General features: G+C 41.0%; 1 long non-coding RNA gene across 1 annotated transcript; it reads left to right on the top strand.

Annotated features, from left to right (window-relative positions):
• Positions 1-20864: 20864 nt before the first annotated feature.
• Positions 20865-28662, top strand: LOC309349497. The gene is made up of 4 exons (XR_014159973.1): positions 20865-20989; positions 22534-22655; positions 24505-24574; positions 28503-28662. It is a non-coding gene; the product is annotated as an uncharacterized lncRNA (long non-coding RNA).
• The last annotated feature ends 32286 nt before the right edge of the window (positions 28663-60948 follow it).

Here is a 60948-nt window from a genome sequence, read left to right as displayed (position 1 = left end):
AGGACAAATTTCTGATAACAGATAAAGGGGAGTTATTTCTAGAATGTGGCATATGCAGATGAAAATGGGCATTCTTACTGACAGATGGGCATGCTGTACTTTTTTTTAAAAAAATATGAATATGCATATATTATGCATCGTGTTTGAGGCTAGTATTGCTATTTATGGGTGACTGTTTTTTTATAGTAACTTGAAGAAGAGGTAGCTAGTACAAACATTGCTGCAAGCAATAGCCTGGACATATGAAGTACAACTATATATAAACTATAAGGCACACAGCATCTAAAATAGCAGGACAGTGATGGTCAGATGTTGTTTACAAGGACTCCCACATGACGCATGAATGGTAAGATATAGCATTACTAAGCATTTGAAATAATTTCACACGTTAAGGGTGTTATTGTTGTAAGTCGTGCCAGTGTAAGGAACTGTTGGAAATTCAGTGCTGTAAAGAAACAATAATTCCCCAATACCCAAAGTAGTGGTGATGCTAAGATGTTGCTTCAGCTGTATTGCCCAAGGCCTTCATTCTGTGTGCATGTGAAATTCCTGACTTCAGTTTGTTGTGTGGGCTTAAAGATCCATTGGAACTCTAGAAAGATGACGGGGTTTAATCTGTTATGGCACCTCTGTGGAGTCACTGCAGGTTCAAACAGAAAGGCAATTGTAAACACTTAAAAAGAATGGTTTGGATGAGAAAAATGTACAGTAGCTTTGATGGATTGCCCAAGAAATCACTCAGAGCCAAATGCTTTGTTTTCAGGTACACTAACCTGAGTACAAAAAGGTAATAGAATACTTAAAATTTGCCTTTCTGGTTTTTTTAAGTGTTGCTTTATTTATTTTATGATGTTGTATGGCTTTCTGCCACTTATTATTAATTATGTGTTTTTTTATTGATTGTTTTTAGTACAGTTGATTGTACTGATTTATTGTAAACCATGAACTTCCCAGAGTACACAGTTATAGTATTATATTTATAGTATAGAAATATATAAATAAAATTAAAGATGTGTTGAGTATCTCTCTCAATCCCATGGGATCATTCATCCCACATGAATGGATGTGGGATATTCAATTATTTTCACGGATTGGTGGTTTTAAAATATTTACTGAAGGGGGTTTATCCTTAAATTCTTAAAAATTGCTACCTATGAAGATTCATCAAATGGGGGGGGGGGCGGTAGGGAGTATTTTCACTTCACCCCTGAAACTTACAAAATTCAGCCCAGCACAAATTCAGATTAATAATGGCAGCCTTATTTTAAGGTTCTATATGTAGCATTTTAGCATTGCCTCTGCTTGCAAGCCTTGTTGGCTTGTGAATCTGGCAGCATCCCAATCCAGTCATTCAGGAAGCCACATGAGGACCACAGTCTGTTTGAACTATGATGGGATTGACTTCCTTTCTATTTCCACTTGGAAACATTCCAAGTAAATATTCCTGCTTGCCACCTTCTTGGAGTTTGACTTCTGCAGTCCCCATACTGAAACAAGCTGTAGGACTGCAGGTTGGAATGGCAGATTGCAAATTTCATCACTGCTGCACTCAATCAAGTCAGTTTGTACTTGAGCGTACAGTGGCATGTGTTTCTGGCTGATTGGGCGCATTGTCTCTTTAAATGTAGGTCATATTTCACTTTCCACACATTTCCCTTTCATTTCCTTCTTTCTGATTATCCCACACACATACAGCCCGGAATAATGCACATGGAACATTTCAGAGGTACGCTCACAGCCTGAAGCACAATGTTCTAGAGGTTCAAAGGGGAATGTCTATGTCATGTCTATCTGAATTTATATTAGCGTTTGCAACAGTGTTGTCTTGAAGAACTCAAGTATTTGCTTGTGCAAATGTATCCTAGTTAAAGCTCTGCTCTGATCTTGCCACAGCATGGCATTCTTATAGCAAGGAGACTGTTTTCCTCTGTCCTGTATTTCAGAATTTTACTGTCAGTGAGTATGAGAGGTGGTGTGAAACAAGGGCCTCTGGCATGAAAGGAGTTTGCAATATATCAACAGTCCACTTAATGCCAGAACCCAGAGGAAGTGAATGGCAAACAATTTACTCAGTTCATTACATACTGAATAGCAACCAGCAGCCAAAAAGTCATTCAGCTGGGACCTTTGTTTTCTTAGGAGCGCATTTTCCTTTGATCATCTTCAAACTAAACCTGTGTGCACTGAAGAAATACAGAATTTCCCTATTCAAGGCTGCATTCAACTATCAGGTACATGTCAATGAGGAATGTAATAGTAGTCTTGGTGGTGGTAATGACAGTAGTATTCATTAATATTTAATATTTATTTATTTAAATTATATCCTGCCTTTATCTAAGGAGTTCATGACCCGCCTCATTTTATCCTCACAACAACCCTGTGAGGTAGTTTAGGCTGACAGATGGTGACTGGCCTAAGGTCACCCAGTGAGCTTCATGGCTGAGTGGAAATTTGAACCCTGATATCCTGAGGCTTAGTCACATGTCCCATCACATAGTCATAATAGTGTTGCATGCCACCCCAATCCACTGGCGCATGCACACATGCCTCAAGCTTTTCCTGCGTGGTTTTTCTCCACTGAGGAAAATGCCACCATTTCCTCAAGCCCTGGTTGCTCCTCCAAGTCCCCTGGCACACCTAGAGTGAAGAGATCTAGAAGCAGCAGCTCTTCATCTCCATCCTGCAATTTGCCCTCCAGTTTTCTCCTGTATGCCCTTTTCCACAGCAGACTCCTGTGGAACAGAGAAATCAATCAGTAGCAGTTCCTCAGTTTATGAAAGTACCAGCTGCTTATACACTGTTTTGGATTTGTTTGCCAAATTGGATTTATTGGATTTATGAATCCAAGTGCTTCTTCCTTTTTAGGCTAATCCACCCCCCACCCCCCTCCACCCTGAGAAAGAAACAGTAATGAAAGAGTTGACTGTGGCGATCACACAGGGTCCCTGGATGTGTGACGGTCTATTGATCCCTCTTCCTTCTCCAGCTCCCAACTGACTTCCACACAACTCCAACTCTAACTCTAACTCCTCCCCTTGGGTTCCCACTGGCCAATCACTTCACACTCATTTAACCCTTTCCTTATGACCCACCTAGGAGGCAAATGCCACATTGACTTTCGTATGTATCAAAGTGCTGCTACTTGGAAGGTAGTGCTAGATTTTGGACTAAACACTTAACCAGATGATAAGCAAGATGTGAAAGTGACATTTGGTCTAGTTTTGGTAGGCTATGCATGGGGCAGAAGATAGCCAAAGAGAAATACGCAAAGTGTATGTTTGTCTGCATGAAAATCTGGACACAAAAGTTGTTAAGGTTTTTTATTTATTTATTTATTTTTTGCCTAAGTTGCCATTGTTGTATTTTCGTCAAAAAAAGTCAACACTTTCAATATGGGCTGCCATATCGAATCACATCTATGTCTGGGAAATTCCAGATGTATGGCAGTTCTACCTATCAACCTTGAGATACCTGGCATACTGTTTTCATGGGGCCATTCTCGTCCACCACAATTGCTATTAATTTACTTACAATTCTTCTTTGCCATCTCAGATTGTAGAAAGGGTTGTAGCTCAGCATGATTATTTCAGCATTCCACTTATCAAGTCATGCACTCAGTAGATTTGCTATCATCTGTCACCGTCCTCCTTTCACATCGTGCAGAGTATTAGGGCTGAAGTGATAACACTGATCTAGTTCAAGATATGACCTTTCTTCTCCACTGCATAGTTTTTGTGCCTGTACAATTCAGATTCATGCATGATAAAATGAACTTTAGTTTTTTCTCCAGGCTTTACTCTCTCTGTTGCTCTCTTTCACACACCCTGTATCACCGTTATTGTTTTCCTTTTGGCATGCTTATTTTTCCATTTTGCACCTTTGTTGTCATTAAAAATAAAAATAAAAATCCAGCAATGGTTTCTCCCTGAAGTAATCTCATCTATTCATCGAAGATCACTTAGGCCAGCGTTCTCAAAGTATGTGGCATGCCACACTGGCAGGAGATAATCTCAGGTAGAGAAGATTCGAGGACAATTGAAGAAACATTTCAATGTTATATAGCATAGTATCAATATTTTCTTCTTCTTATGTAGCTGCATTGTTTTAAATTTTCTCAGTGTCCCATGATCATATTATAAAGTAGTTGTGTTCTGTGTTATAAATCAAGCACTGCTATGAATTCTTTTTTGTTTTGTCTTCCAATGTATTTCTTATCAATAAAAAAAAATGTGTGGTGTGAGCAGATTTCCCCCCTGAAAGTGTTGCCCACTGACTTAGGCAATATGATGATGACATACCAGTGTTTCCCACATTCTAAGCAAATGTCCTGACAATGTTAAATAGCCAATCAGATTTGGTTATTTGAAGATATCATGAAGCCAGATCAGAGTAAGGCAATCTTCAGTCTGAATGGGCAAATCCTTGTACCAAAATGGGGCATTTTTGAAGCACACTTTGGCTCAACCCTAGTAATGCAAGACACCTAGACTAATAGTAATGTATGCTAAACTCATGATGGTAGAGAATTCTCTGCCCTTCTTCTTGCAGGCTGTCGAACAGCTTACAGAAACGCTAGTAATAGTAAGGGATTAGTGAATTATAATGACATGTTTAAGATTATAGACTGCTCTGCTGTACATGAGTCAATTTTCAGACATGGTAAATGAGAATGAAATTATCACAGTAAGTGTCACCTCTTCAGCACCCTGTGCCACCACCCCAACATATCCATTGCTGCAGTCAGATTATGGCAGGCTGCAAATCATTTCTATTTCCCCTGTTTAGCTGGCAATGGAATTATCCACCCTTTGCTTCCTGAACTAATAGCTGACTAAAGAGCTCTGATTCCTTTCTCTCCATCTGGCCATCATATGAAGCTTATGGCCTACACTTCCCATTACTACCAGGAGCTGTCAGTGTGGAGTGGTGCTATTGACACCAGTATGATTGCTGCTTACCAATGCACAGGCACACCCACTGATGTAACCACATAGCCCTTATCTTACCAGTGATCTGCCCCGAGCCGCCCCCACCTCAGTAAGTGGCAGTGATGATGTCAAGAGGGTGCCACTGCAGAACCATCACAGTGACCACTCCCAATGAGTCTGTGAAAGAGTGACCTGCCACAAAATGTTACAGTGTGGAGTGCTCCTGTTTAGATTCTAATCAGCCAGTCATGGCCTCTTCCACGACGCTCCATTCCATTCTTCTCCCACATTTTTTCATTCCTCCAGCAAATACTCAGCTTTCTATGTCTACTGAACACTCTCAGCACACACTATGCAGTTTGGTTCGGGGTTGACATCCTTAGGCCTCCCTTCCAGATCTTTTGTTTGTAAGTCTTAGAGTTCTCCCAAAAGGCAAGTGCCTTCATCTTGCTTGTCAGTTGCCCTGTTTTGGCTAGGACCCTGGTAGATGCATCCACTATTAATATATATGGTGATTTACCCATCACCCATCTTCCTTTCTGTTTTCTGCTGGTGTTTTTGTTAACAGCTAGCCTGTGCTGAAGCCCATTTTTCTATAGAAAAGCTTTCCTATAAAAATTAAGGACTGGGAGCCAAAGTCTATCCAGATTGTAAAACAAGCTCCACCCCCTCTGTTTCCATGGAGCGTTATGAAATCCATCCACACCAGGGCTGACACATAACACAGTTGCTATGAACAGAAACAAACAGAACTACGTTAAAACCAAAATGTTAACGCACAGAAAATTTCTTGTTCCGGTACTTAAATACGCACATGCATTGCCATAGAAATATAAACTATTATTAATACAAAAAGGTAAATTGGGTATAAGTGTCTGAAATAAATTCTGGTAACAATGCCCTTTACAATTTCTTATCTGTAATGGGTGGACAAACTGAGATTTTATTTTATTTTATCTTGCCTTTCATGCTTTCTAAACAGTGCTTCCCTATAGAGTAAATGCCAATGTATATCAGAACACAAAATTCATCTGCTAGCCTTGAGGGAAGAAACCTTCATATAGCATAGCTGCATTAGCCATGGTACTGTAAGCTACTTCTGTATTAGAAATGAGTCAGTTCATCCCAAGGAGTTCACGCACTCTTGCATAAGCAAGAGTGCAACAATTATACCATCTAAGAGGGAGGGAGAACAAAACATTGATATACTGTTAGTTGTAGAAGTCTCTTATAATTACTGAGTTTGGCTAACAGGATTTAGGCTGAGGAGGAAAATGGACAGTGCCTGTATTTTAGTGTGCAGGCTACATAAGAGAGAAATACATATCTTAAACATCTATAATAAAAACACAGCTGAAAATGTTTATCTTGATGATAGAACTTAAAGAAATAGCAATGAGGGTGGGTGGGAATCTCCTAAACTCAGATCCAACTGATTCAATTCAGATGGATCATGAGTAATGGAAGGTCATCAATTACAGTCACTCAAAGAGGTGTATTGCAGGGTTAGTCAGTGTTGGGCCCTCCAGATGTTGGACTACAATTCTCATCATTTCTAACCACTGGCCATGATGGCTGGGCTCATGAAAGCACAACAGCTGGAGGGCACCATATTGGCTATCTGTGCTGTACTGCATTCAAAGTGCATGGTGCCTTGGAGGCTAGACGCTCCAGGAATATGTCTTTTCCAAAAATTTAAAAGAAAAAGATATATAATTTAGAGGGACAGAGGCAGTGCTGCAGCCCTCACATTTTAAAGGATTTCCCCTGAAAAATCCACAGAGAAATGGGACGAAATGGACATAGTCCCATCCCCATGTAGAAGTGGAATGGACTGGACTTCAGTGGGCCCAACTCTTCCTATAAATATGCTTACAGGGTATGAAGTCAGAATGGGTTACAGTAAATTTAACCAGGTGTAATACACTGAAAATAACCTCACTTTCAAGAAATTATGCTATTGTGCTTAAATATTTTTTCCTTATACAGCTCAAGACAGCAATTAAACATCATTGGAGAGTCAGTACAGTGGTGTCTTGGTACTCAAACAGCTTGGCTCCCGAACAAATCAGCTCCCGAATGCCGCAAACCCAGAAGTGAGTGTTCCAGTTTGTGAACCTTTTTCAGAAGCTGAATGTCCGATGCAGCTCCCTCAGCTTCTGATTGGGTGCGGGAAGCTCTTGCAGCCAATCTGAAACTGTGCCTTGGTTTTTGAACTGTTTCAGGAGTCGAACGGACTCCCGGAATGGATTAAGTTTGAGAACCAAGGTACCACTGTACAAATTTTTATATTCAGTCGTCGGTAAAGCATGAGACTCTTTATCTCAGGGTTGTGGATTCAAGCCTCACATTGGGCAAAAAGATTCCTGTCATCACAGAGGGTTGTATGAGATAATGCTCGTGGTCTCTTCCAACTCTACAAGTCTGTGATTCTAGCTCAAAGAGGTCTATGATTAACATGAAAAACAATCTTATTTGTTTAATCTCAAACTAAACCTAATAAAGTAGTTCCATAACACCTTTTGTGTGGTCCACAATATGCCACAATCCAGAGATCTTGAAAGACTATGCAAAGTTCATCTGAGGGCCAAGCATGGCATTAGGAGAAAAGGCCTGTGAGTGAGAAGATGCCGAAAATCCCAAGGTCAGTCCCTGGCATCTCCAGGTAGGGTTGCGAAAGATTCCTGAAGGAAACTCTTTGAGAGCTGCTGCCAGCCAGTACAGACAAGAATGAATTAGATGAGGCAATGGTCCAACTCAGTATAAGATAGTTTCTTGTCTTACTATTAAGTTATCAACATCAGGGGGCATCAACAGGATTGGAGCCATGTTGTGCTGGCAGAGGGTTGACCATATGCATTACAGTCCCCCAAAATACATTCTTGTAGCATATACTAGCAATTGAACTTTACTTTCCAGGATTTATATCAGCTTTGGGATTTCTTCCTTTCGTTTTTAAAGGACTGGGGAAGAGAAGGGTTAATCCAGCTCCCATATGCTTTGGCCCTGTCATGTGCAGTTAGGTCATTAGGCATGCAGGTAATGAGGCAAGTGTGTCCTTTTGGAGGCTAAGCATCCTATGTTTGCGACTGGGAAGAACAAATGCTGTTGTCGGAAGGGAGCTGATTAAATGCTCCATTGAGTGCACGGAACACTATTATTTTATCTCTTATCACTTGATAGTTTGGATCTAAGCTTAATGTGTGAAGCTCCCTTAATTTGCTAAAGTCACTTTACCTTTAGATGAGAAAAGGAATCCAGTTGGTGCCCTTTCTCATGTAAATTACTGTGTGTGTAGTAATTTACTATGACGATAGGGATGACAATGATGATAATCTGGAATAGAACAGTTTCCTTTATTTTTAAGATGATGGATCAAGTGATTTACTTAGCTTCGTGATAGAAGGTGTAAAGGCTAAGCATTAAATCTAGCCTGCTGACAGCTTTCCCCAAGCCCCTCTAAGCCTCCTGGATGGAGTGGGCAGTGAGTGCAAAAGAAGTTGTGAACAAGTATTTTATTTTAAAAATGGAAATAAAAGGTTTTCCTTTTGGTTTCTTTCTCCTTGAAACCAAACTGCATTCAGTTTTGAGAAAAGTCTTGTGTGCATTTACTGCAGTATACGCAATCTCTGCTCAGGGTGCTGGTTTTTAAAATGTATCAAAGGATGGTTTTGACTCCGTTAGCCCTCCAGCATCCATGCAGTGGCTTTTGTGAACATACAACTTTCCATGGGAGAAAAGGCTTCTTCAATGCCAGGTAAAAAGGTAAAGGTAAAGGGACCCCTGACCATTAGGTCCAGTCGTGGCCGACTCTGGGGTTGCGATGCTCATCTTGCTTTATTGGCCAAGGGAGCCGGCGTACAGCTTCCGGGTCATGTGGCCAGCATGACTAAGCCGCTTCTGGCGAACCAGAGCAGCGCACGGAAACGCCGTTTACCTTCCCACTGGAGCGGTACCTATTTATCTACTTGCACTTTGACGTGCTTTCGAACTGCTAGGTTGGCAGGAGCAGGGACCAAGCAACGGGAACTCACCCCATCGTGGGGATTTGAACCGCTGACTTTCTGATCGACACGTCCTAGGCTCTGTGGTTTAATCCACAGCACCACCTGCGTCCCTCAATGCCAGGTAAAGCTCTGCAAACATCTGGGGAAAGTTCAAAGGGGAAATCCTTGCTTGATTGCAGCTCCATGTATGCATCATTTATCCACAAGACCATGAGGACATCATTTGTGGTTGATAAGCAGGAAGGTCATGATTATACTGTGTGGTACACATTCACTGAGCTATGAATTCTTATGGGCTGAAAGCATTGATCTGTGCTGATGCAATTTTGAGACTATTGTTACTTTCTAAACTTTCTTTTGAAACCAAGAGCCATGTAGGTTATGGCCATAGGATGAGACGCTGCTTGTGGGGAAGGACTTCGTCTCCCTAGGTGAGATGAGCGGAGAAGGTATTTGTACTGCCCCAAGTGAGAGATATGGAGGAAATTATTGTGGGTCCGTGTGTTTGTATGCTGCTATTGGACTTTTTGTATTTATTTAGTGGACTTATTTTCCTGTTAGTTGAATGTTTGAGCGCTATGTCAAAGTGAGAACTTAGTGGATGGAGTGATATGGTGGCTGTAAGGAGATTGTTGAATGACTCTGTATGTGGGTTGTGTAGATTTTGTGTAGTGTGAATGTGTAGGTGAACGGTTTTGCAATATTTATGACATTTTTATGATGATACATTGTAGAGATGTTGCATTTTGATGTGTTGTGATGTTTAGTATATGGATTTTCGTTTTACTTCTGTACATTGATACATGAAATGTGAAGCCATTATTATTATTATTAGTAGTAGTAGTATTTGGTGTTGAATGTGGAATTTGCATTTCTTATTTTGAGGGGGATTTGTAAATCACTAAACGATTCTGTTGAAATATGAAGTGGTATATAACAAATAAATCAATAAATACAAGTAACTGCATTTGTTCGTGTTCTTTCAATCTCCTTTTGACTCTCCCTCTGTTGCCTCCCGCACAGTCAAAATGTAGGTTACAGGGTCATTTAGGGACATGATGCTCTGGCCGTAAGCTGCCACTTGCTTAAGGAACTTTACAGAATGCTACATATGATGACAGCACTATATATATGAGCATTGTACAGGAAAGCATATTATTGAAAAATGGATTATAGGAAGAATAGCTATCTTGTGCTATGTATTCAAGAAATCTGCAGATAATCTCTCATCTGCTTTGTCTTTTCTAACTGGTATGCAAGAGCCATCAACACTCAGCTTGCATTTGCGTTGAAGGCAGAAGTTTCAGGGAAAGCAGATGCACAGTAGAATGCGTCGTTTAATCTAGGCTTTTGTATTGCACCAAATCCTCAGAGAATGGTACCAGTCCAGCACAAAGAAGTTGTTTGCAGTGCTGATTAGTGCTTAACCTTTTAATACCACCATGCAAGCACAGCAGGGGTCCCAGGTGGGAGAGTGGCAGCCAGCCTGTGGCAGAGTTCATTGTCACTCAAAGTCTATTATATGTTGGTAGCGGAGGAACAGGCCAGAAAAAAAACTGAAGCAAACTTTACTAATGTGGCATCGTGATTTTCTATCTAGGGGTATATATTAGGAAAGAGCATTTCTAGCATAAAGCGAGAGCTGTAGAAGAAAATGTATTGAAATGGCTGCATATGGGCTAGCTTCCACAATTAGCTTTTTCCTGCCTTATTTAGTCCATAGTGCTCACTTGTTTTCTGGAGGAGATTCTGAGATTAAATCTGATGCAGAACCCAACACCATGTTGCCCCAATGACCATATGCTGATGAATGTTTGGACTGTCCCTTCATTTCAACGGAAGACCAGCTTCCCACACATTATGTGGGGCTGGAACAGTGCTCCCCACTGAAGTGAATATCTGAAGGTCTGTGTCCAAATGGGAGTACCCTGCAGAAGATTAAACCCAGACTGGGTTTAAAAAAGAAATAGATTTTATTTACCTTTTAAAATTAGACTTTTCAACGATTAACAAAGTATGGATTCTCATGGAGGGCCTTCTTGAGGTAGAGCAAGGGTGGGGCACCTCAGGCGCAAGGCCTCTCTGTCTGCCTAGACCACACCCCTCACCAGCCTTGCTCTGTGCACCTTTACTTCTCATTAACCCCCATTGTAATCAGCTGGATCTTCTCCAACCCACCGGGCTGACACGAGACGTAGCAACACTCCATTTATTCTCTGCCTGAGGGTCTAGCTTCCTGCCAATGCCCAGGCTCCTTAGGGGCCCAGCCCTGGCACTGGTGATGCACCTGCCAGGTGATCATTATGTGCCTGCCTCAATGGAAATGGTCATACAAGAACTGTTTAGGCTGGAGAGAATACCCAAAATGGAAAGACACATAGACTGTGGATGGAGAGGAATAGAAACAAGGGGAGTAAGACAGATTAGGGAATGGGATGTCCGCAATATTATGGATATGGGCCTGCATCATCCTTTCGTCTTCCGACCAGAAACATAAACTCTGTAACCTAGCAGGTGGGGGTGGAATATGAGTTTGCGATGCAGGCAATTCCCTGAAGAAAAGAGCAAAGAGCATACTGAAAAATATAGAATGGTTTTGTCTAACTTCTGCTCCTTTTTTCTAGGAATATCATGTGAAGAGATTCATAGACCTGTATCCTTTAATAATAATAATAATAATAATAATAATAATAATAATAATAATAATAAATTTTATTTATATCCCGCCCTCCCCAGCCGAAGCCGGGCTCAGGGCGGCTAGCAACACTAAAACAGTGCAACATTATAAAAACATTATAAAAATTAATTAAAATCAAAATTGATGGCAACCATAAACTCAAGTTTTGTAAAGATTGCCAAAGGAGGGAGTCAGGCTGCGCCCTGACCAAAGGCCTGGTGGAACAGCTCTGTCTTGCAGGCCCTGTGGAAAGATGTCAAGTCCTGCAGGGCCCTTGTCTCTTGTGACAGAGCGTTCCACCAGGTTGGAGCCGCAGCCGAGAAAGCCCTGGCTCTAGTTGAGGCCAGCCTAACCTCTCTGTGGCCTGGGACCTTCAAGATGTTTTTATTTAAAGACCGTAAGTTCCTCTGTGGGGCATACCAGGAGAGGCGGTCCCGTAGGTACGAGGGTCCTAGGCCGTATAGGGCTTTGAAGGTTAAAACCAGCACCTTAAACCTGATACTGTACTCCACCGGGAGCCAGTGCAGCTGGTATAGCACCGGATGAATGTGATCTCGCAGTGAAGACCCTGTAAGGAGTCTCGCTGCGGCATTCTGCACCCGCTGGAGTTTCTGGGTCAGTCTCAAGGGCAGCCCCACATAGAGCGAGTTACAATAATCCAGTCTGGAGGTGACCGTCGCGTGGATCACAGTGGCTAGGTCAGGGCGAGAGAGGTAAGGAGCCAACTGCCTAGCTTGGCAGCCAACTGCTTAGCTTGTTATAGCTGCAATCTGCGCCTCCATGGAGAGGGAGGTATCGAAGATTACACCCAAACTCTTAACGGACGGTGCTGGCACTAATTGTACCCCCGCAAGAGATGGGAGTTGCCCCCTCAATCCCATATCGTCCCGTCCCAGCCCGTCCCTGTCTTCGAAGGATTTAACTTCAACCGGCTCCCACGTAACCATCCAGCCACAGCTTCCAAGCATCTGATCAGTGTGTCTGGGGCCGAGTCAGGATGGCCATCCATCAACAGATAGAGTTGGGTGTCACCAGCATACTGATGGCAGCCCAGCCCAAAACTCCGGACAAGCTGGGTGAGGGGGCGCATAAAGATGTTAAAAAGCATCAGGGAGAGTATCGCACCCTGGGGCACTCCACACACCATGGAGTGGTGGGATGACAATTCCCCCCCTCTGTCCTCGACAGAGACTTTAAAGACTTAAAACACATGTTCTGTACACCAGATGACATCTTGTAGTAGTAATAAAGTTAAGTGCCATGCCAAAGCCTTTGCTTGATGGGTTTCATGGCAACCAGCTGTTTTGGTTTTTTCTAGTCTAGTCTATTCCACGGGCTGCACAAGGCACCACTTCTACTATTAATGAACTGTAAAACTCATCTCTTTGCCCCAAGAGTAAAGGTTCTGGAAGCTCTTGTTGTGCAATGTGTGCTATGAGGTGGTGCTATAAGCATATGATGCCACTGAAAGTCAACAGAACACGAGCCCTTTGTATGCAAAGTGCACCCAGGGAAAGAAGGTTCTTGGTTCTCTTGCCAGAAAAATAATTGAAAGGTTTTATTTCCGGGGGGGGGGGGGGGAGGAGTAAGTTTCAAATGTAATGGAATTACTACAGTGTCTCCCATGAGGAGTTAATTCTACATGACTGTAATGAGCTTTTGACTATTATATGCAATAAAACAAAGTCTGAGTCAAAACCACAAACCACTCAATATACTGTTTGCACTAGCCTTGCGAAAGACAAGGCCTTAACTTAAACTTCAAAATAAAAAATAAAAAATGAAGAACAACTGGGGATGGTCTTATCTTTATTGTTTTCAATGAACTAGTAATTAATTGTGTAACAAAAGCTTAAGGGTCATAATGTACAACAGGATCTATGTATTCTTTTCTCAGATAAGTACTGAAGTTGTAAATCACATCAGCCTATGAGAGCACACAGCAAAGGGCACACCATGAATGTATTTGTTTAAATTTAGCTTTTATTTAGCTCATCAGCGTAATTGGAAGTGACCACCATCAGCACAACATATTAAGTGAGCTTGCCACTGTTCTGAGCTATGCAACTCAGCTTCCTTTTCTGTATTTCAGAATGTCATCATTTTTGACACTGTTAATGCCTTTTCTCTACAAATATTTGCCCAATTACCTCTATATGCCAAGACAAGACAGAGCACACTATTCTTAAAAGCTTAGTATATTGCCTTGGGGTATTTTTTTAAAAAAATAAAACAAAAAGCCTACCAGCTGCTTTGCTTTAACTTGGTACTTAAAATCTGCAAAATCCCTTTTCTCTGCTGATATTATTAGCATTTGAAATGAAGTAAATCTTTGATAAAATGTATAGTGCACACTTTTTAATATTTACAAGATTAGTCCATCTTTTCCTATACAGCAGCCTGCTTGCATGAATGACATAATTCTTTGCCTTTTTTTACAGCAGAAAGTTGCCATATACTCAGTCAGACCATTGTACCACTTAGATAAGTGTCAGCTATAGTGACCACCAGTAGCAGCTTTATAAGGTTTCAGACAGGAGTCATTATCCATCCCTTCCCATGGATTGACCTTGGGACCCTCTGTATGCAAAGCATTGCTCTTCCCCTATGAACTTTGATTACAGCAGGAGTGGGCAACATCTGACTTGCAGGCCTTCTCATTTGGTCTGTGACACAATTCTGGTCAAGCCACACCCACTTACCCTACACCTGGGATCATATATGATATCAGCTGTGGGGAGTTCTGACATTCTATGTGGCCTTTAGTCACTCTGAGTAGGAATAACTTTATCCTTTATTCTATATTGAGGTGTAGGGAAGGTAAAGTCATAGCAGGGTCAAGAAAACTTTGAAACCCCGACTTTCAGCTGGTTGCAGGGCTTCAAAGTGCTGCACAAGGCTCTCTGGAAGCACCAATGATCAGCTGGTTGTCAGTCCTTGCAGGGAGCCCTGCAATGCTTTGAACACCTGACAATTGACTGATAATTGGGACTTCAAAGCACCATGCAGCACATGGGTGAAAAGAAGTCACCTGGCACCATTGTGATGTCAGGTTATGCCCACATTTCAAACCTAGCCTATGGGGGCGAAGAGGGCTTGGCCTACTGTCCAGCTCCAGCTCCAGAACCCTAGAGCCCTCCAGAGCCCATCAACTCATCAATCAATGATGGTTAGCTCTGCTGTGAGTCAGAAGGATATGGAAGGCACTCTGGGGCAACCCTGCTGATGAGCAGAGTGGGTGTCTTTTGGTCCAGTGCTCTGTCACAAGAACTCGTGCCAGAGCTCTGAACCAAAAAATGGGACACTCTGGGATACAAACAGAAGCCAGGATGTTCTGCTTAAAACGGGACAATTGGGAGGTATGAATAACTATGGGGGTAGGACAGATTCCATGTGTCTCTCTCACAGAATCAGCACACCACTGGGAAGCAGGGTGCTAATTCTGTGGAAAGGCCTCATGCAATCGGCCCTGCTCTTGTAGTTTTAATAATCAGACACAGCCCCAGCCATGTGGGGTTGCAATAGAATCACAGAATTGTAAAGCTGGAAGGAACCCTCTTCCAACTCCCTGCAATGCAGGAATCTCAGCTAAAGCATCCATGACAGATGGCCATCCAAACTCTGCTTTAAAATCTCCAATGAAGGAGAGTCCACAACCTCCCAAGGGGGACTGTTCCATTGTCAAACATCTCTTACCATCAGAAAGTTCTTCCTGATGTTTAATTGGAATCTCCTTTCTTGTAACCATTGGTTCGAGTTCTACCCTCCAGAGCAGGAGAAAACAAGCTTCTTACCTCTTCCATGTGACAGTCCTTGAGATATTTGAAGATGGCTATCGTATCTCCTCTCAGTCTCCTCTTTTCCAGGCTAAACACACCTAGCTTCATTCACCATTCCTCATAAAGCTTGGTTTCCAGACCCTTGATCATCTCGATTTCCCTCCTCTGAAACTTTCCAAGTTGTCAACATCCCCATAAAGAGAGAAGTGACTCCTAGGCACTAGTAGAAAAACTTCCAGCTCTATCAACTTAAAGATCATTTGGTTGTTGTTGTTGTTTTGCTTTTGTTGTTTTTAAGGGATGGCATCCAATTTCGTTGCACTTGTGCAATGTTGCACTTGTGTAATGACAATAAAGAATCTATCTATCTATCTATCTATCTATCATTTAGCTGCTTAGCCAAGATTCAACTAATTTTCCTATTATTATTATTATTAGGATGAAATCTATCACTCCATTATTTGAAATTAGTGCAAGTAGATACCACTCCGGCGGGAAGGTAAACGGTGTTTCCGTGTGCTACTCTGGTTCGCCAGAGGCGGCTTAGTCATGCTGGCCACATGACCCGGAAGCTGTACGCCGGCTCCCTCGGCCAGTAAAGTGAGATGAGCACCGCACCCCCAGAGTCGGTCATGACTGGACCTAATGGTCAGGGGTCCCTTTACCTTTACCTTTATGAAGTGATATACAACAGAGTGTTCTGTGAAACTTTAATGTATATGTCTGTGAGAGCATTATGTCATTTAGAATCTCAGGATGTTCATTCAAATCAGACCCCTTACTCTACAATGCCTGGATGATTAGCTAGCAATGCCAGTCTGTAAGTTGAGTCTTTGGACAAGAGGAAGACATATAGCCAGCGGAAAAATACAGAGGTGGTTTTTATCATTTCTGAACAACTAAAAATAATGGGCTTTTACCCAAACAGATGGGCAGCTGCAAGGAAAATTTGTCCATCAGAGAATTCTATTCTTGGAAAGATATTGCCCGCTTTTTATTTCTTGCAGTATAAACCATATTGATTTTTTGCTGTCTTAATGCTCAAAGTATTGCACAATATCTAGGATACAGTACGTTGACCTAAATGGCTTTTTTTTCTTTTTACATCGCCACAAACTAGGGTGGAAAGAAAAGATGGGAAAAGCTCATCAGTTTTTCATGTATTTGCAAGTTTAAAGTTTTATAGCAAATGTGCAACATTGTGCAGAGAGAAATTGTAAATGGATAATGAAGAAACCTCTTACTAGAGCCCAAAATATCCTTCAGGCTGACATGTTACTTTGCTCGTGAAAATATAGGTAGGTTCCATGTGGATCCCAGCAGCTGCCAAAAGTGGCCAGTGAAATATCTGAAAGTCTTAACAAATAGATGATTATAAAACGTACTTTCCTGCACTTTCCTGTCATAGAACCTCTGCTTGATTGAAGAATGTGCAGCAGAGTCAATACAAAGGAAAAGTGACTTGCCAGCATGCCTCATGCTTGCTTCAGTTACACTGTCTTTTATCAGAGCTTCTGAGTGGAACTGATACCAATGGGACTTGAATTCAGCAGGAAACTCTCATTTTGCTTGGAAACTCTCATTGGGGCCTCCTGAATGGAACCAATCCCAGCTTGCAAGGAACTGGAGGTTCTCTATACCTGCTCTAAGATAATCAACTTACCAGCAAGGTGTTCCTCTTTTCCCATCTTGGGCTTCAGCTCCCTCTTTGCATCATTTATTCTGTTATCACTAGGTTGGACACGGTTTTCCTTTCGGGTGAAGACAGAGGCAAAGTAGGTGTTGAGCAGTTCTGCCTTCTGTCACCAATAGCAGTTCTTCATCATCTCCATGCAGAGGACCTACTATTTGCTTGTTCTTCCTCTTACTTCAAACATAGCTGAAGAAAGCTTTATTATTTTTAACCTCTCTCCTGTAGGACCAACAAGAAAGAAACACTAGTCCCAAATCTTAGCTTAAAATGATGGAACTGTAAATTTGATGTCTGTAGTTGTGATCAGATTGTTTTTGAGCAAATTCTCCCTGCCCTTCAATTTCATTTAGGATGTCAGTCTCCGCAGGTGCTAAAATTAACATTTGATTATGGCATGCCATCTTTAATATTTCAATAATTAATGTAAGTTGTAACCGGAATGAAAAAAATATAGGAATGTACTAATTGTTTAAAGGCAATTAATTAACTGGCTCCTCTTTCCTGCAATTACAGTTAAGATGGCTGAAGGATATTCTTATAGTTCAACAAGATGAGGAAGCTTTGAAATATGAGAGCACAGGATGAAACTTAAACTACTTGCTGACATATGACCAAAGGGTTTCTTCAAAAGACTGACAGATGAATATTCCCCTTTGTGTATACCTGTTTTTATTTCTTTGGAAAGTGTCTGATTTCATGAGAAGCCAGACTCCTTGAATTCACTAGAGCAGAATTATAGTAATGTTAGAGATCAGCTATAGAAGTCATGTTTCACAGCTGTCTTTGTCCAGAAGTTGATGTGTATCCTGTCAGAGAAGATAACAACACAACAAATAAGACACTTTGGGTGGTATTCAACCAAGTTTTACTTAGTTTATGAATTTCAGTGGGTCTGCTCTGTGTAAAACTTAGTTGAATATCATCATTTGATTCACAGTAGTTTTCATAACATTTCCCCCCTGCAGACTAGTCATTGGGTCCACTGCACATACAGGTCTCCATTGTACTGTTCATTGAGCTCTGAGTGGTCACTACAATGCTGGGGGATGCTCAGTGCATATGAGAACCCTTTCTTTCCTCACAATAGAAGTGAATTAGGAACGTCCAACTTGCACAAAGCCCACTGTACATATTAGAGGCTTAAAGCAGTATGGCTCTAGTCCTGAACTGTGTGATGAGTCTAGAATAGGGTAGAACCTGATTTCTAGACTTTGTTTGGTGGTATGCATAACCACTAAGGTGCAATCAAATGTATGCTTACACAAAAGTAAATTCTATGTTTATTTTTTTTTAATATTTATTTGTTTTTCCAAATACAAAAAAAGACATACACCAAAAACAGTACACCAAATAAAAACAAAAAATCCAGTTTTCAGACTCATTTTTACAGAACCTTCTTTCTTAAACCTCCTCATGCCTCCCTTTTTTGTGTTCCTCTTTGTCCAATCAGATACAGCAAATCCTTACCCTTCTTCAAAACTCATTTCTAATTATTATAATCACTTCTATTATGTCTCCAATCTTTCCTCCTTATAATTGAACACCTTTAACATATTATTTACTTTGACATAATATAACCTTATTTTTTCACCCTTTTTCTATTACATTTTTTGCATATTTTTTAACACTGTACCACTGATGCCATATTATTTCATATCCAACATCATTTTAGCACAGTTACAGATAGGTAGCCGTGTTGGTCTGCCATAGTCAAAACAAAATAAAAAAATTCCTTCCAGTAGCACCTTAAAGACCAACTAAGGTAGTTCTTGGTATGAGCTTTCGTGTGCATGCACACTTCTTCAGATACTTGCACACTTCTTCAGGTATCTGAAGCTGCACACGAAAGCTCATACCAAGAACTAACTTAGTTGGTCTTTAAGGTGCTACTGGAAGAAATTTTTTTATTTTGTTTTGACTATGGCAGACCAACACGGCTACCTATCTGTAACTGGAACTATGGAAGGCATCACATTGAGCCGCATGAAATGGAAGTCCATCAACCTCAGGTATCTGAAGAAGTGTGCATGCACACGAAAGCTCATACCAAGAACCAACTTAGTTGGTCTTTAAGGTGCTACTGGAAGGAATCATTTTAGCATTCATACACTTTACAATGTTTCTGCAGATAATTCTTGAACTTCTTCCAGTCCTCTTCCACCGCTTCTTCTCCCAGGTCTCGGATTCTGCCAGTCATTTCTGCCAATTCCATATAGTCTATTACTTGCATCTGCCATTCTTCCAAGGTGGGCAAATCTTGTGTCTTCCAGTACTTTGCAATGAGTCCACCGAGATTTAAAAGTAAATTCTATGTTTAAGGCAGCTTACTCCCTGGCAAGTGTTTTAGGATTAGAGCCTTCAATTGCAAAACTACTTGAGAAATGTTTATTTTCATATGTTCCACTATGTAAGCACTAGTTCATACATGCATGTTTTTCATTTGATGCACACATAGGAAAACAGCGTTGGATCCAGGTTTAGGCACACATGGAGTTATACCTCTGAAATCAATGGGATTTAGTCATGACTAGCTTAAGTCCATTAATTTCAGTGAGTCTGTTCAAAGCATGACTACGTCTAGATACAATCACAGACTTTGTGCATCATCACAGATCACATCAAGCACTGTGATTCTCAGCGGAGTTAGTCCACACATTCAAACTGCTGGGCTTTAAATGCAGAGAAACCAATTGAGAGACAAGACTGTAAACTAGCTTTTAACCCATCACTGTTTGGTACAGGCATAGAAAAGGAGGCACAATGTAAGGTTATGTTCCTTGACGGGCTGCATGGGAAAACCCTACCTTGCTTCATGAACTTAATGGTCACTTTTAACACACTGCACACGACTGATCTGCAGTGTAACAGTGCATGCTTTCACTCTATCCCCGTGGATTGTTACAATGTAATCCTTGTAGATTAAAAAAAAAATAATCAAATCAAACCATTCTACTCTGAATGGATTAATGAAACATCTGAAATTAAATCCCTCTTAACCACTGATTGAAATGAATAGCTTGAGCTAGAGAATGGGAAACATCTACTTTGTCATTACTCTTTTAAATTAGCAATAAAGGAAATTAACAGAAGGCAGTCATAAAGCATTTCCCTAAGGAACAAACCAGCTTTCCCTAAGGAACAAACCAACATGAACCCAAGAAACAAAGATCCAAGAGGGAATAGGAATGTGAGTGACTTCCAAGTCCCAAGCCTTTGCATCTTTGCTTCTTGGGGTAGCTCCACATGCAACATTTCCCCTTTGGCTAACAAATATGCACATTGCCACAATACAGGTGTGTAATTAGTGTAGATGGGGTAGGGGGTGGGGGTTTCTGGGAAAGGGAAATGTCATATGGGAAGCTGCCCATAATACGCTGAAAATTGCTTCCTTCCACAAGACATTTTATCGAACACTTATTTCATCACTAATTTCCCCCTTTGAGTTTTTAATTTGCAAATGATGTTTTCATAAGCATTTCCATTTTCTCAAGCAGGTGAAATAAAACCAGTTCATATTACCAATAATTTGCTAAATATTATTGTTGCCGGTCTGACTCAATTTCACTTTGCCATTTATGCGGTTGTGCGCATTTTGAACAGCTAAGCTACCAATAACCTTTGAAAGGCCACTAGAGATGAATGTTCTCTGTGAGAAATTCTCTTTCGCTTCTTATTGCTTGTCTTTAAAACTTTATTAAGATTCTTTGTGAAAGAGGAAATTAATTATTCTGTATTAACATTTTATCTCAAACATCACCTAAACAATGTCTTCTTTTCTAAGGGAAGTACTTTCCATAAACTCAAAGGCTGCATTCCTCCCTGTCCTCACCATGTTGTTGCTTCGGCAGATGAGGATGGTGTCAGTGGAAACTGGTGCCTATTGGTATCAGATTGACAGATGACAGGTAAAAACAAGTAATTCTAGTTGTCTATTCCACCCCCCCCCAAGATTCTGTCATCTCAAGTTGATTGAGGGGGACTGATGTGACATCCTGAAATGATGCATGTGACTTGCAAGGAACCAGCCCCCCCCCCAATTGCCTTGGCCCCTGGGAACTGGTGTGTATGTTCCCCTCCCCATCTTCCTCTCTGTTGATGTCTACAACAGCAACACTGAGACTGGGGAGGAAGAAACTGAAAAGCATCTTAGCCCTCTGGATTTGTTATTAAGAAGGCAGGAAAGTGGGGCTTGCTGAGAACAAAGTTTGGTGGGGCACTGTCCATTCACCTTAATGGACCAGCCTGCACTGGATGGTGCATATTCATCTCTGTGCCACTTTCTGCCAGAGGAAAGGAGTAATAATAATTTATTTATACCCTGCCCATCTGACTGGACTTCCCAGAAGCACTGCAGCAGAGGCTACAACCATGCCCTGGGCAGATAGTTTTGCTGCTGATAGGAAGCAGCACAAAGCCCCACAATGCACAAAGCTTTATTTCCCTTTAAGACAGGAGACAGGTGAAGGGCCTTTCCTAGCTCTCACAAGTGATCCCCACGCAGGTTACTCTTTCCTTTCAGGACTGCAAAGGGATTTGTGTACTGGCAGAAGAGCGAAGTGGTTCCTTATCTATTTGTGGGGTTTCTTTTAGCTTTCTTATGAAAGACTCTAAAGATTGTGGTTTTTAAGAAAGCATTTACTCAGAAAGCTTTATCTTTTTTTAAACAAAGATGCTTAGGGTGAGCTGAGGGGAGTTTGCCCATCTGTACTGACTGCATGGCATCTGACAAGGTGGCTCTCTAGATTGCTTTCATGGGGCCCTGGCGTCACTTGTTTGGTACTTGATAGACCTGGACCTCCAAAGGTCAGATTTGATAAAGAAAAGCTGCAAATAGAATGAAGGTCTTGCCTAAAATCTGACCATGGTATTGTCGTCGATTCAGATGATATGAATCTGTTATGTGGACATAACAAAATGGTGCCTCATTAACTCACCAAGAAAAGATAAGATGTGTTTGCATTCTTCCTTAATAGAGTATTTGAAAGATTTAGTTTTGTTTTGGGGTGTTGTCGCTGTTTCTGCAGAGGGAGTATAACTGAAGAAAGCAACACTTTTAATCATCATAGCTAGCAGCAAACATGCCTGGTATTTATCTGCAAAAAGTGATTCATCAAGTGTGAACAGCACTGGGAGTTTTATAATGACAGCGATGGTGAATGTTTACATTCTACCTCTTTAGAGTTTGCAGTTTCTAAATCCCTAAGTGCTTGATGGAAACAGTGATATGTGGCATGGTTAGTACAGCAATCTTCTAGAAATAGAATGTGGCAATCAATGCATAACGGTACGAAATTATATTTAGCAGGCTCTTTTAGTAAACAAGCAATGAGGGTTTGGCGTCATGGCTACATTTGGCGGGCGGCGGTGGGGAGAGGTAAGATGAGGCATGTCCATTTACATTTAAGGCTGTGCCAAAGTGATCATAGCATTTTGGTTTATTTTCATGAAGCTTCTGTCCAGAGATGTAGGGAGGAAACACCATAATTGCCCTTCATGCAGAAGTTCAGGATCTTTACAACTCAGGCACTGGAGCGGGCATTAGAGGATAAAAACTATTACAGCAAAAAGCAAGTAACGAACTCCTAAAGTGAAGTCCAAAATCTCTGGATCATTTTTGCCTATTCACAAATGTCATACCACTGCAGCATTGTTGAACTTTAAGAAGGTAACAGCTAATGTTTATGTGCTCACTCACCCACCTCTGCTGTTGCCAGGGCATTTCAAAATTCAGTATGGAATTCAAACAGTTTTGAGAACTGCTAGGAACTTTTTGGTAAGCTTTGGGAGGTAGCAGGTGGGGGAGCTGGGAATGAGTTTGTTCCTTTGTTGCAATATATATTCACCACCATCAATTTACATGCTACCTTTCCACAATAAACCATGTTCCAAGAGGTCTCACAATGTCATAACATTTCACAGAATTCTTTCACAGTTACAAGATATAATGGAATTTAAGTAGTCACATAAACAATGAACTAATGAAAATATCTCACACTAACAAAGATACAGTGAAATTAAACAATCCACTGAATATTCATAATACAGTCGACACTAACAAATCCACTGAATATTCATAACAAGGTCTGACAACAACATTACCCAGATTAACAGCAAAAATATTACATTTCCTGAAGTAAATCTTGTCCCAGGAAAAACCCCAATCAATAGCCCACCCCGATGGTCTCTAGATATCCTGGACAGCAGAAGTAGCCTTTGTAGCTGGAGACAGTCAAGGTCTTCGCAGGTCAGGTGGAAGGGAGAAGACAAGCAAGGAGCGAGGTCTTGCAAGACTAGCAGAATTGCAATGCAGGTATTATTATTTTTAGACCACATTAAGGTTTTGGAAAGGTGGAATAGATATGCCTTTAAAAAAACCAATAGCACAATCATTGGCATGTTTACTTGGAAGGAGTTTTGCTTACTCTCTGCTCTTCTAGTAAGTGTGTTTTAAGACTGAAGCCCAAGGCCCTGAGTTTTGAACTTCTGAGTTGCAATGTACAGGACTGTGCTGTGTGATTGTTCTGTGCATTGTAACATGACCCAAAGAAGCAACCCAGAGAAATGACAGCAATGAAGAGTACTTCATTGAAAGTTCCTGGCAATTTTGTAAACAACGAGCCTCTTACAATGAAATCTTGATGCTTTTTCTTTTTTAGCTCTGGAGTACTTTCAAGATGCACTGCAAGTGCTTGAATGGAATATTAAGCTTCTTTTTCTTTTCTTTTCTCTTTTCTTTTCAGTTTTGTGCATTGTGTTGTTAGGCACATACACTGAAGTAGACAAAATGATAGGAAACAACAATGGCACAACGTTACATTTCTTTTTTGTTTTCTATTCTCTCCTTCAGCTTCAGGGGTTAGAGAGGTAAAGAGCAGGATGCTTTCTCAAAACATTCTGTTCTCATACTTTTTTGTTGGGAAAAATAGGTAGAGGAAAACAAAGATAGTAGAGATTGCCAAGGGAAAAAAATGAGGCCAAGGAAATCTTATGAATCATCCATGGATTTTCTTGTTCCTAAACAAAACCCCAAAGGTAAGTCCCCCCCTCCCCTTTGTATAATGTTGTTGTGTAAAGTCCATTTCTCATTGCAGTAAGTGCTAAAAGTGTTACAGGATCTGATAGCCATGGTATGTGGGAACATGTACTTCTAGGCATGCCAAATCATTTTTTTAAAATGGAATGTTACATTTTGTGAGAAAGTACATGGACATGAAAAAGAGTAGAAAGTAAGTTTGTGTGTGTGTGTGTGTGTGTGTGTGTGTGTGTGTGAAAGAGAGAGAGAGAGAGAGCACACGCCAGCCTTTGTGTTTTTATTTTAAATAACTTACTGGTTTGGGGGAGTACATGAAGAGAGCAGCAGCAGCAGCAGCCCTCACTGCCTCTCAGGACTCATTATATTTTCACTTTGTTTACTCCTAAGTGTCAGTCTGACCCAAGCAATACCAGAATATTAAACTGCAGAAGAAAACAAAGCAGAAATATTATATAAGGTAAGAAGAAATCAGATTATGGGAGCATAATTCAGATCACTCTTTGTATATCCAACTTTCCTTTCTAATTAAGCCTTGCAAGTTTGATTATGACTTTTAAGATTGTTTCCCTGGGAGGTTGCAAAGAGGGAATCATGGGAGAAGAAAAGGATAGAGTGTTCTGTGAAAGTGAAGGAAGATGAGGAAGTAATATGGGAAAGAAAGAAAAGAGGAAGACCTTGCTGCTGCCACGACACCCCCTGACCCAGGGATTATGAGAAAGAAGCTGCCATTTTGAAAGAACTGATGCAGATTTGAAATGATTGAGCCCTGTTTCTAATGGATAAAGATGGGTGTGTGTGTAGGAGGCAGGCAGATGGTGTTCTATGGGTCATTGGTTCATGACAGAGCAATATTTTAGAGCATGGCATCTATCAGGCACTCCTTAGGTCTCGTTAATTTGCCCACAGGAGTGCTGGGACCATGACCCAGTTGGGATCCTCTGAAGATATAAAATGAACTAAATGGAAATAAGGGATCCCAAGGGTTATCCAGTCCATCCCCCTGCAAAAGAACCAAATTGAACCAAATTGTGGGTGCCTTCAGAACATCTTGTATGTATAAAATGGCTATTTGATGTGCATGGTAATCTCTGGCTTGCCTCATTTGCTTGGGCTGTTTGTAATCAGGTGCAGATGATCGTTTCCTTTTTAGTCTGGATTATGTTCCTATTAATCCCATATTTTCATTGGTGAAATGTTGGAGAGTGCTGCGGGTATCCAACTTGATTAATAACAATTCCTCTTTTATATATATTTTTGTCACCATGCAGAAGCCACCAAGGATGGTGTTGAAAGTAACCACTACATGTAATTTGAGAATGAATCTTGGAATTGTGCTAGGACATCAAATAATATTTCCATCGTTTAGAGTGGCAGCAGTGGGGAAGATAGCAAAATCACCCCCATCATCAAAGGGCTCACAGACAAGACACTTACAAAGGGAGCAGAAGTGTGCAATGTGTACTAATGGAAGGACTTCCTCACCATTGAAACACATTGAGCTATTCTTGCATTGCTGACACAACATGGAGAGCAGCTGTTTTTGAGCTCTCATATAGAATATTCAGCAGATAGTTCCCCCTAGAAAAAGGTCATACACATTACATTGCTACTCACTTGCTCATTATAAACTGAGTTGTGCATCACTAGAGATCATTTATTTCTCACATTTGTGTTCCTTGCTTCCTTGAATGAGCTCAGGGTCAACCATATGGAGGGTATTTTGCTTTGTTTGCTTTAGTTAAAATTATTTAGATCTCATATGGAGCAAAATTTGCCAAAGCCATTCTCAGCAACACAGTGATTTAGGGGAAGTACACCGGAACTACTGAATCCTGGAATATATACAGTGGTACCTCGGGTTAATAACTTAACTTGTTCCGGAGGTCCGTTCTTAACCTGAAACTGTTCTTAACCTGAGATACCACTGTAGCTAATGGGGCTTACCGCCACCGCTGCACCGCTGCTGCGCAATTTCTGTTCTCAACCTGAAGCAAAGTTCTTAACCCGAGGTACTATTTCTGGGTTAGCAGAGTCTGTAACCTGAAGCGTCTGTAACCTGAAGCATCTGTAACCCGAGGTACCACTGTATTGAATTGGGACAACAAATCAGTTAGGAAATAAACTTCCAAATTTCCACACATTAAGATAGAAAAAAGGGGTAAATGGAAGAGAAATACTGTATTTTAAAAGAATTCTAAAGCCCCAAACAAAGCATTATTGTGAGAGGCTATATTCTAGTATAGCTAAGGCAGCCCCTCCCTTTTAAAGTATTTGTTTTCATTTATTTCATAAAATTTATATACTGCTTGATAGAGCAACAAGTGGAGGTGGGTGAATGCTGAGATAAATACATTTTGTTAAAAATAAATCAAAATGTGAATGAAACTGGGATTGGTTGGGAAAGGATAGAAAACAAAGAGAAGTTGAACAAATGCCACCCAATTCCACTAAACACTTGCTAGGAGACAGACTTCACTTCTGCAAACACCACAATTTGAAAATGTTGGGTGGAGTGAGATCATTCAATGCCTCCTTTAGCTCCTCTCCTCTCCACACTCTGGTTTTCATCTTATACAGTGTTGTAGTTAATTATCACAACATTTTGGAGACAGTCTCTCTGGCTTTCTGAGAGACTGTTTGGAGCTGCAAATCACTACAGATCAATTGGGGACAACCCGATCCACTCTGTAGCAATTTGCAGCTGTTTCAACACAATCAAGACGAGGCACAAATCAGCCTAATTCTGTTCAGCCCAAATGCATGTACTGTTGATCTCTGGGCAATCTGGAATTCTCCATAACTGGAGGTCAGGCTTACACAGAAGAATGGTGCACATAAGGTTCTCAACACCAGACACCCGCATGCAAAACATGGATATCTGGAACAGAGCCAGAAAAGCTACACAATATATGGGACTGTTAGGGGCTGGGTAGAGGAGGAGGAGTGGTGGAAACCACCTCCCCATCCTAACCCTTCCAGGCAGAGGAAGACAAAGACAGTAAAGATTTACAACAGTGGTTTGCGGGAGGTCACAGCTCAGAGGCAAATAAGGGGGGAATGTTGGGAAATAATGGGAGAGGAGGAGCAGGCAGAGCTGGAGTAGCAACTGGCTGACACGTTGTCACTAGAAGGCATTCCAAACCCATCATCTCCCATCATCTCCAGCACCTTCAGTGCCCAGAGTCCCGTTTCACTTGATTTAAACATGAAGGGGAGTTCTTAAAACTCTGATTCTCTGGGTTTAAAAGTTGTTGAAATGTCCATATAAATTTAGTGTGGTGTGGTGGTTAAGAGTGGTAGACTTGTAATCTGGGGAACCGGGTTCACGTCTCCACTCCACATGCAGCTGCTGGGTGACCTTGGGCTAGTCACACTTCTTTGAAGTCTCTCAGCCCCACTCACTTCACAGAGGGTTTGTTGTGGGGGAGGAAGGGAAAGGAGAATGTTAGCCGCTTTGAGACTCCTTAAAGGGAGTGAAAGGTGGGATATCAAATCCAAACTCTCTTTTTCTTCTTATATCTTATTTAAGTGTTTTTAGTGTGGACTTTCCTTTTTTAAAAAACACCCTCTAGCAATAACTCTTACTGCAGGAACAAGAGCAGAAATGTTCCCACCTGACCACAAAGGATCAGTCCTGCTCAGCCATTTATGGTATTTTATAGTTGTACTATAATTTATAAATCCACATGGGTTCTGCTCATTGGACTCAAGCCATTAAAATAGAGCACTTGAGATCCCCTAAAGGGACACATTATATGAACCTAAGAGAAGTTAGCAGCAGAGGTAAATGGTAAAACATGCAAGAGAAATCTAGTTAAGAGCCTAAAATGTAGCAAACACTCATCAGCCTGACAGGCCCTCTAGCTATATAAAAGAAAAACGCAAGGTTTTGCAATAGATACTATTAAAATGCTGAAAGAAAGCCAGATCTGCCACAGCTTAGCCCCATGTAGAGCTGAGAAAAATGCCTACGGGCAAAGTTACTGGAAAGGAGGAAGGTAGGTCATTTGATAAGGTCAGGCCAAGTACAAGAAGCCTTAAAGCCACAGGTGTGTCTAAATGAAAATTAAATGGATTATCTTTGTTTACAATGAAGCCAAGGCAATTCACAAGTTGGGACACCTATTGGAATGAATGGAACAATGTGGTTCTGCACAAATGAATTTGATGAGAATTTCATTTCCCGAATTTCCAGATAAACTTCCAAGTTAAGTGTATAAATAATTCCAGAACTATAGTCAGAGCATGGAATTAATTAGCAAGCGCTTCTGCCCTTGTTGTATTGGATGATATAATTGACTCACATCGATGTACCTCCACTCAAAACTATGTATAGGTCTCTTGTGTTAGCCCTAAAGTGGTAAATTTGGTTTCTCATTCTCCAGGGTTGATCTGACAATCTACCACCACATTCCATCTTATCTGAAATTTGGTGGCATCTCCATACACAAACTGATCACTTGCTTTTCTCAGAATCGGATCTACTGTTGAAAGGGAAGCGGGGAGGACTAGTATTCCTTACATAATATCCCATGCATAATTCCAGGAGCTCGTTTTTTAAAGTAATATATTTTTAACAATAAATTGAAATTTTGACTTGTGTTTTTTTGATTTAATATTAAATGTCTTGAGAAAGCAGTGGAACTCGGTGACAAAGCATCTATCTTGCATGCAGTGGTCCCAAATTCAATCCCTGATGTGTTTCCAAGTAGGATTGGGAGAAACTCTTGCTTGATACTACCAGCCAGAGTGGGCAATACTGAACTAGATGGACAAGTGGAGTCAGGAAAAGGCAGCTTCCAATTCTCCTTTTTTCTCCAGAAGAAACATTCAATAACTGCTTGATTTGAGAGGAATGCATACATCTCTGTAGGAACACATCCTTGAATATGGTGCTGATTTGAATTCTCTCAATCTTTCCTTTCTCCATCCTTATATTCCACCTTTCTATGAAATGAAATGTTCACACTGGCTCACAGCAGAAGTAAAAACACACAATCACAAAACAATTGGTGTCAGTAAATCACAGAAATGTTGTTAAGAATTACTTAAAGATAGCAGCAGCATAAAAAACATACCATGAAGGAAACTCTATGAAGTCTTGATAGAATAAAATACAGTGGAAGAGCATAGGAGTTGGCAACTTGTGGTTGCCCTTATGCTGATGGAGTACAGCTCCCCTTGGCCATACTGGCATTTTATAACTCAGTATGGCAATTTGGAATCCCAAGTTGCTTGTTTCCCTCTTCCTTTCTCCTTTTCCTCCAATTTTAATGTTTACTGCATTGTGAGCCTATGCATCGTGGGCACAGCATCTTGAAAAATTATCTATGTTTATCCATTAATTAATTCAAAGTCCTGGTACTTTCTTTCCCCATTGTTGGTAAAGCAACTTGGGGGCAAAGGAATGATTTTGAACCCCAAAGTGGCCAGTGGGAGAAAGAGCCAACTTGACAGCCTCTTCTTCCTTTTGCCTGCATGTCCATTGAAAATTTTTTAATACGTTCCTGTGAAATACACAGAAGTCTGATGAGGAGCCCCCATGCCCAGGCTCATTGGGGCAGGGCATGTCTATGGGCCTGTGCCCCACTCATGGATGAAACTGAAGGATCTCCTGGGGTCATGTAATTTTAGCCTATGTGCAGTGTAACTTACTTCCTGGTAAATTTGCTTAGTACTGCTAATGCACATAATCAAACACACATACAAAATGCTCTTGAAATCTATACAGTACAAGAAAACATGATACTACAACACAATCCTGTACATATCTGTGCAAAAGGAAGCCATGTTGAATTCGATACAGTTTATTACCCATTAAGCTGATATAGGGTTTCACCATTAGACTCTGTGCCTCTCGCTTTGCCACCACAATGTACTTAATTAAACCTTCTGGCCTTGTTTAGATTCTTTATGGCAAACTGTGTGCTCAACAGCTCTTAACTCTTTTGATAATAATTTGCTTTACTTTACAAATAATTTGCCTTACTTTGCAAAAGTACGCTTTGCAAAATGCTATGGTAATCACTGTCGAATCCTGACCTTGCTCATCTGCAAAATTGCATAATTAAAAGGAGTGAAATTATATGTGCAGCTGAAAAGCTTGTGCATTCATGAAGGATCAAATAAATGACTCTTCAAAGGTGTACAAATTTCCTTCACATCATGCCACCTTGAGTGTTGTAAAAAATAAAGTGGAAAGGTGGGTTAAAGATTCCCAAACGAATGGATTCAAGTTAAAAGAAAGGATTATCCGACTGAACATCAGGAAAAACTTTCTGATAGTAAGAGCTGTTCAGCAGTAGAACAGGCTCCCACGAGAAGTGGTGGACTCTCCTTCCTGGGCGGTTTTTAAGCAGAGGTTGGATGGTCATCTGTTATGGATGCTTTAGCTGAGATTCCTGCATTGCAGGGGGTTGGACTAGATGACTCTCAGAGTCTTCCAACACTACAATTCTATGATTCTATGATATCTTAATCATACTATCATTGTACCAGAGGAGATGATTTCTCATACTATTATTACTATTGTAAAAGGTTTATAAGTGGTAGAAAGAACATGCACTTCTAAACAGTGGGGCCATGAAATGAAATAAGTAATGAGATTTCTGGGACATATGCATTCAATGTCAAAAGAAACGGACAATACAGTCATACCTCGTGTTGCGTTTGCTTATGATACGTTTTTTCAGGTTGTGTCCCGTGGCAACCCGGAAGTACCAGAAAGGGTTAATTCCAAGTTTCACCACTCGCGCATGCACAGACACGCAAAATGACATCATGCGCATGCGCAGAAGCGGTGATTATATAACATATATAAATGTTACAATAAAGTACAAAGACTGTACAATAGAAATGGATCTTGTTGTTGTTGTCCATTAGATCACTTTGCAGTAGTATAGAGGTATTTGGTACCCTGCCTTCATATGCACCACTCCCAAAACAGAGCTTCCATCCTCCCTTATTGCTCATGTGTGTGATAAAGGAGAAGGATGAAGGACGTTCTGTCTGGGACAGTAGACTGTTGCTCCTTGGCAGCCCCTATGTGCAACAGATGAACCAGTTGTTCTGTTGAAGAAAGACATAGGCATACTTCTGTCTCAGAAAATGTATCTTAACAAAGGCATGGGTGTACTCTGATGTGCAGGGAAAGAAAAGATTGGTACTGACTTCTATTTAATTTAGTTTAATTGGGGAAAATTTGCTGCATTTTCCAAATAAACATTTTAAATTGTTGTTCTTAAAGTACAATCTGCACACAATAACAATTCCACCAAAGCATTTAAACACCCTTAATTAAAATGTACAATAAAACAAGCCAGTTAAAAAGGACAATTAAAAACAGTTAAACAGTTTTAGTCTTCTAAATGCCATAAGAATATTTTTTCCTTGTTTTCCCCCCCTTGCCTGAGTTTTAGATGATTTATTGTGATGGAGAGCAAGCATTGTTATTCACTCTTCCGGTGCAGCTCTTCCATTGGTCTTAATCCTGCTTTGCAGTCATGCTGATGCTGCTAGTTCCTTTCCATAGTTTACACAGTGGGCTTCTGCATTGGCAATAGAGTTCCTGCTGAAACTGTACTAGAGAAGAAATGAAGATCAGTACAGCTCCGAGGGGGAAATAAAATAATCTCAGCAGGGATGACTGTCTTCAAAGCACAGAACTCTCTCCTGGAGCTTGAGATTTTGAGTCTGGAGTAATTGGCAGGCATCTTCAATGTAACAATAGATAGATAGATAGATAGATAGATAGATAGATAGATAGATAGATGACAGATAGATAAATACACAGATAGATGATAGATAGATAGATATAGATATAGATATAGATATAGATATAGATATAGATATAGATATAGATATAGATATAGATATAGATATAGATATAGATATAGATAGATAGATGATAGACAGATAGATATTGCATATCTATCTCACTTTTCATCAACAAGTGATCCCAGGGAGGGTTACTAATGGCTGAAATATATGATAAAGGGAGTCAATATGTTTTGTTACCTTTTAAAAAAATGTTAATAGTTTTTTACATTTTAAAATACAAAACCATACCCTCCAACATTCCTCATATGAAAATAGGGACATCCTTAATCCCCTGCAAATGACCCTCCTCGACCCCCATTCTTTTGTCCTCCCTGCACTGCTGCAGAGCATTTCCTACCAGAAGAAGGGTGAGTGCTACCACTAGTACACCAGTGGTTCCTTGGTGGTCCTGAGAAAATCCCTTAATCCTGATTATTTTATTTTATTTTATTTTATTTTATTTTAATTATTCTTTGGTATAAAAAACACACACCAATAAATAAATTTTAGAAAGCGGCAAGATTAGATGCAGTTACTCAAAGCTTTTTTTATATAAAAAAACCATCATGTCTCCTTGTGCCCCACACTACTCCACCTTTCTTCCCGCCCAGGGGGTTCTTGTCCTCCACCTGCCCCTCAGAGCTGGTGCGTCACATGGGGCTGGGCCTCAGTGGCGACAACCTGTCCTCCTCCTTATGGGCTCTTCAGCAGTTGCTATGAGCTGCCCAAGGGAGGAGCTTTTCTTTAATTTCAGCAGGCAGTAAGTTTCTCTGTTTTTAATGGTGATTTTAACTGATCCCGATTATACGCCACTAAGAAAAAGTAGTATCAAGCCACATGTAAACAAGTGGTTAGTAGCACTAAATAATATTTTAGATTTTAAAAATCCAGATATTCTAGATAAATTCTAAGAATTATGTTTAAAATCTAAGAAAGATTACATCAAAATATCAGAATTGATTTGAAATGTGCCAAGAATAAAAATGGCCTCTCTTTTCTGGAACCTATTCAACAGTTGAGCATTCAGCTCCGTAACTAAAACCATGCTCTCTTAATGTAATTCCCGGAGTGCTGAATGCCACCTCCGTTGCACTTTTGTCTGGATTTCCAGCAGATCGCATTTTAACTGTTTGTACATAATTCTTGCCTAGGATGCCTCATTCCCATCTGTTGCAGTGGCATGCTGCCCATTCACCTGTCTACATTTAATTGAATAGGTTCCAACAAGAGATTATGTTGAAAAAGGAACATCTGGAGATCTGAGAAACTATACCTGGTGGGAAAATGTACTAAATGGGATTTCACTGGCACACATAAAGGCTTTACCAATACATTTCAGCCTGTAAATTTTTATCCCTGATATTTAAATTATTGGAATTTTATGCAGGTGCATTATTAATTAAACAGGGATTCACACCTCTTGATGTTATTGCAGTACCCTTGAAATCATTGCACTAGGTAGCTTATGTTACTCAGGAAAGTATCACCGTCAGTGTATTGTGGTCCCTGGGTGAGCTGGAGATGGAGGTGGTGGATGCAATTCAGATCCCAAAGTCCCCTGAGCTGTTCCCCTAATCTGCAGGTGGAGGAAGGGAGAGGCAGAAGAAGAACCGCAATTACAGCTACAACCTGAGTGGCATGAGGGTTCTGCAACCTTGTTATGTCAAGGGTCTGGAAAATTTGGAAAAGAAGACTCAGTGGACCACTGCAACACGTCTGCTAGAACAGAGCCGAGGAACCAGTAGCCCTCAGGATACTGTTGAACTCCAACTCCCATCAGCTCCATCAAACATGGTCAATGACAACATATGGAAGGCCACGGGTTCCACTTCCCTCTGCTAGAAGCTGTGCAAATAGTTACCTTCACCCACTTTGATTTAGATTTAGCTGTCATAACAATAGTGGATCCTATGGAAGTACCTTCAGTAGCTGCCTGTCCTCTTATTATGGATACTGTTCATTTGTGTGACCTAATGATGAGGACAAGACCTCTGGATATGTGAACATGATAGGCCTTTGATTAAAGCAGACAGAGAAGTCTTGGCTTGGTGGGTAAGCAGAGTGATAAATGCTTATCCACCCATTGCCTGTTGTGAAAGCTTTGTTTAGGGAGTCTCCCTGGATCCCAACATGTTGAATAATTTCTGGCCAGCCTCAAATCTCCCAGTTTTGAGCCAAATGCTTGAGCGTGTCTTGACTTCATATGTTTGAGGGTGGTAGTGGCACCCACTCTGTGGAATGCCCTCCCATCAGATGTCAAAGAGAAAAAAAGTACCAAACTTTTAGAAGACATCTGAAGGCAGCCCTTTTTAGGAAAGCTTTTAATGTTTAATAGGTTATTGTATTTTAGTGTTTTGTTGGAAGCCGCCCAGAGTGGCTGGGGAAACCCAGCCAGATAGGCAGGGTATTAATAATAATAATAATAATAATAATAATAATAATAATAATAATAATAATAATATAAACAATTGCTTAGACTAGTGGTCCCCAAATTTGTTTCCTATGAATCACCTGGAAATTTCTGAGGGTCTTGGTAGAACACTTAATGATTTTCTGCCTGTGCAGTACGCTGTGCTAGATGTTGTATGATTTATTTAGTTTATTTATACTCATTTATTTATACTACAGACCACCTGAATGAAGCTCATGGACCACTGGTCATTTGAGGGCCACACTTTGGGAACCCCTGACCTACACCCATTTCAGTTTGGTTTCAGGACTGGTTTTGTGACTGACACAGCTTTGGGTATCTTGCATTGCACACCATCAGCAATGGCATCCTTCTGGATAACCTGGATGTAATGTGCTTGGGAGGCACTGTTCCAGTCCTTCCTTGGGGCTCAGTTCTGAGGTTCTAATCTTTCCTTGAGGCTCATTCCTAAAAGGTGCTGGTGGACAACTTAGGTTTGATGTCTTGGCTCAAAGATGAAATCTGTCTCCCAACTACATGAAGCTGCTGGGAAAGATTGTCTTGTGAGCTGATATGTGTGCCATCAATAGGAATTGAGCTTATCTTGAATAGGGTAGCACTCCTCTTGAAAAATCAGATTTGCCGAACATTCTTTCACCTTTGGTGGACGTGCCCAAGGATTAAGGCTTTCTGGGAATTGATCTATAATGAACTGAAAAAGGTACTTAGGTACACCTTTCTTAAGAAACCAGAGGCCTTTCTTCTGGGCATAGTCGGCCAATTGGTTGCAAAGAAGGATAGAACTTTTTTTATGTATGCTACAACAGCAGCAAGAATTCTTATAGCAAAGTACTGGAAGACACAAGATCTACCCACCGTGGAAGAGTGGCAGATGAAAGTGATTGACTACATGGGCTTGGCAGAGATGACGAGCAGAATCCGAGACCAGGGAAGAGCAACGGCGGAAGAAGATTGGAAAAAGTTCAAAGACTATTTAAAGAAATATTCAAAAATCAGTGAATGCTAGATTGATGCTGAATGAGAAAAATAGGGGTTAACAGCGATAACGGTTAAGTGGAAGAAACTGAATGTTTTTACAATTAATTTGAAAGTAAGGGAGGGATTTGTTAATTAATTAATTCGACATGAGAATGCAGAAAGGGGAGGTATGAGGAAGTCGGGTGAGTAAGGAATATGAAATTAAGACTCTGAAATTATACGTGTTGTATGTTCTTTATTGTTTTTTTTTTATGGATGGAAAATTGAATAAAAAATATTAAAAAAGAAAAAAGAAAGAAAAATCAGATTTGCCATTTGGATTCAGCTTTGCATCTAGATATTTTGCAGTCAGGGTGCTTTTGCCAAGCTGAGGGTCCTGCCAGACATCAGACCTGGCCATTTTAATGCATACCTTATGTGAATCTGGGTTAGATTACTGCAATGATATCGACTTGCGCCTGACTTTGAAGAGTCTTCTGGAACTTCACTTTGGCCTAGAACGCAGCATCAAATATGTAAGTAGAAACTCACCCCTGAGATTTTACATATTCTGCAATAGTTACACTGGTTGCCCCTTAGTTTCCACGCACAATATGAAGTGATGATGATTTGCTTTAAAACCCTAAATGGCTTGGGTCCTGGATACTCAAGGTTTTGTCTCATTCCGCTCCATAGGTTTTTACCACAAAGGCCCTTTTCTGTGTCTCATCTAGGAGTTGTTGTTATATTTTACAAGGTGTATAGGCAACATCTCCTGAAAACGAAAATCAAATTTAAACTTCATAGTCAATGATCACTTGAACTGCCAGATATATAGCATCCTGGGCAACTTAAATATATCTCTTTATTCATTGGCATTTATATGGTGCCTCATTAAATGACCATGAATAACCTTTTCGACTGAAGTACTGCGTCATTTATTGTACAAGGCTTTGATCTAGACAAAGTTATAGACTCTCTTGGGATCAAGGGGGAAAGCACATACACATTAACAAACTAGGCAGAGTGCTGATACATGTGGAGCAGAAAATCGCATTATTAATAGATTTTGCAGTTCTAGATGTGGATAGCACCTTAAAGATGGAAAACAGATGGGTTTAAAATATTAACTGAGCTCACAACTTTTAATCAACTTTAATTACACTTACACCATCTAACTACATAGTGCTATAGTCCTGGATATTTAACAATAGTTAACACTCATCTTTGGCATTGTTACTACTTGCTCAATATACAGGGCTGTGATACTATGTACAATTAGACAGAATAAAGTGCCATTAAATTGGTAAGTTATAGAGCTGGGTCCCATATGCAGTTACATCATGTGATGTCTTGATTAGTAAAGAACACTTCATGACTCTCAAATGAATATGGATTCTATGGACAAATGTTATGTTTTGAGTTGGCATTCAGTTGGTGTTACGGTTGACACAAATCTGGAAACAAAATCCAGACAGAAAAGTTGTTGAGCTTTTTAAATCAAAGAGTTGTTAAGCTATTTGCAAGGGCTGAATGTCCAGGAAATTCCAGATGTGTGGCAACCTCAGTCGCAACAGTCATTTACATTCACAGTTAATACTCATCAATAGCTCAAATTAATGCAATGTTAAAGTCTGCTGAGGAGAGCAACATTCTCGTTTAACTGTAACATGGAAATGGGTGTCAATTTTCCTGAAATAAAGCTAAATTATCATTGGGTAATTTCATTAAAAACGTAAGTGGAGGGCAAGCATTTTGGTTATTTGAAGGGTACCTCATAAAAACTTGGGTGGCTTTAGCCCCAACAAACATATCAACCAACTGAATGGCCATATCTCAGAAGATACTGTTGAATGGCACCCCAATCGCTGAGTAGTGTGAGATTCCAAGATTTCCAGGTGCTTACCCAAGGCTTGTGGTTCTTTTGGAATGAGGTACAATGGAGACTGTGGTGTCTTTATGTTATATGTTACAGATAGGTAGCCGTGTTGGTCTGCCATAGTCAAAACAAAACAAATTCCTTCCAGTAGCACCTTAAAGACCAACTAAGTCAGTTCTTGGTATGAGCTTTCGTGTGCATGGTATCTGAAGAAGTGTGCATGCACACGAAAGCTCATACCAAGAACTGACTTAGTTGGTCTTTAAGGTGCTACTGGAAGGAATTTGTTTTGTTTTGTTTATGTTATATGGTTCATTTACAAATATAAACAACCTGAGCCGTATGAAGGAGGAGTTCACAACATTAACACCCCAATAGGACTTTCCTTTCCTCTTTGTTTCTAGTTCACATCACTCCACACTCAGCTCTTGCCTTTGTCTTTGTCTTTCTAACTACCAGCCAGTTGAAGAAGGGGGTCCACCCATTTGTTATCTTGTACAGATTCACTTCCTTTATTCCCTTAACGGTCCATTACCCAGGCTATCATCTCACCAGGAAGTTAGCCTAGCTATTCCATAAATTAGAAGGCAGCCCATGCATTTAGCCAACCCCTCAAAAAACCAAAAAAGGACAAAAAAACCCCTAATAACAGTATAAATTGTGTGTCAGTTTTCAAAATGACCCCAGTCTAGCTCTACTTGTGACCAATTAGTTGCATGTAGAAGCAAGTGGCCCCAGATAGATATGTGCATCCTTATTTATATCATAAGACTTATCCTGCAGTTTAGGTCTATATAAGCACTGTGATATGAGATGGAGATACATATCCAGACATTTATGTGCATCCACACCAGCTATGAACCCAGAAAGCACTTTGTGTCAAAACTCCCTTGCAGTGTGTATTGATGCTAGCAATAGAACTGAAACACAGGAGACTGTAAACCCATTTCTTTTGGTTATTTTATCACTATTTCAGAATGGAAACTCACCCAAAGGTGAGAGAAAGAGAAAGTAATTTTGTAGGTCATGTTTCATGCAAATGAAGCAGACTGATGGGGGAGGGGGAGAAATCAGTGACCTACATTTCATAAGCCTGCATAAACAAGAGATATATTTCCATAAACATACTAAATATAAAAAGGACATAATAAATTAGAATGCTCTAGCTGAAATTTGACAGTCTTTCTTAAACATTCTAAAAAAATACGGGGTGTATATGTGGATGTTTCAGGAACAATTGAACAAGCAGCACCTGAAGGTATCATTATGAGGCATGTCCTAGTTTATATGCATGTCATATCCTATTAATTTTGGGGTTTTTTTTGCAGTATTATTACTATTATTCTAATTTACTATCCACCCATCACTGTAAAGTTCCAGGATGGGTTACAACAATTTAAAATACATCAAAATGTTGTTTTGAAAACTTACAATTGCTCTTTTTAAAAATTGATTTTTGTAGGTCCTGAAAATATCTATTGTGGTTGTCAAAGATAAAGGAATGTTGGCATAAGGATCCACAAAAGGGCAGAAGGAAAGTCAAAGGGGGTGTATTGATTATATATTAATTGTTTTCTTTGTTGTTGTTTGTAAACCTGAAAACCCAAAAATAACCTAAAAAGAGAGAGGCCAAGATAAAGAGGTACATCTTTGGCATTCACCTAATACTATATAATGAAGTTGCCAGATGCGCCTCTATGGTGAGAGAATTCCACAACATAGGGGCTGTCGCAGAGAATGTCCTCTCTTGGCCTGCCAGTCTCTGAGCTGTTGAGGGTGGCAGAACTAACAAGAGGGCCTTGTAGCGAACAAGGCAGACTTTCAGATATTTGGGGCCTGACTGGCAGCCTAAACATCTGTTTTAAAACAAGAATTAAATGTTATCTAAATGGAACTCCAGCTGCGGCATTTTGGACAAATTGAATAAATTTCTACCTATCACAGAAGAAACATTATACAGATGCTACGGCTGAAAGAAATGATAATGAATGAAAGAGAGAAAGTTAAACATGGTGAAAATGTGGTGCTCCTATCCTGGATCATCAATATGAATATGTATAACTTTGAGTTAGACTTAAGGCAATAAGTAAGACAAAAATAATTAAGGTTAATTGATTATGTGCTGGACATAATATACAACTACTGTCAAATTTATGAACTGCTTGAGGCAGGAAAGGATAAAAGATAAAGTGCATTTTTGCAGTTCATTCATTTTCGAGAACATTTTGTATCCTTCCATTCAATGTTGTGATGCCTTAATTTGTATTTTGCAGATACATACTTGGCATGAAATGATCCAGTGACAATCTTGTTGATTTTGTTTCCCCATGTGATGTTGCCGATCCCCCTTTTCTCGAAATATGTGCACAGAGATCTGGGAGAATGGTAAAATTTTTATATTACTGAAGGACAGTGATGGGACGTTCAATACGACGCTGTTGCCCCCCACAGACAAGTGTAATCTACAGAGCTGGGAAGCAGCTGCTCCGATTTTTTTCTCAAAGTATCTCCTGTAAACAGATTACTCTTTTGAAGGGGCTCCATGCCAGGGCTGCCATATGTACCAGGATTTCAAACATGGAATTAACTTTGGGGTCTTCCTAAAAAAAGGTGAAGAACTTTTGGGGTGTCCTGGTTTTTACTTTTTTAAATGTGGCAACCCTACATCATGCAGATAAGGAGAAGTGGGTGCTAAGTACTACCACTAAAGTTTTGTAGCCTTGATGTCCATGCATTGAGTGTGAATGTCCACACATCTCCTTGTGAACTGGAATCCTGATCATGTAGGGTAGGGATGCAGAACTTGTGACTCCCTGGATGGGACTTGAGTTCTAAGCTCTCCAAACAGTATGTCAATGGTGAGGGATGATGGGAGTTGTTGTCCAAAAACAGCTGGAGGGTGTTTCCCCATCGCTGATGTAAGGTATCAGCTTGCAGGGAAATCTATGTCTGTACATGTAAACTTTCTTGCTGCAGACATCCATCCTCAATGTTGGATACTGAACACGGACCCAGAGAGGCCACATGTTGTGAGAGGGAGAGTCAGTGGTGCAGTCTCAGTCTCCTAAATCAAGTAAAGAAAATCACAGCCTCATCTCTTTGTACTTCCATCCTGCATAAGCTCTGTCAGGCTCAGTCTTTACGGGTGAAGCTATTTAGCTCTTAAAAGGTAAAAAGAAGTAACTCTGATTCTTTCTAGAAAGTAGACATAATCCAGAAATTGCAAATTCTAGCACAAAGTGACCTTATCTGCATATATCAGACTAATCTGAAGATCAGAACTTGGATAACCACTTGGTTTTGCACTTTTCCAAATATTGTGCTGGGACTGGATAAAGTCCCCATTCTTGTCTATGTCTGTTCTTTATTATAAGAACATAAGAATAGCCTGCTGGATCAAGACAATGACCCATCTAGTCCAGCATCCTGCTCTCCCAGTGGCCAACCAGATCCTTGTGGGAAACCAGCAAGCAGCATGAGTACTCTTCTCTCCCCTGGTTTCCAGCAACCTGCATTTGGAAGCATTTATTTTCCATGGGGCACCATGTCTTTTGTGTGTACAGGACTCCGATCAGGAAAGCTTCACACAGAAGCATCTTAATGAGAAACTGCACTTAAATATATTTACCTCGGTACCTCAGGTTAAGAACTTAATTCGTTCTGGAGGTCTGTTCTTAATCTGAAACTGTTCTTAACCTGAAGCACCACTTTAGCTAATGGGGCCTCCTGCTGCCGCCGTGCCGCCAGAGCATGATTTCTGTTCTCATCCTGAAGCAAAGTTCTTAACCTGGGGCAATATTTCTGGGTTAGCGGAGTCTGTAACCTGAAGCGTATGTAATCTGAAGTGTATGCAACCTGAGGTACCATTGTATAGTTGAGGATCAGCTGAGAGCCTAGGGGATGCTGAAAAACCAAGAGCATGGATGATGAAAAGAAGATAGCTCAGAGGGATCCCAACAGGAACAATGTAAGGAGGCCCCAGGGGAATGTTCAGGAAGGGGAACCAGTGTGACAGCATTGTGGACGGGAGCTGCAGAGAGACCCAGGTGATGCCATTAAAAAACAGCTGAAAGTGCCCAGGGATATAGTTAATTAGGGAAATCTGAAGCACAGCAGAGAGGATCCGCTTTATTTTCAGATTGAGGCGATGTTAATTTTGAAATGGTTCTCCTGCAAAGGCATTTTGAGATAGACTTCTCCTAATTAAGTTTTGACAGAAACAAGGGTTGCTGAAATGCAGACACATTTGGTAGACATGCTGACCTTGCCTTTGAGTTCTCAGTGAGAGGTTGACTCATTTCCATACATGTCAGCTCTTCCTAGCTTTTGTGCAGATGCCCAATAACATCCTGAATGCAAAGTCAATGCAGAGTCCCAAAGTAATAAGATATCTCATAGCATGTTTAGTGGATTGATGGTATGTGCAGACCTAATAGGACCAGGTAAGTATCGTCAATGGAGCTGATTCCTAGCAACATGTTATCTGTGGTTGGAACACAATGTTAGAGGCATTCCTGGAATTACTCTATGCCACCCTGAGATGAGTCACTCCCAGACTGTTGCTGCTTTCAGCTGGAATTCATTCACATTCTGGCAGATTCAGAATGCACAATTATAGTTTATTTGGAAGTCTTGCACAGCAAATGCACTCTCCTTCCCAAAGACCAGACTTTCTGCAGCAACAAAAGTGAGGGGAAAATGCGTTGGAATGTGTGTGAGAACACTGTCTTGATGCAACATCATCTAACCTCTCTCTCTCTCTCCCCCCCCCCACTACACACAAAATTGGAATGAATGGTTAATAAATAACCCCCATTTGAACTATTCAAATAGTTCCCTCTCTCTTTTTTTTACTAGTGCCAATTAAAAAACATATAGTGAGATGTTTATGAGATGTCTGAATAGCCTACTGTAAGTAATGAAGATGATGCTGTAATTTGAGATCCCTCTTGGATCACATTGCTCAGTGATAATGCAGAAGTGAAATCCATTTCACAAACCTCAAAAACTTTCTTTAAAGCAGTTTTGTCCAAAACCTGTAAAATGCCGTGTGTGTGTGTGTGTTGTATCTCTGTGGAGACTTCCCCGTGGAGCAGTTTGTATCTCTTTTCAGTACAATGTATCTTTTCATCTTTCATTTTTCGTCTTTCTGCTGCTCTCAGTAATTGCCTAAGCAGAGGAATTTCCCCTATTAAAGAAAGAATAATAATGAAAAATTGTGCTTGCATTTCTTTGTCAAGCATTTAAGGACTAAGCATGAACAGCCTCAGATAACTGCTAATTAATATTAATTCTTTCTGAATGCATTTTCAGTGCTGAATTGTTTTTCCTCTAGTTATTTCTGAGACATAAATTGGGAGGAATTAGTTCCTGGAGGGAATCATTAAGCATAGTCTATCTTCCTTCTAAAAAAACCCAAAAAACACACCCATTCTAGTATGTGTTCAGCTCTCCAAAACCAAAATGTACTTAATTCATTTCAATGGATGAGGAAAGTGTGCTTGTGCAAAGAAATGTGTGCATGAATTCACTGCTTCCACTCAACTGAATGGGCTAGCTTAGGGGTCAGCATCAAGGCACCTGAGGGCACCAGTTCCTTGCCAGTATTTTCTATGATTCCAAACAGATCTAGAAGCAAAGGTCTCTCTCTTTTCTTAGAGCCTCCATTTGTCCTGGAGCTTTATTTACTCATGGAGATTACACAACCTTCTCCCAACCTGGCAAACAATAGACCAACTCCCCAAGATGGTGATTTGCAATTCAATACTTCTCATGTGATCTAAGGTTAAACACTCATGTGTTAGCTAGCAGAGGGCAACAATAGTTAATTATCAACCCATCTAAGTGCTTAGAGAGATTTTCTTGCTCTTCTTTAGCTTCAATGGAATATTCCAATTAAACCCTTTCAGCAGTACACACAGGCATTCTCCACTTCCGTGTGAATTGAACAATTATACTTAACAGAAATAAGCCCATTCACTCAGCTAAACTACCATAATCAAAAAAGGCCTGGGCAAATAGTTTTAATCTGGTGCTCAGCTACATAGCTATTAAATAGCCTAAAAACTGAAGCCAGATCCTGAGCCACTGTGATATCACAGAATATTAACAAATAGTCTATGTGCTGAGGGTGGAAATATCGTTCTATTTGGTTTGTAATGGTTTCTAGAAGAGCTTAGGAACACATAACCTGGCACAAGGACACAGATTCCAAACTATTACCCAGCATTTGGGCTTTATATCTCTACCCCAGTGAAGCAGTGACTTTGGTCACCTGACACATGGAAGGATTGTATTTTCAGTCATCTTTCAGCAGTGCTTTATTGCATCCTTTCATTTTGCCATAATAACACTATTTTTATTTTCTCATTCCTTCCTGTGCATTGTAATAACATTTTCTTTTGAGAGAGGCATATATGAGTAATGACAGTTACATTTACTGCACCATCTTAGGTCTGATATGTGTTTATTCCCATCTGTATTCAGGAGAGGATTTTAAAATAGCACAAATAACTGCTGAAGGAACAAAAAATGGTGGAACAGTGTTTAATGACAGCTGTGTTAACCTTGGGATGTAAGAAATGTCAATTTTCATTGGCTGTATGTAGAATGAGCCTGCGGTTTCTAAGCACAGATGTGTGCAGTTTACTATAAAAATGTGATTAGCAAAAAAAAATTTAAAAAATAGTGGAAGGGAAATCTGTTTGGGGCAAGCCTGGTACAAATGTTGCCAGTGGCAGTAATATAAACTAGAACACTGCTGAGGAGGGCATGGAACTTTGAATAGCAAGCCAGTATGATTTCTATATCTTCACATGTGAATTCATTTTGAATTACTGTGCTAAGTCAGGGCCAGTGATGCAAAAAAGAAAAGAAAAACAAACAAACAACCTTCTCTAATCCAACTGCATCCATAAAATGCCATTTGCTGTAATTGAATTGGTCTGTCTGGGGTCAATGATTGAACCATGTGATAATTTTACAATGCCCTTGGAAAACTGAAGGCTGATTGTGCCCCAAAGTGATCCATGAAGGAGCTCCATGGAGCTCACAACATTTATTTACTTATTATATCTTTATTTCATGAAATTTATACATCACTTGAATGTAAAAACAAAACAAAACCAGTTCACAAAGAGAATTTTTTAAAAAGTAAAACTATCAGTAAAGACAGTTAAAAACACCTATTTAAATCATTCAATACAATAAAGTAAAATCAGAAATGAACCAAAAGCAGATTAAAACACACATCAACATATTTAGGAAGGCTTGTCTAAACAAAAAATGTTTTTAGCAGGTGATGAAAAGAGTACAGTGAAGCTGCCTGTCAATAGGCATAGAGTTCCAAAGTGTACACTAAAATCTTGATTTCTTACATGTGCAGAACAAATCTTTTCTGACATCTGTAACAGTGTCAGTTTCATAGATCGAAGCAGTCAAGTGGGAGCTTATGGAGCAAGGAGATCTTGCAGGTAAAGTGATACCAAGATGTTAAGGTATTTAGATACTAACAGTAACACCTTGAAGTTTGCACAGTAGCAAATTGGCAGGCAGTGCAGATCTCTAACCATAGGTGTTCTATGCTGACAAGGCCTCACTCCTGCCAGCAATCATGCTGCAGCATTGTGCACTAACTGCACCTTCCAGATCAAGCCCAAGGGAGCCCTAGATAGGGCACATGGCACAAATCCAGTCCTGGACTAACCAGTGCATAAACTACTAGGATCAAGCTTTCCTGATCTATCTGCACACCCCCAATCTGACACTTATATTCTGCTTATCAATTTCATGAAAAACCATCAACGAGTGATATACTGAACAGTAAAATGAGGTCAATAAAATCCAAGTAATCAAATAAAAAATGGGGGAGGGGAAACCTCACAGGATTGATCCCAGGAACCTGGCAGATAGTCAGGAAAATCACTTGTGCTCACCTATCCCTGGTACGCAGTGCAAAGTAGGGATGAGAGGAGTTGCTGCAAGCAGAATCCCTGACTTGGACCTTGTGTAGGATTGACAATAATTTGCTCTCCACCACAAAGAATGAGTTTCAAAGCTTAACTGCAGAACAGTAGTTACAAATAAACTTACAAAGATACAAAGAAACATATTGCTTTTAAACAAGCAAGCAATCTGGTCCCCTCTTCTTTAAGTCCTTAAACAGTTCAGTAATTTTCCTCTCTCTGATCCCAGAGAGATTTGATGCAAGCATCTTGCTTGATCATAATTGTGGAGCTTAGTCGCTTCTCTGTTATATACTGGGAGCTCCTCCTCAAGACATGCTGAGCTGGCAGCTCTTCCATGCCTGCTTGCTCCCATGACATGGAAACTCTTGAGTTCTCAAGTTTCCAGCAATGAGTCATCAATTAGCCTAAACTCTCAATGGAAGCATCTGACCTTTTCTGCTGCATTTACTAGAGACAAATCTCTCTTGTCTAATGCAAACTTTTCTGCATAGCATCTTAGAGTACAATGCATTCAAATGTAAAATTTTGTGCATACTAAACTTATATCTTTAACACTGAATACTAAAAAGCTAAAGGACCCCTGACTGTTAAGTCGAGTCACGAACGACTCTGGGGTTGCGGTGCTCATCTTGCTTTACTGGCCGAAGGAGCTGACGTTTGTCTGCAGACAGTTTTTCCGGGTCACGTGGCCAGCATGACTAAGCCACTTCTGGCGAAACCAGAGCAGCACACGGAAACACTGTTTACCTTCCCGCCAGAGTGGTACCTATTTATCTACTTGCACTGGTGTGCTTTCAAACTTCTAGATTGGCAGGAGCTGGGACCGAGCTCACCCCATCGCGGGGATTCGAACCGTCGACCTTCCGATCGGCAAGCCCTTGGCTCAGTGGTATAGACCAGAGTGCAGCCCGTGCCCCCAACACTGAATACTATTGCCCACAAATTCCAACTTGCCCCCATAGTGATCACCTAATCCCACATTGAGACAAAGGTAGGGTGGGTGGGATTGGGCAGATTGCTCAGTCAGTAGAGCATGTGATTCTTAATATCAGGGTTGTGGATTTGAACCTCATGTTGGGCAAAAGATTCCTGCACTGCAGGAGATTGGACTAGATGATCCTCGTGGTCCTTTCCAACTCTATAATTCTATTATTCTATTCTATGTGTGCAAGTTACAAGGAGGTAGAAACTCCTGTATCCATCAGAAACTGTTAGGCTGCAATGCTCAAACAGCAGTACATAATTATGTTCTTTCACTTGTGTACAAAATCCTTGTAAAACTACACATTTTCTTAAGCCTTTCAAATGGTGCAACATGCACAGCTCTCTCTCTCTTGCTAAGTTATTAACCTAATGACATTACAGCAGATCTTTTCCTAGATCTTTTTTTTAAAATCAAGATGGGGAAATAACAGCTCCCAAAGTGTCAGTGATTTGTCAGTTAAATGTACTTTTTTCTACAGTAATGTCAGTCTACAGTAACATCCCTTCCAGAAGGAAGGAACCCTGCTCTAATTCTCTCATTATCACTGTCACTTCAGATTGTCATAAGTGAAAAAGCCGTAAAAGACATTCAAGATGGAAGAAGTCCAGTTTATTGGTTCAAATGTCAATTTCACAGCTCAGTAGTTATTTCACAACTATGTACCGCTTGGCTAAACAACGTTTGCAGACAAATATTGATTTTTCTCCCCTTTTGCAAACCCTTCTTTAGTCTACTTTTTTGGATGTTGTCTCTTAACATGATAATGAAAATACTCATAAACCATAAATATCTAGTAAAGCATTATTTACTCCCTAAATAAGGTGATGTTGTTGCATAATACATGTAAGACCTCTCTAAAATATTCCACAATAAAATGCCTTTTCCACAGGGCGATTTGATCAACCCCTTATTTCCTTTCCCACTGCAACTGAATTTGTTCACATTTATCTCTTTGTTAACCATCTCATTGTATTTGTATTATTGATAATATTGCTCTTATTAATTTGCTTTATTAGCTGACTTTCATCAGTTCAAAACAAATTACAATCAAAAGAATATGGTGGTTCCTAAAACTATACATCTCAAATATCAAAGACCAGTTCCCTTGGAAACAAGGATGTTGCTATTGGTTTGCTTATAAAACTTTACCATACGCTTTTATGGTGCTATATATCTGGGCCAGCGTATCTGGAAGACCACTTTCTTCCATATGATCATCATACCTGTAAGTTGAGATCATATTCTATAAAGTCTTAAAAGGCTCAAGATCACAATACCTCAAGGACTGCCTGCTGCCCGGGAGGACTCCCCTGAGTGAGTGCCTGAGGGCCCTGCTCCTTCCTGCCACTTACCACCTGGCCCAGGGCGGGGCCTGAAGCCTCACAAGGACTGCTTGCTGCCTGCTGCCCAGGAAGACTCCCCTGTGTGAGTGCCTGAGGGTCCTGCTCCTGCCACTTACCACCTGGCCCAGGGCGTGGCCTGAAGCCTCACAAGGACTGCTTGCTGCTTGCTGCCCGCTGTCCAGGAGGACTCCCCTGAGTGAGTGCCTGAGGGCCCTGCTCTTGCCACTTACCACCTGGCCCAGGGCGGGGCCTGACAGGGCTCACTAGGACAGTTGCTGTTACTGCCGGAGGGGCACAGAGTGTTTTTAAACTGTTTTTAAAAATTTCTTTTGGATTTTTTGTATGTGGGGGGTGGGGGTGGGATGGATGTTTGGTTGAGCTTGGGGAAATTTTTTTATTTTGATGTTTTTGTAATTTTTACAGTTTTTTTGTTTGTATTGATTTATTGGTTTTGTTTGTTTGTCTGTTTGTTTAAGGCGTTATTTTGTTCTTAGGGGGAGGGGTCAGGGCTGCCGGGGAGTGGGCCCCAGCCCACAAAATGGCTGGGGCATGTTCCACAGGGGGGGGGGGATGCACTGGGACAACCGATCTCAGTGATCACGGGTAGGAGGAGGAGTTACGCTAAGACTAGACCATGTCATTACAGATGGGGCAGGTTTAGTCGTTGTCTGAGGACTATTCCTGCCTCCGGGTCTGGTCCTGACTGGATGGATACTAGAATCAGCAAGGGATACCCACATGACCTGAAGGTGCTGCTGTGCAATGCCAGGTCAATGATTCATAAGACCACTGCCATCCATGACTTGATCATGGATGGAGGACTTGACTTGGCATGTGTAACAGAGACTTGGTTGGATGAAGCAGATGGGCCTGTCCTTGCCGCTGCTTGTCCACCAGTTTTCTCTTACGCACAGCAACCCAGGTTATGTGGGCGGGGAGGGGGGGGGTTGCAGTGATTTTCAGGAAGTCATTAGTTTGCACCAGGCGTCCTATTGGGAAGACCCAGTTTTCCGAGTGGAAGTTGGGCAATAGGGGCAGTACAGGATTCCTTTTGGTGTACCGACCTCCCCGCTGCACCAAGGATTCCCTGCCCGAGCTGCTTCAGGTCGTGGCGGATGTTCTCCTGGAGACACCTAGCTTGGTCGTCCTAGGGGATTTTAACATCCATGCCGACACGACCTTACAAGGGGCCGCTTGGGACTTCGTGGAAAGCATGGCCTCCATGGGGCTGTCCCTGAATAAGTCTGGCCCAACCCATAGCCGCAGACATGCCTTGGACCTGGTGTTTACCTCTATGGATGTTGGTGATCTGACACTAAGTAAAAGCGAAACGAAAGAAGTGCCATGGTCAGATCACTTCCTGGTGCAAGTGGACTTCTCTGTGACCCATCCCCTCTGCAGGGAGGTGGGACCAATTCGGATGGTCCGCCCCCGCCACTTAATGGATCCAAATGGTTTCCAGAGAGTGGTAGGGGATGCTTTATCCCATGTTGATGGCCTTTCAGCTGATTCCCTGGTGGCCCGCTGGAATGTGGAGTTAACCAGGGCTATTGACTGTTTGGCTCCGAAGCGCCCTCTCCGATTGCATGGAGCCCGGACGGCCCCGTGGTTTTCCACGGATTTGAGGGCAATGAAACAATCGTTGAGACGGCTAGAGCGCCGGTGGCGGATAACTCATTCCGAATCTGACCAGACACAGGTTAGAGCTCAACGTCGAGCCTACCAAGTGGCGATAGCGACGGCGAAGAAGAATTTCTTCACCGCCTCTATTGCATCTGCAGAAAACAGCAGCAGGAGACTTTTTCAGGTGGTTCACAATTTAGCGGAACCACCTGCAACATTGGGGCCCAGTACGGGCCACATGTTCTCCTGCAATGATTTTGCAAAGTTTTTTGCAAATAAAATCGCTCAGATTCGGGAAGAAGTAGACTCCACCGTGGGATCAGGGCCGGGGCGGGAGAGTGCTAGAGTTTTGTCTAGTCAAGTTGAGTGGGATCAATTCCAATCTGTTACCTCCAAGGATGTGGACAGGCTGCTTGGACGAGTGAAACCAACCACCTGTCTCCTGGATCCTTGCCCATCCTGGCTTATAAAAGCTAGCCGGGAAGGACTGGGCGATGGGCTTCGTGGGGTGGTGAATGCTTCCCTCCGTGAGGGAGCCTTCCCAGACCCGCTGAAAGAGGCGGTTATTAAACCGCTTCTTAAAAAACCATCTTTAGATGCGGCCACGATGGCCAACTATCGCCCAGTCTCAAATCTTCCATTCTTGGGCAAGGTGATTGAGCGAGCGGTTGCTGAACAACTCCAGGCACGCCTGGAAGAAGCGGACCATTTGGATCCCTTCCAGTCAGGATTCAGGCCTCGTCATGGGACTGAAACTGCCTTGGTCGCACTGGTTGATGATCTCCAGCGGGCTAGGGACAAAGGTGAGAGCTGTTTCCTAGTTCTGCTGGATCTCTCAGCGTCGTTTGATACCATCAACCATAACATCCTTCTGGACCGTCTTGAGGGGCTGCGAGCTGGGGGCACTGTCATACAGTGGTTCCGCTCCTTCCTCCTGGGCCGTGTTCAGAAAGTGGTGGTGGGGGATGAGTGTTCAGACCCCTGGGCTGTCACTTGTGGGGTGCCTCAGGGTTCTATCCTCTCCCCCATGCTTTTCATCATTTACATGCAGCCACTGGGAGAGATCATCAGGAGGTTTGGGCTGGGTGTTCATCAGTATGCGGATGATACCCAGCTCTACCTCTCTTTTAAATCAGAACCAGTGAAGGCGGTGAAGGGCCTGTGTGAGTGTCTGGAGGCGGTTGGAGGATGGATAGCAGCTAACATATTGAGGTTGAATCCTGACAAGACAGAAGTACTGTTTTGGGGGGACAGGAGGCGGGCAGGTGTGGAGGATTCCCTGGTCCTGAATGGGGTAACTGTGCCCCTGAAGGACCAGGTGCGCAGCCTGGGAGTCATTTTGGACTCACAGCTGTCCATGGAGGCACAGGTCAAATCTGTGTCCAGGGCAGCTGTTTACCAGCTCCATCTAGTACGTAGGCTGAGACCCTATCTGCCTGCGGACTGTCTCGCCAGAGTGGTGCATGCTCTGGTTATCTCCCGCTTGGACTACTGCAATGCACTCTATGTGGGGCTACCTTTGAAGGTGACTCAGAAACTACAACTAATCCAGAATGTGGCAGCTAGACTGGTGACTGGGGGCGGGCGCTGAGACCATATAACACTGGTCTTGAAAGACCTACTTTGGCTCCCAGTACGTTTCCGAGCACAATTCAAAGTGTTGGTGCTGACCTTTAAAGCCCTAAACGGCCTCGGTCCAGTATACCTGAAGGAGCGTCTCCACCCCCATCGTTCTGCCCGGATGCTGAGGTCCAGCGCTGAGGGCCTTCTGGCGGTTCCCTCATTGCGAGAAGCAAAGCTACAGGGAACCAGGCAGAGGGCCTTCTTGGTAGTGGCGCCCGCCCTGTGGAACGCCCTTCCAGCAGATGTCAAAGCGTTAAACAACTACCTGACATTCAGAAGACATCTTAAGCCAGCCCTGTTCAGGGAAGTTTTTAACGTGTGATATTTTACTGTATTTTTGGTTTCTATGATAGCCGCCCAGAGTGGCTGGGGAGGCCCAGCCAGATGGGCGGGGTATAAATAATAAATTATTATTATTATTATTATCTCCCATATGAACCAACCTGGACACTATGATCACCAACTGAGGCCCTTCTTCATGTGTTTTCTCCATGAGAGACCTGGAGGGTGACAACACGAGAACAGGACTTTCCTGTGGTGGCTCCCTATTTGTGCAATGTTCTCTCACGGGAGAATCTCTGGTGCCATCATTATATATCTTCAGGCACTAGGCAAAAATGTTCCTGTTTAACTAGACCTTTGGCCTCTAATTATGTGCAGCCTCTTAGAGTGAGGTATTTTCAATATATTATTTTAATGGTTTTTAATGTATCTATATGCTTTTTGTTTTTGTTTGTTTTGCTTGTAAGTCACTTTGAGTTCCTCTTGCAAGAAAAAGTGACCAATAAACTTAATAAACAATTATAATAATAAAAAATACAGTATTATTCTTCCATTGTTTCATGAGACCAACGGATGCCAACATTAACAGGTAAGATATGAATCATTCACCCCAGAGAGGTTGCTTTTGGCCACAATGCAACATACATTTCAGAGACTTGAATGCTTGAGTAAACAGTCCAAATCCAAGTGGTCAGTTCCAGTTCCTATTGTGTTGGCAGACTTCACAGAAGATGCCAAACCATTTTCTTCCTTGTATAAAACCGCTTCTTGCAGTAATGGAAAGTACTCCTAAAATGAAAATGAAATAGAGATGTTGAAATTAACCTTTGTATTTGTGCAAATAGTGCATTTCTGTTCCTCATATTATTATTTTTTAAAAAATGGGTCTCAGTGCAGATTAATTTTGAATGCACGGATGTTTATATGCTAAACATACAATGGCACCTATTGACTTTAACCGCACGAATCTGTTAGAGGAGAAAACAGGGGCTAGATTCAGTCACCCAGTCCCTGCAAGCAAGTGATTGTCAGCCTTAACAGAGCCAACCTGTTTTGGCAGTGTGCCCTCATGATCTGCATGAGGACCAGACAAGGGGAACTGTGCATTTAGCCCTGTCTTCTCCCAGACACTGGCTTATCTGGCTGTTTGCCAATATGCTAAAGCCTCTCCCTTAAGCAAACAAGTGCAATTAGTTCCTGTAAAAAAAAAAAAATTAAAAGGTGGATTAGTAAAAACATGAACCAGATCATGATCTCTTTTTAAATTGCCACTTTGTTCTGCAATAGTAGCAGCCCTGTTCTTCCTTAAGACCTGCAATCAATTTGTACATTGAAATGTGCTTTAGAAGTAATAAATAACTTAGGTGTCCAAACCTACTTGAAAACATCTCATTTTAAATTAATAAACCTGTACTAATGTTTGAATTATTCACTCTGGAATGCCGGTAGTTTGCTGGCAAACATATTGATCTACTGGATATTTTACAGGATGTGAATTTATTATACTGTTTGCAACTCAGTTGCTTTTCAGTATTTCTAATTGAACCTTGTTCTAAATTATAGAATATTTTTACTCATGCAATATGCACATTTTTAGGCAGTGGTCCTGCACACACCAGGGAGTAAGTTCCATTGAATTTGCTGAGGTTGGCTTCTGAGCATGCAGGAGTGTATATTATAGGATTGTATATTAAAGGCAAAATCCAGAATTCCATTCAGTGCAATGAAGGAGTTAACATTTCCTCTAAATGCTCACTACTTGTACTAGACCTAACTTGGTTTGTGCTCATTAACTAATTAGCTCTGTCTGGCTGTCTTAGCTCTCTAGCCTCTTTGCCCTCTAGTCTTGCTTTCCTATTTGTTAAGATTGATTGTTCTGTAAAGTGCAGTTGTGGGAGGGGGGAAGCTCAGACTTCAGAAACAATCTTGAATCCTACAATTGTCTCTTGAGTCATAAATATGTAGACAGTTCTTCTATAATAAGCAACGTTTGTAACTCAATTATTCATTATTGCAGTTGGTTCTCTTTCTAGTGTGATAGGCAGAGATCTTTAGCTTCCAACATTAGCTGCAAGAAGATCCGCACACAGATTAAGTTACTTATCTTCCCCAACCTCAAAATACCTATTTCATGCTTTTAAGCTGGTAAGCAAGCAAGACAACCTGAATGAGTTGCAGCAATTTTGCCACCTGTAAAAACTCTGTTATGTTAAACCACATGGAGATTGCCTGCATGTATGAATCAATCTCATGGGCATTTACTTAAAACACACTGTCATTGAGACCTGTTTCTTGTGACGAGCCGTTTGTCTGAAGTAGTTCCTCCTGTGGTTTGGGTGATCTTAGCCTCCACACTGCAAATTGGGTAGTGGTGCTTTCTATTTCTATCTTGTAGATCAGCATCCCTATAGTTGTCATCCACATGTTGTTGTGATCATTAGGTCCAAGCAGTAGGCAGGACTTGGCCACCTAAGGGGAAGTTCCAGAGGAATATGTGCAGCCCATACCACTAACGGATAGGTTCAGTATCAGACACTGAGTCTTGCTTAAGACTGGCAGTCTGGAGCCTTGGACCTGAATCTCTGAGGCTACTACTTATGCATTTATACTGCACCAACCTTCTTGTGCCTCACTTTCTTCTTCCCAGTAAGCAGCAGTGACATAGCTGTTGGGAGGTCAGGTGAGCACTGCTGCCCCATTATGCCATATTCTTAAGGAACAGAAGTTCTGGGACTTTTCCAGCTTATAGTAAGCAGGGATAACTGAATCTGTTTCCCTCATTTCCTTGCTTTCCACTGCTTAGTTCAGTTACCACATTTCCACATCAGTTTGTAAGTTTATATATTTTATAAACTTACTGCCTCACCTACTTGTTGCACACAAGGATTTGTGAACACAGGCTAGCTCAACTGATGGCCATTGTGGTCTGATCAAATACCTGGAAGAGGTTCAAAATTCCTGCTCCTTCTCATGTTACAAACAGGGGTATTGCCAGTGTAGAAAACTGAGTATATATGAAGCAGTGGTTGTGAAATAGTGCAGTTGCAGTATTATCACAACACTGTAACTATCTAACAAGGAGAGTGAAAAATGGTTCATGAAAGCAGATTTGTGATAATAGCTTTGCCTACTGAAAGATGTCAGTTGTTTACATAGCTACTCAAGCAAGAGAAGGCCCTTCTATCTGTTAACCTGTGATTTTAAATAAATAGGCTGTCTTCTTTCTTATCATGATTATCAGCATCCTCTTCACATCACTATCCAGCAGAAACTGCTACTAGTCAGCTTTGTTCAAATGAAATTTAGATAATTTACACAGCTTGAGATATTTCTAATCTTTCTCCATATGCCATTAAATTAATGACACACAAATGTTGTTGAAAGCTCTTCAGTAGGTGTTGAATGTCGTTCTTCTTGCTTACAGCCTTGGCATGCTGACCTTAAGTTGAAACACCTAGGAACACCTTGTATTTCATTTTCTATCAAGTGTTAATAAGATTAATAAACGCATCATTATCTGAGTATGTGTTTATCTGAAGATGTAATCTTTACCTAAGGAAATGGGGATAATCTAGTTAGAGGAAGATTTTTATTCTCACTTACTGGTGTGTGTGTGTGGGTGGGTGGGTGGGTGGGTGTAAGTCAAGTATGTGTGTGGGGTAAAATATGTATGGGGTTGTATCCAGTATTAATAATAATGTTATACACTGAGTAAGAGGAGGGCACCTTAGAAATGTGGGACAGGAATTCCAAACAAGGATGCTAAAGACCCCAGACTGAACTGACCCCAGTTCCATTGTCTTTATTCCATTGTCTTGCAACTTGCACAAGACGGACACCACCAGGCAAGAACATGATGGACAGTCCACACCCAAGCAAAGATGCATACATTCTTTATACAACAGAACAGCATATGACACATGGGAACACAGGTGGCAAATGTCCCAACATTACCAATGTTTCCCCTTACTGGCCTCTGCGCCCAACCTCCCAGGCCCACAGATAAGAGTACCATCCAAACAGGCCACTTAGTGGCTATCAAAGCAAGCTGTGTAGAAACATAAGAGCTCAATGCTACAGCTACTACCAGTTAAGAATGGGGTCATCTTGACTATCAACATGGTGTAAGCAGAGCTTCTGGAACAGTCCACCTTTGGTTCATCACAGATACTCTTCTTTTTACATTGCTATCCCCCTTTCTTCCAGCCTACATTTATTTTTTATTTATCCTTCACCTCAAGGTGGTGCATATGGTCCTCCTGTCCATTTTCTCCCCACAACAACCCCATAAGACAGGCTGGGCTGAAAGGTACTGACTGGCCCAAGGTCACCCAGTACGTTTCATGGCTGAGTAGGATTGCAGCCTTGGGCTCTCATTTCCTAGTCCAGCACTCTAATCACTATACCACCAATGATGTCCATTAGTGGACACAACCAATTTAAATCTATTAATTTCAATGGGTCTACTCTGAATATGATTAACATGAGAACCAACCAATCATTTCTGTGCCTGATGTTCTTGCACTAGTGACTGGACATTTTAACAGTTTGTTTATTGCATCTATATCCCACCTTTTTTCCAGATGGGAGCTCAGGGTGGTCTACATGGTTCTGCCTCTCCTCATTTAATCCCTATAACAACTCTGTGATGTAGGTTAGGCTGAGAGCAACAAACCCAAGTTCAGCCAGTGAGCTTCATGGCCAAGTGAGGATTTGCACTCTGGGCTCCCAAATCCTAGTCAGACATCTGAACCACCACATTACACTGGCTCTCAATGCTGTTTTATCTGAGCTAAGGTTTCAATGTTGTTTCTATAAGATTTTTCCCCCTTATTGGATGTATTTTTAATTTATTTTTAACTTGATTGCAAGCTTACCTGCAGAGAAGATGGCTATTGGAGGATGGCTTATATAAATAATTTCAACTTTGTTGAATTTGGGGGTGGATTTCTGTAGAACAAAAGAATGACAAGGGGCCTCCCTTAATTGTAGTTATTTTTCCAGGTATACCTAAATAATGCACTCACTCTCTTGTTCTCAAATGCTACAAGTATCACTTACCATAGCAACAAAAGAAATCTGTATGTGGCGGTTCCCATGGCAAATAATGTAATTCGTAACCAAGGTTGTTGTTTTTCTTCTGTACTTTGCAATCTTAATATTATGAAAACTTGGGGGCTGGTAAGAGGGCATATGGAGAATTAGGACATATGCAGTATAAATCCATTAAACAGAAGTGATATTGATCAGAATTTAAATTCCCCTCCCATGAGAATCTTAGTCAATCTCCACTTTGAAATCATTATGGAAGTTTATATAAATGAAGTGAGCAACTTGGATTAAGACTGGATTTACTTGCAGTATTTTATTCATTAGTGATTTGCAGAAAACAAATTTAATTTTAACATTTATTGCATCTGTTTTTTCAGATGTGACAGTTTATACCACACCATTTGGCATCAGCTGACTCATTCTTTCATAGTATGCCATCCAAACTTAATCCCTGGCTTTCCCAATATAAAGACTGCCACAATTCTCTTTACTTCTGTTATCTGCCTGCCCAGAAACCTGCATGAAGGCTCCAAGCCAGGAGAATGGTGGTGGGATGCAGGAGACAAGTCAGAGGAAGAATGGAGTGCTGACGAGTTGGAGGTTGGGCAAACAACAGGTTTAAGTGAGACTGAGGCAGCTGAGGAGGAGAAGGACAGATCCCCAGGCCCCTGCCAGTTCCACTGTTTCCTTCTCCCCTTTTTCTCATCTATCCCCAAGAACGAGGAGGGTGTTACATGTCACAGAACAAAAGACAGAGAGAGTCTGGTATCTAAGTAGTCTGTGACTGTTGGGAAGGCAGCCAGCTGGGAAAAAGCCTTAGGAGGAACTGGGAGGCTCAGATCCTCAGTCCAGGCAACTGCCTCACTCGGGCTAGTCCTGCCATGGAGTTCCCTGCTGTTTTGTTTCTCTGAATAAAGAATCAATCTTACTGCTCATCTCTGAGTTTCTGTGCTGAACTGCAACTGAACCAGTCCTGACAATCACTGCTAGTTCTGAAATCCTACCAGATCCTACCTTAATTTAGAAATATGTTGATGCGTTTAGCATGAGTTTAGTTTGGATTTTGGCAAAGTTATTTAAACCTATGTATCTCTTTCATAGTTTCAATATTTATTCTTTTAATTCTAAGAACATGACAGTGTTTTTCAATAATTAAGTAGATAATAGAGCATATCAAGCTCCAAATTATTTTGAAACTTGCAAATGAGACAACAGTCTCATTTGTATCTTTATTAAAGAAGGAAAATGCAAACCGTTCCAGGCTGTGATTAAACATTCAGAATTTGGTGTTCTAAATGGATGGGATTGCACACTGTGAAAAAGGCAAACTGTTAGGGAAAAATGAGCTCTCGGTTTAAAGATTTCATACCCAGAGGAAAGACACAAACCAACAAAGCCAACATCAAAATGGCAAATCCTTCAAACATGTCAGGAAACCATTTTATATTATGGAATAACATTGACCTCTTTCCCTTTCCATCAATATGGGCATGATTAGATTGTCCTGCTGTCAACTACAAATCTTTGTATGGCTGCTTAACTTGAAAATGATAACATCTGTGGAAGAACTTGATATCACTGCGACTGGGAGAGGAACAGTTTTTATGCCTTTGGCAGAGTTATAAAATATGTATTTTCTCTCTGCTGCTTGTTTTGCATTTTGTACTTTTCATTACATAAAAAGTAAATATATATGTTTTCAATCAACCAGGGTAAGCTGGAGGTTATTTACCAAGCAATATTTTTTTTAAAAAAACCTTTGCAGCATATAATATGGAGAGCCAACTTTCAGTGGGGGAGCAAATGCTTCAATTCTAGGTCCTTGCTTCAATTCATGGTATCTCCAGCTGCATGAAATCCAAGAAAGCCACTATCAGTCACTGTACACAATACCAAACTCGATGGACATTTGCCTTTTCCCAACGGTCCTAAGTAATTATATGTATCTCATTGGCTAGAAAAGAACATTTGCTTTCTAGTTACTGCTTTTGATACAGTACTACTATTATTTTCTCCTTCATAAATCAATGTTCCGTAAAAAAAATAGTGATTGGCTTTCATAATCAAGCTGGGAGACAGCTCGAATATGAATGGAGAAAACTCCAATCAAATGCAATTGAACACTGGTGATGTCTCATCATCAAGCCTACCTAGTGGCAGTGAAGGCAGCAAAGAAGGCATACTTTGCTGCCTCCATTGCACCCTCATTGGAGAAAAGCAGAGCTTTTCTGGGTCCTGTGGGGCCTTTTACAGTCTGGTGTAAAGGAGGTGACAGAACCAACAGTAACTTGCTGTGACTTGTTGGCAAAGCAGAGGATAAAACCATCTACATCTGCTGGGAACTTAACTCCACTATCACAGCAGATGAATCTCAAGAAGTATCCAGAGCACTGTCTGGTCCTGTTACGTGGGATGAGTTTCAATTGAGAATATGGACAAGATGCTTGGATCGGTCAGGGTGACCACTTATGCTCTGGACCCTTACGCCTCTTGGCTGATAAAAACTAGCAGGGATGAGAGAGCTGGCTGGGTCAGGGAAATGATTGATGCCTCCCTGTTTGAAGGATGCAGTAGTAAAACCACTCTTCAAGAAACCCTTCCTGGATTTGGAAAATCTATGTAATTATTGGCCAGTTGCCAAATTCCCTTTCTTGGGTAAAGTTCTTGGGTGGGTGTTCGAGGACCATATCTAGATGCTCTTTGAGGAAAGTGATTTTCTAGATCCATTTCAGTTGGAGCTTAGGCCCAGTTTTGGCACAGGAATTGCTATGGTCACCCTGCATAATGACTGCTGTTGGGAAAGAGACAGGGGAAATGTGTCCTTTCTATTTTTCTTGACCTCTCAACTGCTTCTGATACCATCAACCATGGTATCCTTCTGAAATGGCTGTCTGAGTTAGGAATCGATGGCACTACTTTGTGGTGGTTCTGGTCCTACTTGGATGTTGATTTCAAGAGGGTGATGCTCGAGGAGTGTTCTGCGACCCTATGGAGCTTTCAGTGTGGGGTTCCTCATAGTTAGATTTTATCCCCAGTGCTGTTTAACATCTACATAAAACTGCTGAGTGGGGTCATCTGAAGTTTTTGAGTATATTGTCAGCAATATGCTGCTGACACACAGCTCTACTTCTCCATTACTCCTTCGTCTAATTTTTTTCTTGCTTGGTTGCTCTTTCATTTTTAAATTGCATTTTAAAGACTAAGGGCAAAGTTACGCCAATGCCATGTTTCCATTTACTCACTACAACCCAGTTCATGTTCTCTCTTTTCTATTACACTGCTTAGGCTTAATTATTTTTAATCTGAACTACAGGTTTTGAGTACACTTTTATTTAGGTAATGTTAACAAAGACCTACACTGTCCCAATTTATATTTGCTTTCTGATGGAAAGAGGAAAACAAGCTATGTAGGGGAATGCTGAACAAAACGTCCCTGTTCTAATAAACCTTACACAATGCCCAAATGTATTTCCTTCAAGTTTGCTTTCTTCATATATAACAAAGTTAAAACCATTATGTTTAGACAACAACTTGATCTAGAAGCAGTAGCTGTGCCTATGTTTGTCCTTGGATTTGTAGTACCTTCAACAAATTTAGGTACCAAGTAAAGACTCTCTTTAAATTTTTCTCAGGCGATTTAACCTGTTCCTGCTTTTTATTTCTTTTATCTGGGTGATGCTTTAAATGCAGTTTGTATATATATATATACAATTTAAGTACCACTTAAATAAAATATTCTCTGAGCAGTTTAGAAAAGAACAATGCAAAGAATAAAAACCAATTAAAACGATAGAATCAGACTTCAATTAAAATGCCTGCCTGAATGAAAAAGTATTCAGTATGCACTGGAAGTTCAGCAGGGAGGACACTTCAACTGGAATAAGGTTCCATAAATTTGGGCCCACAATACTGAACTTATGGTTCCTGGTGGAGATGAACCACTTGTCTGAGCCACATGGACCATGAACAGTGACAAAGACCTCTGTGATTGGGCAGAGATATAAGGGATTATATGGTCCTGGAAGTATCCTAGACCCAAATTGTTGAGGGCCCTGTAAATTAATACAATATGGTTTATTGAGCCACTGTATGCATTTTAAATTTGCGTTTATTGTTGTTGTAGGCCACCCTTTTATGGGGTATAGTCAGTGCTATTTTTCTAGAAAAAGAGGTACCAGAGCTCACTATGAACATCTTCCTTGTTCTCTTGGAATGGCAATGGCTCCTGTGAGCTCCAGCTGAAAAAAGCCCTGGGTATAGTACACACATATTTTAAAACTGTCTTCTCCAAACTGGTGCTCTTCAGATGTTTTAGACTGCATCTCCCATGAGTCCCATTCAATTGGTTTAAACAAGTGTACAAAATTCCACCACTGCTGAAGCTCATAAGTATTGCTTGTTTGTGGTCTATAAGCTGCACCAAAGGTGGAGTACATAAAGACTATAAACCCATTATAATGTTCAAACAGAAACCACAATCACCAAGGAAATAACAAGGACACCAATTCACATAGGGCGATCCCATGATGCAGTGCTTTTGAGCTTCCTACAGGCATCTGGTTTGCTACTATGGGAACAAGCTGCTGGACTAGATTGGCTTGCTCCAGCTGGGCTCTTTTTGTGGGATAGGCAGCATCATTTAACTAGCATGCTTAAGTCTAATTAATGCATGAAAGAGTTAATGCCATAGAGTAAGCTGTGCTGCCAGGTTTAGCCAGGTCACTCCCACTCACCTTGGGAAGAAGGGTTATCAAGCCTTTGTTCTTCCATTTTCCACTATGTGAATCTAACCACGTGGCTTAAACAAGCTACCTTTGTGTTTCTATACAACTAATTTAGAAATATTTACCATTTTGGAACTTAAGTATTAC

Source organism: Podarcis erhardii (genome assembly GCF_964252035.2).
Source record: "Podarcis erhardii genome assembly, chromosome: 9".
Taxonomy (NCBI): Eukaryota; Metazoa; Chordata; class Lepidosauria; order Squamata; family Lacertidae; genus Podarcis; species Podarcis erhardii.
This window is presented reverse-complemented; position numbering and strand designations above follow the sequence as displayed.